This window comes from Podarcis bocagei (genome assembly GCF_964188305.1).
Source record: "Podarcis bocagei genome assembly, chromosome: 5".
NCBI classification, from domain to species: Eukaryota; Metazoa; Chordata; class Lepidosauria; order Squamata; family Lacertidae; genus Podarcis; species Podarcis bocagei.
In genome coordinates, this window is record NC_138129.1 from 103,387,100 (window position 1) to 103,458,940 (window position 71,841).

The window sequence follows — 71,841 nt, forward strand, 5'->3', positions numbered from 1 at the left end:
GAGAAGAAGCTTGGATTGCACTCGGTTTTCATTCACCCACAAATAGAAAATCGAAGTATCATAAGCATAATCAACGCAAGACAGGTTGTTTTGGGTTCCGTCTACATAGAAAGAAGAATCTTGGATTTCGCTTATTAAAAAGTCGTGTTCTTTGGTGTTAATGCACATTTACCCAAAAATCGCAAAGTGAATGTAATGCGACCAAAATAAAGAAACACCATATTTCCTCTTCCATATGCTTCTTCCAAAGACGAATAAGCTTCGAGAGGGCTTATTTGAATTTGCATGGTGTTTTTTGGGTTTGCACTAGAATCACACAACCAAAGCAAAAAGAATGCATTCAACCAAAAATCGCAGTGAAATGTTTATTATCAGCCAAAATCAAACATAGGTTGTTTAAATTAATCTCAATCGAAAGAGGACGAATAAGCTTGGATAGCTCTTTCGGTGTTCATTCACCCACAAATAACAAAGCAAAGTGTAATAAGCCTAAAGAAAGCAAAACAGGTATTCGGTTCCATCTGCATAGAAAGGAGAATCTTGGATTTCGCTTATGTCAAAGTCGTGTTCTTTGGTATTAATGCACTTTTACCTAGAAATCGCAAAGTGTATGTAATGAGACCAAAATAACAAAACGCCATTGTCAGAGCTGCTTCCAGATCCTAGCTCACAGAGGATCACGCTAGCCAGCGATCATTAAGTAAAAGTCTTTATTGCTGCCTCCTCCCCCTCGCTCTCTGTTTCCTCCCTTGCTCTTGCCTCTGCTCCTGAACCCCTGACAGCCATATTTCCGCATCCATATGTGCAGAAAGAAGAGGAATAAGCTTCAATTGGGCTTATTTCAATTCATAGACTCATAGAATCATAGTTGGAATTTACATGGTGTTTTTTGGGTGAGCACCAGAATCACCCCCAAACAAAGCAATAAGGTGTTTTGCGTTCCATCTACGTAGAAAGAAGATGAAAACGCTCTGATTGGGCTTATTTCAAATAGCTGTTTTGGGGATTAGAATGCACATTCAAAAATCACAGAGCGAAATGTTTGTTATCAGCCCAAATCAAGCATAGGTGTTTTAGTTAATCTCAATAGAAAGAGGACAAATAAGCTTGGATTGCTCTTTCGGTGTTCATTCTCCCACAAGCTGCAAAGCGAAGTGTCATAAGCATAAACAACGCAAAACAGGTTGTTTTGGTTTCCATCTACATAGAAAGAAAAATCTTGGATTTCGCTTATTTCAAAATCGTGTTCTTTGGAGTTAATGCACATTTACCCAGAAATCGCAGTGTATGTAATGAGACCAAAATAACAAAACGAAATATTTCCGCTTCCATATAAAGAAGACGAATAAGCTTCGATTGAGCTTATTTCAATTCATAGAATCATAGAATCATAGAGTTGGAATTAGCGTGGTGTTTTTTGGGTGTGCACCAGAATCACCTAACCAAAGCAAAAAAGGTGTTCTGGGTTCAATCTACATAAAAAGAAGATGATAACGCTTTCATTGGGCTTATTTCAAATTGGTGTTTTCTGGGTTAGAATGCACATTCAACCAAAAATCGCAGAGTGAAATGTTTGTTATCAGCCCAAATCAAGCATAGGTGTTTTAGTTAATCTCAATAGAAAGAGGACGAATAAGCTTGGATTGCTCTTTAGGTGTTCATTCACCCACAAATTCCAAAGCCTAAAGAAAGCAAAACAGGTTGTTTTGGGTTCCATCTACATAGAAAGAAGAATCTTGGATTTCGCTTATTTCAAAATCCTGTTCTAGGGAGTTTATGCACATTTACCCTGAAATCGCAAAGTGTATGTGTCAGGGGTTCAGGAGCAGAGGCGAGGGCAAGGGAGGAAACAGAGAGCGAGGGGGAGGAGGCAGAAGAAAAGATGAGTGATGACGACGACCCGAGATCTCCAAGTCTTTCCAGTGAATCAGAAGATTCACAGAAAGGAGCGCCAGTGGCCAGAGCAAGGGGGGAGCCTAGGGGGAAATCCCAGGAAGAAGGGTCCAGAGGGGGCTCAGAGGGCAGCAGTTGGAAATCGGGACCAGCATCACCAACAGAACGCAGTGGAGAGGAAGGGCGCCAGGTATCGAGCTCTGGCAGCTCGCAGCAGGAGGGAGGGCATGAGTCAGGAGTGGCCACACCTCCATCGGGAAGCGAAGAAACGGTCAGGCGGAAAGTGGAAGGTCCTCCCCCTCGCTCTCTGTTTCCTCCCTTGCCCTCGCCTCTGCTCCTGAACCCCTGACATCCATCCCCCCTCGAAGCCCCCCCTTCCCCCCTCCCCTCCTTCCGGTGCGGGAGCTGGGTGCTGCAGTGTCATGGGGACGAATGTCGGATACAGTTCGCTTCCCGTGGCGGGCCTCCAACTGAAGACTTCCGGTTCTTCCTCCCTGCGCTCGTCGACAACCGTCACCTCTGCCTCCATCTCTGTGCCTCCGTGCTCGAACCCAAAATCCTCCCCGTACATGTCCACGTCCGTCTCCGCCTCCGTCGTTCCCGGGTCCATCGCTCGACCTGGAACCCCCCGCCACTTCCCTCGCCATGGTTCTTCTGTTCTATCGTCCCACCAATACGAGGGTTCTGAGGCCGATTCCGCGGTCGACCCCTCCGGGGAACGTGTGTCCATTGTCGGTTCCTCGTCCGAGTCGAACCCCCGGAACGTGCTGGCTGAAAGCGTCGGTGTGAAAAGTCAATCGTCGAAAAAGTCTGCTGGCATGGGCCTGTGTGGGAAGAGGGCATGAAACTCGTCTTTGAGCAGAAGTTCCTCCAAAGCGTAGCCCGGCACCCAGCTGTTGGCACTGGCCGGGGTGCCCTCTCTGGCGAGAAGGTATTCAACTCCCTCTTCCCCCCATCTCGAGTCCAAAATCTCTGTGACTTCGTTGATGGTCTCCTCCTGTGGCACTTCCCCTTGCTCGGTGCCCTCTCGGATCGGACTCGGCGCCGTTCCTGGTTCCTGAAATCTGTGAGGTGTCTTGTACGGAGTGAGCACCGATCTGTGGAACACCGGATGCATCCTGGAGCCCTCCGGAAGCGTCAGCCTGAAGGCTACCGGATTGACCTGCTCTTCGACTTGGTAGGGTCCCAGTTGCTTATGCCCTAGTTTCTTCTTCGCCAACGACCTGGCCGGCACTGCGTGGGCTGCCAACCATACCCAGTCGCCCACATGGATCTCTTCGCCAACCCTCCTGTGTTTGTCCGCTTGTACCTTGTATGCGTGCTTAGCCAGCTCCAGGTGCCGCCGAAGCTGATCGTGGACCTCCTGCAACTCCGACGCGAACGCGTCTGCTGTCTGCGGCTCCTCCCCCTCCATTCTGTCCAGTCCCGGGAAGGTTCTGGGGTGCCTTCCGTTGTTGGCGAAGAACGGCGTCACCCCCGTGGACATGTGCTTCGTGTTGTTGTAGGCGAACTCGGCGAGAGGCAGGTAATCCACCCACGTCGCGGGCTGTTGGTTCGCATAACATCTCAGGTATTGCTGCATGATGGCATTGACCCGCTCCGCTTGCCCGTTGGTCTGCGGGTGTCTAGCCGAAGCCAGGTTGATCTTGACGTTCAGGAAGCCCATCAGCTTCTGCCAGAAGTTCGAGATGAACTGCCGCCCCCGATCGGACAGAATAGACCGCGGCAGACCGTGAACCTTGAACACGTGATCTATGAACAGTTTGGCGGTTTGTTCCGCCGTGGCCACCTTAGCGCACGGAATGAAATGTGCCATCTTGGAGAACAAGTCCACCACCACTAGCACAGCCGTCTTGCCCCTCGAGCTGGGCAGATCCGTGACAAAGTCCAAGGCCACTCTCTCCCATGGTTCGAACGGAGTTTGCAGCGGTTCCAGCAGTCCGGCCGGCGGTCTGTGAACTGGTTTGGCCCTCTGGCAGATGTCGTACCTCGCCACGTAGTCCGTGACTTCCCCTCTCATTCTGGGCCACCAGAAGTCTCTGGCGACTAATTCCACCGTCTTCTCCTTGCCAAAGTGCCCGGCAGTGGGCGCGTCGTGCAGCTGCTGCAGTACCTTGACGCGAAGGTCGTCTCCCGGCACGTAGATGGCCCCTTTACGGATGAGCAATCCATCTCGCACCTGGAACTCGTCGGTTGCTGCCGTGCCCCTGTGCCCCTCTGCCATCTTTGCTTGCGCGAAGGGGTCATCCTGCAACGCCCGTCGTACCGCATCCAGGTCAACCGTTGCCGAAGCGCACGCCCACACTGCCGGTGCGAAGATGTGCATGGCAGCCGCTGGCGTCGCCTCCTCCAGATACTGTGGTTTACGGGATAGGGCATCCGCCATGACGTTGGTGTCCCCCGGGACATACTCTATTCGGAAATCGAAGTTCGTAAATGTCAGAGCTGCTTCAAGATCCTAGCTTACAGAGGATCACGCTAGCCAGCGATCATTAAGTAAAAGTCTTTATTGAATTACAGTTTCCATTCTCAAGCTGCTGCGTGCAACTCTACGTCTAGTGGCTAGATCGGCGAAGCTCCGTCTGAGTCTCCGCCCCTTGTGCACCAACTTAATATCCTAGCCCTGCTCCACCTTTTCCGCCTGACTGTTCTCCTCTGGGTCCCTCTGCCCCCCGGGGTCTCTTCCTTCCTGGATTCTTCTGACGCCGACCCCCCGGACCCCCCTGTCTCCTTGCGCCGGGCTTTAGGACCTGGTTCTCTTTCCGGGCTGCCTACTGCGTCACTTTCCTGTGCATTTGAACTTGGCGCGCGCGCCCAACCTTCCACTTTCCGTCTGACCGTTTCTTCGCTCCCCGATGGAGGTGTGGCCACTCCTGACTCATGCCCTCCCTCCTGTTGTGAGCTGCCAGCGCTTGCTCCCTGGCTCCCTTCCTCTTCCCTGCTCTCTGGTGGTGACGCTGGTCCCGATTTCCAACTGCTCTCCTCTGAGTCCCCTCTGGCTCTATCTTCCTGGGGTGCCCCCCTAGACTCCCCCCTTGCCCTGGCCACTGGTGCTCCTTTCTGTGAATCTTCTGATTCACTGGAAAGGCTCGGAGATCTCGGGTCGTCGTCATCACTCATCTTTTCTTCTGCCTCCTCCCCTTCGCTCTCTGTTTCCTCCCTTGCTCTTGCCTCTGCTCCTGAACCCCTGACATCCATCCCCCCTCGAAGCCCCCCGTTCCCCCCTCCCCTCCTTTTGGTGCGGGAGCTGGGTGCTGCTGTGTCAAAGGGACGAACGTCGGATACCGTTCGCTTCCCGTGGCAGGCCTCCATCTGAAGTCTCCCGGTTCTTCCTCCCTGCCCTCGTTGACGACGGTCACTTCCGCTTCCATCTCTGTGCCGCCGTGCTCGAAACCAGGGTCGTCCCCGAAAACGTCCATGTCCGTCTCTCCCTCACTTCCTCCTGGTGGCGTTGCTCGTCCTGGACCTTCCAGCCACTTCCTGCGCCACTGCTCCTCTGGTCTGTCGTCCCACCAATACGAGGGTTCTGAGGCAGATCCCGAGGGTGACCCCTCCGGGGAACGGGCGTCTCGTATCGGGTCCTCATCCGAGTCGAACCCCCGGAACGTGCTGGCAGAAAGCGTGGGCGTGAAAAGCCAGTCGTCGAAAAAGTCTTCTGGCATTGGCCTATGTGGGAAGAGGGCATGAAACTCGTCTTTGAGCAGAGGTTCGTCCAAGGCGTAGCCCGGCACCCAGCTGTTGGCCCTGGCCGGGGTGCCCTCCTTGGCGAGAAAGTATTCTACCCCTTCTTCCCCCCATCTGGAGTCCAAAATCTCCGTGACTTCGTTGATGCGCTCCTCCTGTGCCACTCCCGCGTGCCCGGTTCTTTCTCTGAGTGGACTCGGTGCCGTTCTGGGTTCCTGAAACCTGTGCGGTGCCTTGTAGGGAGTGAGCACCGATCTGTGGAACACCGGATGCATTCTGGAACCCTCCGGAAGCGCCAGCCTGAAAGCTACTGGGTTGACGTGCTCTTCGACTTGGTAGGGCCCAAGTTGCTTATGCCCTAGTTTCTTCTTGGCCAACGACCTGGCCGGCACTGCGTGGGCTGCTAACCAGACCCAGTCTCCCACATGGATCTCTTCGCCAACCCTTCTGTGTTTGTCCGCTTGTACCTTGTATGCGTGTTTGGCCAGCTCCAGGTGCCGCCGCAGCTGATCATGGACTTCCTGCAACTCCGACGCGAACGCATCTGCTGTCTGCGGCTCCCCCTCCCCCATTCTTTCCAGTCCCGGGAAGGTTCTGGGGTGCCTCCCATTGTTGGCAAAGAACGGCATGACCCCCGTTGACACGTGCTTCGTGTTGTTGTAGGCGAACTCGGCGAGCGGCAGGTAATCCACCCACGTCGCAGGCTGTTGATTCGCATAACATCTCAGGTACTGCTGCATGATGGCATTGACCCGCTCCGCTTGCCCGTTGGTCTGCGGGTGTCTCGCCGACGCCAGGTTGATCTTGACGTTCAGGAAGCCCATCAGCTTCTGCCAGAAATTCGAGATGAACTGCCGCCCCCGGTCGGGCAGAATAGACCGTGGCAGACCGTGAACCTTGAACACGTGGTCTATGAACAGTTTGGCGGTTTGCTCCGCCGTGGCCACCTTAGCGCACGGAATGAAATGTGCCATCTTGGAAAACAAGTCCACCACCACCAGCACCGCCGTCTTGCCCCTCGAGCTGGGCAGATCCGTGACAAAGTCCAGGGCCACCCTCTCCCATGGTTCGACCGGAGTTTGCAGCGGTTCCAACAGTCCGGCCGGCGGTCTGTGCACTGGCTTGGCCCTCTGGCAGGTGTCACACCTTGCCACGTAGTCCGCGACCTCCCCTCTCATTCCGGGCCACCAGAAATCTCTGGCGACTAATTCCACCGTCTTCTCCTTGCCAAAGTGCCCGGCAGTGGGCGCGTCGTGCAGCTGCTGCAGCACCTTGGCGCGAAGTTCGTCTCCCGGCACGTAGATGGCCCCTTTACGGATGAGCAATCCATCTCTCAGCTGGAACCCGTCGGTCGCTGCCGTACCCCTTTGCACCTCTGCCATCTTTGCTTGCGCGAAGGAGTCATCCTGCAACGCTCGTCGCACCGCCTCCAGGTCCACGGTTGCCGCGGCGCATGCCCACACTGTTGGTGCGAAGATGTGCATGGCGGCCGCTGGCGTTGCGTCCTCCAGATACTGTGGCTTACGGGAGAGAGCGTCCGCCATGATGTTGGTGTCCCCCGGGACATACTCTATTCGGAAGTCGAAGTTCGCAAAGAACTCAGCCCAACGTATCTGCCTCTGGTTCAGGAACTGTGCCGTGCGCCAGTGCTCCAGATTCTTGTGGTCCGTGCAAACCTGCACCGTGTGCTTGGCGCCGATCAGGAAGTGCCTCCAGGCTTTGAACGCTGCATGAATGGCCAGCAACTCCCTGTCCCAGATGGTGTAGTTCTGCTCGGACTTGCTGAGCTTCCTGGAGTAAAACGCTTCCGGCCGCCAAACCCCCTGCGGGTCTTTCTGCAGCAGGACTGCCCCCACGGCTCTGTCCGAGGCGTCTGTCTCGACCCTCATCGGCCTGCTGGGATCGACATGCAGCAGCTGCTCTTCCGACGCGAAGAGACGCTTGAGTGCCTGAAAGGACTGCTCCGCCTGCTCTGTCCAGATGAACCTCTTTTTCTTGGAGCTAAGCGTGTCCGTGATGGCCGCCGTCTGCATAGCAAAGCCTTTGATAAACTTGCGATAGAAGTTCGCAAAGCCGACAAACCGTTGGAACTCCTTCCGGTTGCGTGGGCTTTTCCAATCCAACACCGCTCGCACCTTGGCGCTGTCCATGGCGAGCCCATTGTCAGACAACTTGTACACCAGAAAATCCACCTCAGTCACGTCGAATTGGCACTTCTCCAGCTTGGCGTAGAGCCTATGCTGCTTTAGCCTGCTCAGCACTTCCTTGACGTGTCTGTCATGCTCCTGCTGCGATTCCGAAAAGATCAGGATGTCATCTAAGAAACAGACGCACGTCTTGTAGAGAAGTCCCGCCAGCACGTGATGCATGAATGCTTGAAAAACGTGGGAGCCATTTTGCAATCCAAAAGGCATAACTCTATATTCGTAGGTGCCCAGTGGCGTGAACATGGCTGTCTTCCACTCATCTCCTTCCCGCATGCGAATGAGGTTGTACGCCCCTCGCAGGTCTAACTTGGTGAACACGCTGCCCTTCCGTACCTTAGCGAGGAGGTCGTCGATCCGGGGCATGGGGAAGTCCGATGGCTTGGTCACACTGTTTAAGATGCGATAGTCCACTACAAGTCTTTTTGGGGGCGTGTCCCGCTTCTTAACAAAGAATACAGGACTGCCCCCCGCTGCCTTGGACTCCCGGATGAAACCGCGCTCCAAATTATGATCTATGAACTCCTTGAGTTCTTGCAGTTCGTCCTCAGACATGGAATACAGCTTCCCTTTAGGCAGCGCCGCCCCCGGCAGCAGGTCAATTTTGCAGTCATATGGTCTGTGAGGGGGTAGCCTGTCTGCCTCCTTCTCGCAGAAAACCTCCAAAAATTCTGCGTACTTGTGGGGAATCGCTTGCAGCGTGCCTAGCAGCAGCTATGTCTCCTCTTCCTCTCCTTCCTGCCGGGGCACGATGCAGTGTTCAGTACAAAAGGAAGAGCCGAAGGTCAGCTGTCTCTGGTACCACGCCAGCGTTGGGCTGTGCGTGTCCAGCCAACTCATGCCCAATACAATGGGCGTGTCCGATAGTTGAGTGACGTTGAAGCTGATGATTTCCCTGTGATTCCCAAGTCGCATCACCATTGGTGGCGTCTGCTTCACCACTTGCCCCCCGAGCAGCTCCCTGCCATCCACCGTGACAACCTGCAGGGGCAGCGTGGCCGGCAGCAACTGTATAGCGTGCCGGTCGACAAAGTCTTGCCCTATAAAGTCCGCATTGCTTCCTGAGTCAATGGTGATTGGCACGTCCATGGTGATTCCATTGGGCAGCTGGAGCGATGCGGTGAGCCTCACTACTGGTTTGGGCGGGAGGGGGTTCACGGGCTGTAAAATCTCTGGGGACTGCTTCACTGACACGTCTGGCTGGGCCCCAGTGCCTCTTCCTCCAGCCAGACTGCGTCGTTTCCCTGCTGTGGTTCTCCGTGCTGCGTTGCTGCAGTTACCATTGCTGAGGCTGCAGTGTGCTTGCGGAGCCTCCGGGGACACTCTTTCGCCATATGCCCTGGCTCCTCGCAGATGTAACACTTCCTGTTCCCTCTAGGAGGCTTCGCCGTCACTGTTGTCGGTGCTAGGGCTCTGGCTGCTGACTGAGCCCTTGCACTTCCAACCTCCATAGGTTCTGTCCCTCCTCCAGACGGAGGCGTGGATTGCGCACACGCTGCTTCTCTGGGAAGGAAGGAGGAGCCCCTGGCTGGTTCACGCCCTCCACTCCCTTCGTCCCTGCTCCACGGACGTTCTTCCAGCCGCACCCCCACCGCCAGCGCCCTCTGAACGATCTCCTGCGTGGTCCGGGGTCTCTCCCCCCTCGCAATTTCATCTTTAACAGAGCCGTGCAATCCCTCCCAAAACAGGTCTCTTACAGGGGCCGAATCTCTGTCCCATTCCAGGGCACTGACCAAAGCGAAAAAGCGGGCATGGTACTGCCTTACGCTGGCCCTCCCTTGCTTCAGTCCATGTATCTGCTGCCGAGCAAGATCCACGTCAATGCTTGATAAAAAACATCCATCCATCGCTTTAATAAAGGCATCCGCATTTTGGAGCGCCGGATCATTATCCCTCCACAAATTGCGCAGCCATGCTTTAGCATCCCCATGCAAATGGGACATGATGAATCCCACTTTCTCTTGCTCATCTCTAAAGTCCTTATTCAGCAGTTGCAGTGCGCACATTACGTCTGCTCTAAAATTGGGGTACTGTTGCAGGTTCCCATCGAAGTGAGAGACCAGACCGCCTGTTCGTCTCGCCAACCCAATTCCCTCCTGTCTGGGTGTCAGTTGCCCTTGCTTCGTAAGCATGTCCAACCTGACCTGGAGATCCCTGCAGGCGGCAGCTGCCTCCTCCTCTCTCTTCCTGGATGCGAGAGCCTCGGCATTCAGTTGTGACACTGCTTCTCTGAGTTCCGCTATCTGCTGCTCAGCCGTCATGTCGGCTGCCGTTCGTGAGCTCGCTAGTAGGCACCTGCTTCTCTCCTCTCCTCGAGGCTGTAGATGCCCACAATTAAGAGACGGAGCTTACTGTCAGAGCTGCTTCAAGATCCTAGCTCACAGAGGATCACGCTAGCCAGCGATCATTAAGTAAAAGTCTTTATTGAATTACAGTTTCCATTCTCAAGCTGCTGCGTGCAACTCTACGTCTAGTGGCTAGATCGGCGAAGCTCCGTCTGAGTCTCCGCCCCTTGTGCACCAACTTAATATCCTAGCCCTGCTCCACCTTTTCCGCCTGACTGTTCTCCTCTGGGTCCCTCTGCCCCCCGGGGTCTCTTCCTTCCTGGATTCTTCTGACGCCGACCCCCCGGACCCCCCTGTCTCCTTGCGCCGGGCTTTAGGACCTGGCTCTCTTTCCGGGCTGCCTACTGCGTCACTTTCCTGTGCATTTGAACTTGGCGCGCGCGCCCAACCTTCCACTTTCCGTCTGACCGTTTCTTCGCTCCCCGATGGAGGTGTGGCCACTCCTGACTCATGCCCTCCCTCCTGTTGTGAGCTGCCAGCGCTTGCTCCCTGGCTCCCTTCCTCTTCCCTGCTCTCTGGCGGTGACGCTGGTCCCGATTTCCAACTGCTCTCCTCTGAGTCCGCTCTGGCTATATCTTCCTGGGGTGCCCCCCTAGACTCCCCCCTTGCCCTGGCCACTGCTGCTCCTTTCTGTGAATCTTCTGTTTCACTGGAAAGGCTCGGAGATCTCGGGTCGTCGTCATCACTCATCTTTTCTTCTGCCTCCTCCCCTTCACTCTCTGTTTCCTCCCTTGCTCTTGCCTCTGCTCCTGAACCCCTGACAGCCAAGAACTCAGCCCAACGTATCTGCCTCTGGTTCAGGAACTGCGCCGTGTGCCAGTGCTCCAGATTCTTGTGGTCCGTGCAGACCTGCACCGTGTGCTTGGCGCCGATCAGGAAGTGCCTCCACGCCTTGAATGCTGCATGAATGGCAAGCAACTCCCTGTCCCAGATGGTGTAGTTCTGTTCAGACTTGCTGAGCTTCCTGGAGTAAAACGCTCCCGGCCTCCAAGCCCCCTGCGGGTCTCGCTGCAGCAGGACTGCTCCCACGGCTCTGTCAGAAGCGTCTGTCTCCACCCTCATCGGCCTGCTGGGGTTGACATGCAGTAGCTGCTCTTCCGACGCGAAGAGACGCTTGAGCGCCTGAAAGGACTGCTCCGCCTGCTCCGTCCAGATGAACTTCTTTTTCTTGGAGCTGAGCGTGTCCGTGATGGCCGCTGTTTGCATAGCAAATCCCTTGAGAAACTTGCGATAAAAGTTCGCAAAGCCGACAAACCGCTGGACCTCCTTCCGGCTGCGCGGGCTTTTCCAATCCAACACTGCGCGAACTTTGGCGCTGTCCATGGCGAGCCCCTTGTCTGACAACCTGTAGCCCAGGAAATCCACTTCCGTCACGTCAAACTGGCACTTTTCCAGCTTGGCGTAAAGCCTATGCTGCTGTAGCCTGCTCAGCACTTCCTTGACGTGTCTGTCGTGATCCTGCTGCGATTCAGAAAAGATCAGGATGTCATCCAAGAAGCAGACACACGTCTTGTAGAGGAGCCCCGCTAACACGTGATGCATGAAAGCTTGAAAACAGTGGGAGCCATTTTGTAGTACAAAAGGCATAACTCTATATTCGTAGGTGCCTAGGGGCGTGAACATGGCCGTCTTCCACTCATCTCCTTCCCTCATGCGAATGAGGTTGTACGCCCCTCGCAGGTCCAACTTGGTGAACACGCGGCCCTTGCGTACCGTTGCGAGGAGGTCGTCAATTCTGGGCATGGGGAGGTCCGAGGGCTTGGTCACACTGTTCAAGGTGCGATAGTCCACCACAAGTCTTTTTTGGGGCGTGTCCTTCTTCTTAACAAAGAATACCGGACTGCCCCCCACTGCCTTGGACTCCCGGATGAAACCGCGCTTCAAATTATGATCTATGAACTCTTTGAGTTCCTGTAGTTCTTCCTCAGACATGGAATACAGCTTCCCTTTGGGCAGCGCCGCCCCTGGCAGCAGTTCAATTTTGCAGTCATATGGTCTGTGGGGGGGGTAGCCTGTCCGCCTCCTTCTCGCAGAAGACCCCCAAAAATCCCGCGTATTTGTGGGGGATAGCTTGCAGCGTTCCCAGCTGCAGCTGTGCCTCTTCCCCCTCTCCCTCTTGCCGGGGCAGAATGCAGTGTTCAGCGCAATATGATGAACCGAAGACCAGCGTTTGCTTCACCACCTGCCCCCCTAGCAGCTCCCTGCCATCCACTGTGACGACCTGTAGGGGCAGCGTGGCAGGCAGCAGCTGTATAGCGTGTTTATCGACAAAGTCCTGCCCTATAAAGTCCGCATTGCTGCCTGAGTCAACAGTGATTGGCACGTCCAGAATGAGGCCATTGGGTAGCTGGAGCGATGCAGTGAGCTGCACTACTGGTTTGGGCGGGAGGGGATCTGTGGGCTGTAAAATCTCTGGGGACTGCTTCACTGACTCGTCTGGCTGGGCCCCAGTGCCTCTGTCTCCAGCCAGACTCCGTCGTTTCCCTGCTGTGAGTCTCCGTGCTGAGTAGCTGCAGTCACCGTTGCAGAGGCTGCATTGAGCTTGTGGATCCTCTGGGGACACTCTTTCGCCATATGCTGCGGACTTTCGAAGACGTAACACTTCCGGTTCCCTCTAGGAGGCTTCGTTTTGACTGCTCCTGGTGCTAGGGCTCTGGTTGCTGACTGAGCCCTGGCCCCGCCAACCTCCATAGGTTCCGCTCCCCCTCCTGGCGGAGGCGTGGATTGCGCACGCGCAGCTTCCCTGGGAACGAAGGAGAACCCTCTCGCTGGTTCGCGCCCTCCACGCCCTTCGTCCCTGCTCCATGGACGTTCCTCCAGCCTCACCCCAACCGCCAGCGCCCTCTGAACGATCTCCTGCGTGCTCCGGGGTCTCTCCCCCCTTGCAATTTCGTCTTTAACCGCGCTGTTCAATCCTTCCCAAAACAGGTCTCTGACTGGAGCTGAATCTCTGTCCCATTCTAGGGCACTGACCAATGCAAAAAAGCGTGCGTGGTATTGTCTTACACTGGCCCTCCCTTGCTTCAGCCCATGTACCTCCTTCCGTGCAAGATCCACGTCTATGCTTGATAAAAAACACCCATCCATCGCTTTAATAAAGGCATCCGCATCTCGGAGCGCCGGATCCTTATCCCTCCACAAATTGCGCAGCCACGCTTTAGCATCTCCATGCAAATGGGACATGATGAATCCCACCTTCTCTTGCTCATCTCTAAAGTCTTTGTCCAGCAGTTGCAGTGCACACTTTACATCTGCTCTAAAGTTGGGGTACTGTTGCAAATTCCCATCGAAGTGAGAGACCAGCCCGCCTGTTCGTCTCCCCAAACCAATCCCCTCCGGTTTGGGTGTCAGTTGCCCTTGCTTCGTAAGCATGTCCAACCTGACCTGTAGATCCCTGTAGGCGGCAGCTGCGTCCTCCTCTCTCTTCCTGGATGCAAGTGCCTCGGCATTCAGTCGTGTCACTGCTTCTCTGAGTTCCGCTATCTGCTGTTCGGCCGTCATATTGTCTGCCGTTCGTGAGCTCGCTAGTAGGCACCCGCCTTCTCTCCTCTCCGCGAGGCCGTAGATGCCCACAATTGGAGACGGAGCTTACTGTCAGAGCTGCTTCCAGATCCTAGCTCACAGAGGATCACGCTAGCCAGCGGTCACTTTGTAAAAGTCTTTATTGAGTTACAGTTTCCATTCTCAAGCTGCTGCGTGCAGCTCTACGTCTTATGGGTTAGACCGGCGAAGCTCCGTCTGAGTCTCCGCCCCTTGTACACCAGCTTAATACCCTAGCCTTACTCCACCTTTTCCGCCTGACTGTTCTTCTCTGGGTCCCTCTGCCCCCCGTGGTCTCTTCCTTCCGGGACGCTTCTGACGCTGACCCCCCGGACCCTTCTGTCTCCTTGCGTCGGGCTTTAGGACCTGGCTCCCTTTCCGGGCTGCTTACTGCGCCACCTTCCTGTGCATTTGAACTTGGCGCGCACACCCAACCTTCCACTTTCCGCCTGACCGTTTCTTCACTTCCCGATGGAGGTGTGGCCACTCCTGACTCATGCCCTCCCTCCTGCTGCGAGCTGCCAGAGCTCGATACCTGGCGCCCTTCCTCTCCACTGCGTTCTGTTGGTGATGCTGGTCCCGATTTCCAACTGCTGCCCTCTGAGCCCCCTCTGGACCCTTCTTCCTGGGATTTCCCCCTAGGCTCCCCCCTTGCTCTGGCCACTGGCGCTCCTTTCTGTGAATCTTCTGATTCACTGGAAAGACTTGGAGATCTCGGGTCGTCGTCATCACTCATCTTTTCTTCTGCCTCCTCCCCCTCGCTCTCTGTTTCCTCCCTTGCCCTCGCCTCTGCTCCTGAACCCCTGACACATACACTTTGCGATTTCAGGGTAAATGTGCATAAACTCCCTAGAACAGGATTTTGAAATAAGCGAAATCCAAGATTCTTCTTTCTATGTAGATGGAACCCAAAACAACCTGTTTTGCTTTCTTTAGGCTTTGGAATTTGTGGGTGAATGAACACCTAAAGAGCAATCCAAGCTTATTCGTCCTCTTTCTATTGAGATTAACTAAAACACCTATGCTTGATTTGGGCTAACAAACATTTCACTCTGCGATTTTTGGTTGAATGTGCATTCTAACCCAGAAAACACCAATTTGAAATAAGCCCAATGAGAGCGTTATCATCTTCTTTTTATGTAGATTGAACCCAGAACACCTTTTTGCTTTGGTTAGGTGATTCTGGTGCACGCCCAAAAAACACCACGCTAATTCCAACTCTATGATTCTATGATTCTATGAATTGAAATAAGCTCAATCGAAGCTTATTCGTCTTCTTTATATGGAAGCGGAAATATTTCGTTTTGTTATTTTGGTCTCATTACATACACTGTGATTTCTGGGTAAATGTGCATTAACTCCAAAGAACACGATTTTGAAATAAGCGAAATCCAAGATTTTTCTTTCTATGTAGATGGAAACCAAAACAACCTGTTTTGCATTGTTTATGCTTATGACACTTCGCTTTGCAGCTTGTGGGAGAATGAACACCGAAAGAGCAATCCAAGCTTATTTGTCCTCTTTCTATTGAGATTAACTAAAACACCTATGCTTGATTTGGGCTGATAACAAACATTTCGCTCTGTGATTTTTGAATGTGCATTCTAATCCCAAAAACAGCTATTTGAAATAAGCCCAATCAGAGCGTTTTCATCTTCTTTCTACGTAGATGGAACGCAAAACACCTTATTGCTTTGTTTGGGGGTGATTCTGGTGCTCACCCAAAAAACACCATGTAAATTCCAACTATGATTCTATGAGTCTATGAATTGAAATAAGCCCAATCGAAGCTTATTCCTCTTCTTTCTGCGCATATGGATGCGGAAATATGGCGTTTTGTTATTTTGGTCTCATTACATACACTTTGCGATTTCTAGGTAAAAGTGCATTAATACCAAAGAACACGACTTTGAAATAAGCGAAATCCAAGATTCTCCTTTCTATGCAGATGGAACCGAATACCTGTTTTGCTTTCTTTAGGCTTATTACACTTTGCTTTGTTATTTGTGGGTGAATGAACACCGAAAGAGCTATCCAAGCTTATTCGTCCTCTTTCGATTGAGATTAATTTAAACAACCTATGTTTGATTTTGGCTGATAATAAACATTTCACTGCGATTTTTGGTTGAATGCATTCTTTTTGCTTTGGTTGTGTGATTCTAGTGCAAACCCAAAAAACACCATGCAAATTCAAATAAGCCCTCTCGAAGCTTATTCGTCTTTGGAAGAAGCATATGGAAGAGGAAATATGGTGTTTCTTTATTTTGGTCGCATTACATTCACTTTGCGATTTTTGGGTAAATGTGCATTAACACCAAAGAACACGACTTTTTAATAAGCGAAATCCAAGATTCTTCTTTCTATGTAGACGGAACCCAAAACAACCTGTCTTGCGTTGATTATGCTTATGATACTTCGATTTTCTATTTGTGGGTGAATGAAAACCGAGTGCAATCCAAGCTTCTTCTCCCTCTTTCAGTTGAGATGAACCAAAACACCCATGCTTGATTTGGGCTGATCATACATTTCGCTCTGCGATTTTTGGTTGAATGTGCATTCTAACCCCAAAAACACTTATTTGAAATAAGCCCAATCAGAGCTGTCAGGGGTTTAGGTGCAGAGGCACGGGCAAGGGAGGAAACAGAGAGCGAAGGGGAGGAGACAGAGGAAAGGATGAGTGATGACGACGACCCGAGATCTCCCAGTCTTTCCAGTGAATCAGAGGATTCACAGAAAGGAGCACCAGTGGCCAGGGCAAGGGGGGAATCTAGAGAGGCACCCCAGGAAGATAGAGCCAGAGGAGACTCAGGGGGGAGCAGCTGGAAATCGGGACCAGCGTCACCGCCAGGAAGCAGGGAAGAGGAAAGGAGCCAGGGGGGAAGCGCTGGCAGCTCACCACAGGAGGGAGGGCAGGAGTCAGGAGTGGCCACACCTCCATCGGGGAGCGAAGAAACGGTTAAGAGGAAAGTGGAAGGTTGGGCGCGCGCGCCAAGTTCAAATGCAGAGGAAGGCGGCGCAGTGAGCAGCCCCGAAAGGGAACCAGGTCCTAAAGCCCGGCGCAAGGAGGCAGAAGGGTCCGGGTCAGCGTCAGAAGAATCCCGGAAGGAAGAAGCCCCGGGGGGTAGAGGGACCCAGAGGAGGACAGTCAGGAGGAAAAGGTGGAGCAAGGCTAGGATATTAAGTTGGTGCGCACGGGGCGGAGACTCAGACGGAGCCTCGCCGATCTAGCTAGTAGACGTAGAGTTGCAGACAGCAGCGTGAGAATGGAAACTGTAATTCAATAAAGACTTTTACTTAATGACCGCTGGCTAGCGTGATCCTCTGTGAGCTAGGATCTTGAAGCAGCTCTGACAGTAGGCTCCATCACCTCATTGTGGGCATCTGCAGCCTCGAGGAGGGGAGAGAAACAGGCGCCCACTAGCGAGCTCACGAACGACAGGAGACATGACGGCTGAGCAGCAGATAGAGGACCTCAGAAAAGCAGTGGCACAACTGAACGCCGAGGTTCTCGCATCCAGGAAGAGAGAGGACGAGGCAGCTGCCGCCTGCAGGGATCTCCAGGTCAGGTTAGACGTACTGGCAAAGCAAACACCCCGGCAGGAGGGAATTGGGTTGGCGAGACGGACAGGCGGACTGCTCTCTCACTTCGATGGGAACCTGCAACAGTATCCCAACTTTAGAGCCGACGTACTGTGCGCACTGCAACTGTTGCATAAAGACTTTAGAGATGAACAGGAGAGAGTGGGGTTCATCATGTCCCATCTGCATGGGGAGGCGAAAGCATGGTTGCGCAATTTATGGAGAGATAACGATCCGGCGCTCCAGAATGCGGATGCCTTTATTAAAGCGATGGATGGGTGTTTCTTATCAAGTATTGACATTGATCTTGCACGGAAGGAGGTGCATGGGCTGAGACAAGGGAGGGCCAGCGTCAGACAGTATCATGCCCGCTTTTTCGCCTTGGTCAGCGCCCTGGAATGGGACAGAGATTCGGCTCCTGTAAGAGACCTCTTTTGGGAGGGACTGCACAACTCGATTAAAGATGAGATAGCGAGGGGGGAGAGACCCCGAACCACCCAGGAGGTCGTTCAGAGGGCACTGGCTGTGGGGGTGAGGCTGGAAGGACGTCCGTGGAGCAAGGACGAAGGACGTGGAGGGCGCGAACCAGCCGGGGGCCCCTCCTTCTTTCCCAGAGAAGCAGCACGGGCGCAATCCACGCCTCCGCCAGGAGGAGGAGCCGAACCTATGGAGGTTGGAGGTGCAAGGGCTCAGTCAGCAACCAGAGCCCTAGCACCGGCAGCAGTGAAGGCGAAGCCTCCTAGAGGGACCAGGAAGTGTTACGTCTGTGAGCAGCCAGGGCATATGGCGAAAGAGTGTCCCCAGAGGCCCCACAAGCTTACTGCAGCCTCAGCAATGGTGACTGCAGCAACGCAGCAGGGAGGACCACAGCAGGGAAACGACGATGTCTGGCTGGAGGAAGAGGCACTGGGGCCCAGCCAGACGTGTTAGTGACGCAGTCCCCAGAGATTTTACAGCCAGTGAACCCCCTCCCGCCCAAACCAGTAGTGAGGCTCACAGCATCTCTCCAGCTGCCCACTGGAATCACCATGGACGTGCCAATCACCATCGACTCCGGCAGCAACGCGGACTTTATAGGGCAGGAATTTGTCGACAGGCACGCTGTGCAGTTGCTGCCGGCCACACTGCCCCTGCAGGTTGTCACTGTGGATGGCAGGGAGCTGCTAGGGGGGCAAGTGGTGAAGCAGACGCCACCAATGGTGATGCGACTTGGAAATCACAGGGAAGTCATCAGCTTCAACGTCACTCAACTGTCTGACACGCCCATTGTATTGGGCATGAGTTGGCTGGACAAGCACAGCCCAACGATGGCTTGGTTCCAGAGGCAGCTGGTTTTCGGCTCTTACTTTTGTGCTGAACACTGCATCGTACCCAGGCAGGAAGGAGAGGAAGAGGAGTCACAGCTGCTGCTAGGCACGCTGCAAGCGATTCCCCACAAGTACGCAGAATTTCTGGAAGTTTTCTGCGAGAAGGAGGCGGACAGGCTACCCCCTCACAGACCATATGACTGCAAAATTGACCTGCTGCCGGGGGCGGCGCTGCCTAAAGGGAAGCTGTATTCCATGTCTGAGGACGAGCTGCAGGAAGTCCACGATCAGCTGCGGCGCCACCTGGAGCTGGCTAAACACGCATACAAGGTACAAGCGGACAAACACAGAAGGGTTGGCGAAGAGCTCCACGTGGGAGACTGGGTCTGGTTAGCAGCCCACGCAGTGCCGGCCAGGTCGTTGGCCAAGAAGAAACTAGGGCATAAACAACTGGGGCCCTACCAAGTCGAAGAGCAGGTCAACCCGGTGGCTTTCAGGCTGGCGCTTCCGGAGGGTTCCAGAATGCATCCGGTGTTCCACAGATCGGTGCTCACTCCCTACAAGGCACCGCACAGGTTCCAGGAACCCGGAACGGCGCCGAGTCCGCTCAGAGAAGGAACGGGGCACGCGGGAGTGGCACAGGAGGAGCGCATCAACGAAGTCACGGAGATTTTGGACTCCAGATGGGGGGAAGAGGGAGTAGAATACTTTCTCGCCAGGGAGGGCACCCCGGCCAGTGCGAACAGCTGGGTGCCGGGCTACGCTTTAGACGAACCTCTGCTCAAAGACGAGTTTCATGCTCTCTTCCCACATAGACCTATGCCAGCGGACTTTTTCGACGACTGGCTTTTCACGCCCACGCTTTCGGACAGCACGTTCAGGGGGTTCGACTCGGACGAGGAACCGACACGAGACGTCCGTTCCCCGGAGGGGTCACCCTCGGGATCTGTCTCAGAACCCTCGTATTGGTGGGACGATAGGCCGGAGGAGCAGTTCCGCAGGAAGTGGCTGGACTGTTCTGGCCGAGCAACGCCGCCTGGAGGAAGTGCGGGAGAGACGGACATGGACATTTTCGGGGACGACCCTGGTTTCGAGCACGGCGGCACAGAGATGGAAGAGGAGGTGACTGTCGTCAACGAGAGCAGGGAGGAAGACCCGGAAGAGTTCCGATGGAGGCCTGCCAAGGGAAGCGACCGATATCCGACGTTCGTCCCTTTGCAACAGCAGCCCCCAGCTCCAGCACCGGAAGGAGGGGAGGGGGGACTGGGGGGCTTCGAGGGGGGGATGGATGTCAGGGGTTTAGGTGCAGAGGCACGGGCAAGGGAGGAAACAGAGAGCGAAGGGGAGGAGACAGAGGAAAGGATGAGTGATGACGACGACCCGAGATCTCCCAGTCTTTCCAGTGAATCAGAGGATTCACAGAAAGGAGCACCAGTGGCCAGGGCAAGGGGGGAATCTAGAGAGGCACCCCAGGAAGATAGAGCCAGAGGAGACTCAGGGGGGAGCAGCTGGAAATCGGGACCAGCGTCACCGCCAGGAAGCAGGGAAGAGGAAAGGAGCCAGGGGGGAAGCGCTGGCAGCTCACCACAGGAGGGAGGGCAGGAGTCAGGAGTGGCCACACCTCCATCGGGGAGCGAAGAAACGGTTAAGAGGAAAGTGGAAGGTTGGGCGCGCGCGCCAAGTTCAAATGCAGAGGAAGGCGGCGCAGTGAGCAGCCCCGAAAGGGAACCAGGTCCTAAAGCCCGGCGCAAGGAGGCAGAAGGGTCCGGGTCAGCGTCAGAAGAATCCCGGAAGGAAGAAGCCCCGGGGGGTAGAGGGACCCAGAGGAGGACAGTCAGGAGGAAAAGGTGGAGCAAGGCTAGGATATTAAGTTGGTGCGCACGGGGCGGAGACTCAGACGGAGCCTCGCCGATCTAGCTAGTAGACGTAGAGTTGCAGACAGCAGCGTGAGAATGGAAACTGTAATTCAATAAAGACTTTTACTTAATGACCGCTGGCTAGCGTGATCCTCTGTGAGCTAGGATCTTGAAGCAGCTCTGACAAGAGCGTTTTCATCTTCTTCCTATGTAGATGGAAGCCAAAAGACCTTTTTGCTTTGGTTGTGTGATTCTGGTGCAAACCCAAAAAACACCACGCTAATTCCAACTATATGATTCTATGATTCTATGAATTGAAATAAGCCCAATCGAACTTTATTCGTCTTCTTTCTACGAATATGGAATCGGAAATATGCCGTTTTGTTATTTTGGTCTCATTACATACACTGCGATTTCTGGGTAAATGTGCATTAACTCCAAAGAACATGATTTTGAAATAAGCGAAATCCAAGATTCTTCTTTCTATGTAGAGGGAACCCAAAACAACCTGTTTTGCTTTTTTTACGCTTGGAATCTGTGGGTGAATGAACACCTAAAGAGCAATCCAAGCTTATTCGTCCTCTTTCTATTGAGATTAACTAAAACGTCTATGTTTGATTTGGGCTGATAACACACATTTCGCTCTGCGATTTTTGGTTGAATGTGCATCTAACCCAAAAAACACCAATGAGAGCGTTATCATCTTCTTTTTATGTAGATGGAACCCAAAACACCTTTTTGCTTTGGTCGTGTGATTCTGGTGCACACCCAAAAAACACCATGCTAATTCCACCTATGATTCTATGAATTGAAATAAGCTCAATCGAAGCTTATTCGTCTTCTTTCTACTCATATGGAAGCGGAAATATGTTGTTTTGTTATTTTGGTCTCATTACATACACTGCGATTTCTGGGTAAATGTGCATTAACTCCAAAGAACATGATTTTGAAATAAGCGAAATCCAAGATTCTTCTTTCTATGCAGATGGAACCGAATACAACCTGTTTTGCTTTCTTTAGGCTTATTACACTTTGCCTTGTTATTTGTGGGTGAATGAACACCGAAAGAGCAATCCAAGCTTATTCGTTCTCTTTCTATTGAGATGAATTTAAACACCTATGGTTGATTTTGGCTGATAAAAAACATTTCACTCTGCGATTTTTGGTTGAATGTGTATTCTTTTTGCTTTGGTTGTGTGATTCTAGTGCAAACCCAAAAAACACCCTGTGAATTGAAATAAGCCTCGAAGCTTATGCGTCGAAGCTTATGCGTCTTCCATATGCAGAGAAAGAAGCAGAAATATGGTTGTCAGGGCTGCTTCCAGACCCTAGCTCACAGAGGATCACGCTAGCCAGCGTTCACTTTATAAAAGTCTTTATTGAGTTACAGTTTCCAATTCCAAGCTGCAGCGTGCAGCCCTACGTCTTATCAGCTAGACCGGCGAAGCTCCGTCTGAGTCCCCGCCTCCTGTACACCAACTTAATACCCTAGCCTTACTCCACCTTTTCCGCCTTTCCTTTCTTCTCTGGGTCCCTCTGCCCCCCGTGGTCTCTTCCTTCCGGGACTCTTCTGACGCTGACCCCCCGGACCCTTCTGTCTCCTTGCGGCGGGCTTTAGGACCTGGCTCCCTTTCCGGGCTGCTTATTGTGCCGCCTTCCTGTGCATTTGAACTTGGCGCGCGCGCCCAACCTTCCACTTTCCGCTTGACCGTTTCTTCGCTCTCCGATGGAGGTGTGGCCACTCCTGACTCATGCCCTCCCCCCTGCGGCGAGCCGCCGTATCCCGATGCCTGGCGCCCTTCCTCCCCACTGCGCTCTGTTGGGGACGTTGGCCCCGATTTCCAACTGCTGCTCTCTGAACCCCCTTTTGTCCCTTCTTCCTGGGGTGTCCCCCTAAGCTCCCCCCTTGCTCTGGTCACTGGCGCTCCTTTCTGTGAATCTTCCGATTCACTGGAAAGACTCGGAGATCTCGGGTCGCCGTCATCGCTCATCTTTCCTTCGGACTCCTCCCCCTCGCTCTCTGTTTCCTCCCTTGCCCTCGCCTCTGCTCCTGAACCCCTGACAATGGTGTTTTGTCATTTTAGGCTCATTACACTCACTTGGCGATTTGTGGGTCAATGTACATTAGAACCAAAGAACACGACTTTGAAATAAGTGCAATCCAAGATTCTTCTTTCTATGTAGATGGTATCCAAAACAACCTGTTTTGCTTTGTTTATGCTTATGACACTTCGATTTGCAGTTTGTGGGTAAATGAATACCGAAATGCAATCCAAGCTTATTCGTCCTCTTTCGATTGAGATTAAGTTAAACAACCTATGTTTGATTTTGGCTGATAACAAACATTTCACTGCGATTTTTGGTTGAATGTGCATTCTTTTTGCTTTGGTTGTGTGATTCTAGTGCAAACCCCCAAAACACCATGCAAATTCAAATAAGCCCTCTCAAAGCTTATTCGTCTACTGGAAGAAGCATATGGAAGAGGAAATATGGTGTTTCTTTATTTTGGTCGCATTACATTCACTTTGCGATTTTTGGGTAAATGTGCATTAACACCAAAGAACACGACTTTTTAATAAGCAAAATCCAAGATTCTTCTTTCTATGTAGACGGAACCCAAAACAACCTGTTTTGCTTTCTTTAGGCTTATTATACTTCACCTTACCTTTACTGTTAACCAACCAACAGGCTGTCTCTGGGCAGACTACTATCTCTGAGGCAGACTTCTCTTTTCTGGGCAGGCTTCTTGGGAGAAGGGGGAGAGCCTGTTAGTCCACCAACGGGCAGCTCCGCAATCCAGACCCGGTCCTACAAATGCAAAGTGACGGCACCCCCCAAGGCAGGGTGGGGCCTCTGCTCCCTGGGGGCAGAAAGTATGTGCCTGTGTGTCTATGCATTGCAGGGGATTGGACTGGATGACCACCAGGGTCCCTTCTAGCTCTACCATTCTGGGCTTCTACCTGTGTCTGTGTGTTTAGAAAGAAAAATTGCTATCGTGATTATAATTATAATAATGATTGCAATTTTTCTTATTGTGATTTTGATTACTTTTCTTATTGTAATTGTAATTATTAAAATTAGAATATATAATTAAATAATAATTATAATTATTATAATTATTGAACCAGATAAAGCAGATAAATTTAATAAATTATCTCTATTCTCATGGTCACTTTTCTTTGCTCTGGCCGGAAAGAAGCCGTGCAAAAATACTGTCTCTCAAACCCTGGATCCACCAATTGCTGGGCTTCTTCACCTTCCTTGCTGCTCCCCTGGCACTGCTCCTCGCACCCACCTCCGGCTGCGTACGCTATGTTGTCCACCGCAAGACACGGGTTCAGACTAGCAGCTTTAAGTCTGCATTCCTGCCAGGGAGGAATTCGAACCCACCACCTGCTGAACGCCTCGCCCAGAGAGGCATTTCAAAGTGGCAGGGAGTTCCAAAGCCCCTCCGGCACTGTAGCAGTGAGTCCCAAAGGGGTCATTGGGATTTCTTTTTCATGCTGAAAAGCCCCATATCTTTATAGGGCATCCAGTGGCAGGCAGTCCCAAAAGTGGACAAACACTGTCACCTTTAAAAGGAGTTTAACAGGAATAACATAAGGAAAATTCATTATTATAGCAACTCCAGTGGCAGGCAGTCCCACAGCCCCCAAACTTTCTGAGAAGGCTTGCCTGAAACTTGCCACTGCTGTCGACCAGAAGCTTCTCCTCTTGCCAGGCCCAACCAGAACTCGGTGCCAGCTGAGAGATGAAAAGAAGAGTCAGGTGGGCAGTGGATTCAAGTGCCGGAGGCTCTTCCTTTGGCAGGGAGTTCCATTGGCCCAAGCAAACCCTGACTTGCCACTTTCTCCCTGGAAAGCTGGTAGTGGTAGCGGAAGAGTCTCGCTTGCGAGGCGGGTGGCACGGCGCCCACCTGGACGGAGACTAGCACCCTAGAAAATAGAAAATACTTATCGGGAGAGAAAGAGAGGGCTGAATCAGCTCCGTTCACACCCAGCCGGGTGTAAATTGTTATTGGGATGATTCATTCCCATCCCCTCAGCCCACCACACAGGGTTGTGAGCTGGAGGCACTCAATGGTCATCCCTCCTGACCCAGACACTTAGGGGTGCCTTGTGTGAGCCCCACCTTCATCACCCACCTCAGCCCAATCCCAGCTCCACCAATCGCCGTGGGGCATCCTCCAGCTTCAGGTGTCATATTCAAAATCGCACAAGCCTGAGCGGGAAACCACATTTTCAGGAGTTCTTTAATAGAAGTATGGGATAGATACAAAAATATATTGGAGCCAAAAGTCCCTTATTGGCTATCTCCGCTGGAGGTAATGAGTGTTAAGAAAATTAATATGAGAGGTAATTGGAGTACATATGGTGAATTGGTAATTAAAGAAGGAGGAAAATGGAAATTGAAACCATTTGAACAAGTTAAAGATTATGTATATGATTGGTTGCATTACTTTCAAGTAAATGAAATGTTTAAAAAAGACTTAAAAGAAAGGGGTTATGTAGAAAAAGAATCTAAATTTCAAATAGACATAATAAACAATTAATATAAAACTCGGTCAAAAATGTATAAGATATTGTTGGAATGGCATACGAAAGATGAAGAGGTTAAATCGGTAATGATACAGTGGGCCAAAGATTTTGGGTATAATATTCAATTTGATGAATGGGAAAAATTGTGGAAAGAGAATATAAAATTTACTGCATGCACGGCACTGAAAGAAAATGTTATGAAAATGTTTTACAGATGGTACATCACACCTGTAAAGTTAGCAAAGATGTATAAGACGTGTAACAAATGTTGGAAATGTAAAGAAAAAGAAGGGACGTTCTTTCATGTGTGGTGGGAATAAGAAAGTGAAAAGCTTTTGGGAAATGATATACAATAAAATGAAAAAACTGTTAAGATATACTTTTGCCAGTGGCGTAGCGTGGGGGGTGCAGGGGGGGCCGGCCGCACCGGGCGCAACATCTGGGGGTTAGGGTTAGGGGGCGCAAATCCACGGGTTAGGGGGCGCAAATTGCTTGCCTTGCCCCGGGTGCTGACAACCCACGCTACGCCACTGACTTTTGCAAAAAAACCGGAGGCTTTTCTTTTAGAGATCTTAGGAAAGGACATAAGAAGAAAAGACTGTAAACTCTTTCAATATGCAGCAACGGCAGCCAGAATCTTGTTGGCCCAGAAATGGAAGCAAGAGGAAATACCGACGATAAAAGAATGGAGACTGAAATTGACAGATTATGCGGAATTGGACAAATTAACTGGGAAAATCAGATACACCAAAGACCAAAAGTTCATCGAAGACTGGGGAAAGTTCGTAGATTATCTGAAAAACGTATGCGGCGTGAACACAACTCTAGTGGGATTTCAAGAGGCACTGTAAAAATAGAGAAATATTGTTAATATGAAATAGTGGGGGAAGGGAGGTATAATGGCAATACGAAAGAAGGGAATGTGTAATTAAAGTTATAAATATGGATGATTATCAGAGACGCTGAAGGAAGTTCAAAAAAGGAGATAATTGGTTGTATTTTGGATAAAAATGTATAATTGCATGGAAAATCAATAAAATTTATTATTAAAAAAAAACAAAAAAAAACCTTATGCAAATAAAGCATTGCTTATTCTTCATCCACTGGTGTGCTTATTGGCTCCAGATCCAGAAATAACCCTGCCCTTGGCAGAACATATACAGTGCTTTTTTCGGGGGGGGGGGCACAGAGGAATGCATAAAACATTTTGTGAATGTACTTTTGTCCATTTACTGTATTTATTTTCCCCGGTTTGAACTAAAAAATGGCGATTTTCTTGAGTCAAAATGAGAGTACCCCCAATCATTTTTTTTAGAAAAGAAGCACTGCATATATACACACACATATACATATATCCGTTTTATTTTTATTTATTTACAAACGGACACCTATATCTAGGTATGTATATTCTTGTATATAAACTTCCGCGGCCCACCCGCCCCATCCCTCCGCCAAGGGGCACGAGAGGAAGGCCACTGGGGGAGAAAGGCAGGTGAGGGCGGGGCGGGGGGCAGGGCTGCCCCCTGGGGAGAGCGGGGTCGAGAGAGAGTGGGCGGGAGAAAGAGAGAGGGCCAGCCTGGCTCGGCACGTCTCTGCTGGCCCAACGTCGCAGCGCCTCTTCCGCCCGTTTCCCTCCCCTTCCTGTCCTCTTGCCTCTCCTCCGGTGGCACCTCCTTCCGGTACCCCTGCCCTCGCCCAAGATGGCGGCAGCACAGGCTCTTCTGCCCGTTTCCCTCCTCTTCCTTTCCTCTTGCCTCTCCTCCGGTGGCACCTCCTTCCGGTACCCCTGCCCTCGCCCAAGATGGCGGCAGCACAGGCTCTTCCGCCCGTTTCCCTCCCTTTCCTGTCCTCTTGCCTCTCCTCCGGTGGCATCTCCTTCCGGTACCCCTGCCCTCGCCCAACATGGCGGTAGCACAGCCTCTTCTGCCCTTCCGTGCTAGGAGTGCAGAAAAAGGTGAAACTGCCAGGAAAAGGAGAGGATTAGTGTGTGTGTGAGTGAGTGAGTGAGAGTGAGACAGGGAGCATCCTAGTAGAGATGGAAGGGGAACCCAAGGGTCATCTAGTCCAACCCTCTGCAAAGAAGCTCAGAGCTACAATTCCCAGGTCTTCTTTGGGAATTCTATGGGAAGTAAGAGTTTCTACATTCATGAGCATTCACTTAGAGTGCGCTCATGTTTTTACCTTTTATTGAAAGCGGCCACAAGTGACTTGGGTGGAGTATAAATAATAAAATTATACTGCTCCTGCTGCTGTTCTTCTCTTACCCTAACTCACATCCAACCCAATACCAAACCTTAACCCTAGTGCTCACCCTAACTCAAACCTAATCCTCACTCTAACCCTAAACTTAACCCAAACCTAAGCCTCAGTCTAAACCCAATTTAACCCTAACCCTAAGTAATAAAATTATATTTCTCCTTCTGCTGTTCTTCTCTTACCGTAACTCAACCCCAACTTTAACTCCTAATCCTAATCCAACTCAAACCCAACTCTCACTGTAACCCTAACCTTTACCCAAACCTAATCCTAAACGCTTTGCTTCTTTTTGTGGTGTTTTGTGTTATTGTTTCATTTCGTAGGTCATGAGGCTTTCTTTGTTTCTTGTGGTGTTGCTTCATTTAGCAGTTTTTTAATTGGCTTTTGTGTTTCTTTTGGTATTGCATCATCTTCATAGGTTGTTTGGATTTCTGATTAATTTGCTTTGGATTTCTGGTAGCTCTGCTTCTTTATGATTTGTTTCTGTGTTTCTGGTGTTTTGGCTTGGTTATGCCAAAAAATTGAAGACATACCACCAGAAGCACAAAAACCAAGAAATATTCCCAAAATGAGGCAAAACCAGGAGACATGAAAACCAAGCCAAATCAATGGAAAAGAAACAATCTCACCCAAAACCGCAGAACCATTCAAAGTAAAAGAAGCAAAACAATTAAATGCAAAAAACAAGCAAAACCACCCCAAATTAAACAAATCAGCAGAAAACAAAAAAGCAGTAAAGCCACCAATTACAAAGCAATGCCACAAGAAACTGGAAACCAGTTTTTAAAAAGCAAAACCAGAAACTCAACAAGCATGCAATTTGTGGGAGTCCAAAAGCACTTCAAGCAACAGAAATTAACCAACACAGCATACTAGTTTTCACTTAGTCTTGGGTTTCTGGTGAATGTGCTTCGTTTGCAGCTGGCTTCATTTCTTTTCCATTGGTTTAGCTTGTTTTTTGGACTTTTGCTTTATTGCTTCTTTTGAGAAGTTTTCTTGTTTTTGCATTCTGGTGGTAATACTTTTGAATGCTTTGGGGGTTTCTGGTGAATCTGCTTTGTTTGGGGTTGGTTGGCTTCTTTGTCAGTTTCCATTGATGTTGCTTTTACATGGTCCTTCTGCTTCTTTTCAGTAGGTTTTTGTGTTTTTAGTGGTTGACTTCATTGTTGGAATGGTCATTAGACATTTCTGGTGGTTTTGCTTCATTTCTGGTGGTTTTCCTTTTATTCTTGGGATTATCAGATCTCATACAAATTAATATTCTCAAAGGTGCAAAACCCAAAAAACCTAGAAATGAAGCAAACTCACCATAAATCCAGCACCCAATCTGTTATGTACTAACCTTGGATCCTAGAATGCAACAACTGATTGGTCTTTTCCTGCAGGCCAATCAGGCTCCAAGAGGGAAGCAGAGTTAGCCAGTCAGACGGGACTCATTGTGTAAATAATGTATATAAAAGCCTGAGGTGGGGGGGGCAATAAAGAGCATGAAATACATACAAGACTCTGAGTATATTTCACAATTGTAATTTATATAAAAGAATCTATGAAACGAAAACCACAGAAAAAATTCAACATAATCCCAAAAACAAACCAGAAACAACAGAAACAAACCACATCCACCAAAGATGAGAAAACCAATTGAATAGAAATTCAAGAAACTCACGCAGTAAACATCTCAGGGAAAAGCAAAATCACCCCCACACCATGCAAAACCAAGGTTTAACTGGCTTTGGGGTTTCTGCGCAATTTACTTTCCCCCTCTTTTGGGGGGTTTCTGGTGGTATTTCTTCTGCTTCTCACATTTCTGCTTCTTTTCAATTGGTTTTGGGATTCTGGTGAATTTGGTAATGATTTGATTAAAGTCTCTGTCTGGCAATTTTCCTTTTTCATGAATTCCTTCCTTGTTGGGTTTCTGGTATCTCACTTTTGGTTTTCACATTTCTCTTTGTTTTGCTACGTTTCAGGTAGTTTGCTTACTTTTTGGAATTATCCAGTCTCATAAAAATGAAGCAATATCATTAGAAGCTTAAAAAGCATGGGAAAAAAAACCCCAGGCACTAACCCTAACCCTGAACGTCCACCTATCCCCTGCCCTAGCCCTAACCCTAACCCTGATATTCTGGTCATCCATCTTGGGGATAACAATCTGGTGAGGTAAATTCAGTTGAGATCACTAAATATCAGCTGTGCTTCCTCATCCCTGAGTTTATCATAGTTTGGTTTGGAATGTTGTAGAGGTGCTTATGGAGTGGGGGCAGCCTTCCTAAGAAGGTGGATGGGCAAGACATAAAGCTAATCATTCTACAACGATGTTTGTGTTTGAAAATGTGGGTGCTTATATCCCTCATGGCAGAATTATGTTCTGTGCCCCACAGTTGTATAGACCTGGTGGTATGCATCTTTCTGATTTGGGTTGTGACATGATTCTTAAGGATCTGCAAAGAGCTCTGTTTGAGCACTTGCGTGTTTGTGGGTGGAGGTGAACAAGCACACCTGCCCAGACTTACCAGTAATTTGATTTGGTTACATTGGTCGAATCTGACTAGTTTTGCCGATCCTCAAGTTGTTATATTTAATAAATACAACCTATTTATCCACTTTTGGTTGTCTTGACTCTTCCTCCTGATGTGCTAGGAACCACTCCGTTTGGGGGGCACTGCAAAACATGCGGTTTTTACTGCAAACATTTTGCCAGACTTTGGCCTTGATTTGGAGTGAATCAGGCAATGTTGGGTCTTGGGGTGACCTTATGACCCCTGTCACTTACTTGGTTTGTCGGGCAAAATGCTAAAAAAATTCTACAATGTCTGGCAAAATGCTACAAAACTTTTGCCAGACTTTGGACCAGTTTGGAGTGAACCGGACAATGTTGGGTTTTGGATATTAATTATGAACCCCGGTTTGATGTATCAATTACTCTATGGGGTGTTACAAAATGTGGGGGTTTTGCTGCAAAACTTTTACCAAACATCAGTTGTGATGGGATCCCAGATTTGGGGTTTTGTAGTTAAATGAAGCATTCTTTCAGTGCTTCTCGGGAAATGTGCAGTTTCCGTCAGATCAAACTAATACTACTGGATAAAATGATATGGTTGTTGATTATCAGACAGTTCTCCCATTTATCAAGGAAAACGTCTGTTATGGGTGGCTTTTGCTTGGTGTGTGTGACTGTTGACAGACAGATTTGAAAAGGAACACAGCTTCCTCTGTTTGTCTCACAGTAACTTACTGGCCTTTTTGATTATGCAGTTGGCTCGCCCAACACTTCCAGCTGGATTCCGAGGACAGGAAATGATTCTGCTAAAGGCTTTCTGTGAATATACCGGTAATTCCAGTTGATTTGTTTTAATGGTCACATAAAGGCACTTTCTTTGGTTATAAAATGATGTTGTGAGTCTTATATCTGAGCAGTCAATAAACTCCCTCCCCCACAGAAACGCTTGTCTTACTTCTTCTTCTGCTTAGCATCCATACTTACATGTTTGTTTAAAGAAAGACTAACCCCACCCCGAACCCCACCTCCAGCTTTCATTTTATTATTCTAGTGACTAGTCACTGTTCATAGCAACACTTGATTTTGTTCCTAGACAAACTGCCCTGAAAGACAGTTACTATGAACTACATGTGTCTTCTTGATATATAAGGTTGTTGCGAGTTTCTGCTGTTAACGGAAAAATCTGAGGGCTCCCTTGGACAAAAAGCAAAGACACCAACCAGGATAATAATAATAATAATAATAATTTATTATTTATACCCCGCCCATCTGGCTGGGCCTCCCCAGCCACTCTGGGCGGCTTCCATAAAAACCAAAAATACAGTAAAATGTCATACGTTAAAAACTTCCCTGAACAGGGCTGCCTTAAGATGTCTCCTGAATGTCAGGTAGTTGTTTATCGCTTTGACATCTGCTGGAAGGGCGTTCCACAGGGCGGGCGCCACTACCGAGAAGGCCCTCTGCCTGGTTCCCTGTAGCTTTGCTTCTCGCAGTGAGGGAACCGCCAGAAGGCCCTCGGCGCTAGACCTCAGCGTCCGGGCAGACTGATGGGGGTGGAGACGCTCCTTCAGGTATACTGGACCGAGGCCGTTTAGGGCTTTAAAGGTCAGCACCAACACTTTGAATTGTGCTCGGAAACGTACTGGGAGCCAATGCAGGTCTTTCAAGACCGGTGTTATATGGTCTCGGCGGCCGCTCCCAGTCACCAGTCTAGCTGCCGCATTCTGGATTAGTTGTAGTTTCCGCGTCACCTTCAAAGGTAGCCCCACGTAGAGCGCATTGCAGTAGTCCAAGCGGGAGATAACCAGAGCATGCACCACTCTGGCGAGACAGTCCGCAGGCAGATAGGGTCTCAGCCTACGTACCAGATGGAGCTGGTAAACAGCTGCCCTGGACACAGATTTGACCTGTGCCTCCATGGACAGCTGTGAGTCCAAAATGACTCCCAGGCTGCGCACCTGGTCCTTCAGGGGCACAATTACCCCATTCAGGACCAGGGAATCCTCCACACCTGCCCGCCTTCTGTCCCCCAAAAACAGTACTTCTGTCTTGTCAGGATTCAACCTCAATCTGTTAGCCGCCATCCATCCTCCAACCGCCTCCAGACACTCACACAGGACCTTCACCGCCTTCACTGGTTCTGATTTAAAAGAGAGGTAGAGCTGGGTGTCATCCGCATACTGATGAACACCCAGCCCAAACCTCCTGATGATCTCTCCCAGCGGCTTCATATAGATGTTAAAAAGCATGGGGGAGAGGACAGAACCCTGAGGCACCCCACAAGTGAGGGCCCAAGGGTCTGAACACTCATCCCCCACCACCACTTTCTGAACACGGCCCAGGAGGAAGGAGCGGAACCACTGTATAACAGTGCCCCCAGCTCCCAGCCCCTCAAGACGGTCCAGAAGGATGCTATGGTCGATGGTATCAAACGCCGCTGAGAGATCCAGCAGAACTAGGAAACAGCTCTCACCTTTGTCCCTAGCCCGCCGGAGATCATCAACCAGTGCGACCAAGGCAGTTTCAGTCCCATGATGAGGCCTGAATCCCGACTGGAAGGGATCCAAATGGTCCGCTTCTTCCAGGCGTGCCTGGAGTTGTTCAGCAACCACTCGCTCAATCACCTTGCCCAGGAATGGAAGATTTGAGACTGGGCGATAGTTGGCCATCGTGGCCGCATCTAAAGATGGTTTTTTAAGAAGCGGTTTAATAACCGCCTCTTTCAGCGGGTCTGGGAAGGCTCCCTCACGGAGGGAAGCATTCACCACCCCACGAAGCCCATCGCCCAGTCCTTCCCGGCTAGCTTTTATAAGCCAGGATGGGCAAGGATCCAGGAGACAGGTGGTTGGTTTCACTCGTCCAAGCAGCCTGTCCACATCCTCGGAGGTAACAGATTGAAATTGATCCCACTCAACTTGACTAGACAGAACTCTAGCACTCTCCCGCCCCGGCCCTGCTCCCACGGTGGAGTCTACTTCTTCCCGAATCTGGGCGATTTTATCTGCAAAAAACTTTGCAAAATCATTGCAGGAGAACATGTGGCCCGTACTGGGCCCCGATGTTGCAGGTGGTTCCGCTAAATTGTGAACCACCTGAAAAAGTCTCCTGCTGCTGTTTTCTGCAGATGCAATAGAGGCGGTGAAGAAATTCTTCTTCGCCGTCGCTATCGCCACTTGGTAGGCTCGACGTTGAGCTCTAACCTGTGTCCGGTCAGATTCGGAATGAGTTATCCGCCACCGGCGCTCTAGCCGTCTCAACGATTGTTTCATTGCCCTCAGATCCGTGGAAAACCACGGGGCTGTCCGGGCTCCATGCAATCGGAGAGGGCGCTTCGGAGCCAAACAGTCAATAGCCCTGGTTAACTCCACATTCCAGCGGGCCACCAGGGAATCGGCTGAAAGGCCATCAACATGGGATAAAGCATCCCCTACCACTCTCTGGAAACCATTTGGATCCATTAAGTGGCGGGGGCGGACCATCCGAATTGGTCCCACCTCCCTGCAGAGGGGATGGGTCGCAGAGAAGTCCAGTTGCACCAGGAAGTGATCTGACCATGGCACTTCTTTCATTTCGCTTTTACTTAGTGTCAGATCACCAACATCCATAGAGGTAAACACCAGGTCCAAGGCATGTCCACGGCTATGGGTTGGGCCAGACTTATTCAGGGACAGCCCCATGGAGGCCATGCTTTCCACGAAGTCCCGAGCGGCCCCTTGTAAGGTCGTGTCGGCATGGATGTTAAAATCCCCTAGGACGACCAGGCTAGGTGTCTCCAGGAGAACATCCGCCACGACCTGAAGCAGCTCGGGCAGGGAATCCTTGGTGCAGCGGGGAGGTCGGTACACCAAAAGGAATCCTGTACTGCCCCTATTGCCCAACTTCCAGAACATGCACTCAGAAAACTGGGTCTTCCCAATAGGACGCCTGGTGCAAACTAATGACTTCCTAAAAATCACTGCAACCCCCCCTCCCCGCCCACGTGACCTGGGTTGCTGTGCGTAAGAGAAACCTGGTGGACAAGCAGCGGCAAGGACAGGCCCATCTGCTTCATCCAACCAAGTCTCTGTTACACATGCCAGGTCAAATCCTCCATCCATGATCAAGTCATGGATGGCAGTGGTCTTACGAATCATTGACCTGGCATTGCACAGCAGCACCTTCAGGTCACGTGGGTATCCCTTGCTGATTCTAGTATCCATTCGGACAGGACCAGACCCGGAGGCAGGGATAGTCCTCAGACAACGACTAAACCTGCCTCCTCTGTAATGACATGGTCTGGTCTTAGCGTAACTCCTCCTCCTACCCGTGATCACTGAGATCGGTTGTCCCAGTGCATCCCCCCCTGTGGAACATGCCCCAGCCATTTTGTGGGCTGGGGCCCACTCCCCGGCAGCCCTGAACCCTCCCCCTAAAAACAAAATAACACCTTAAACAAACAAACAAAACCAATAAAACAATACAAACAAAAAAATGTAAAAATTACAAAAACATCAAAATAAAAAAATAATAATTCCCCAAGCCCAACCAAACATCCATCCCACCCCCACCCCCCACATACAAAAAATCCAAAGAAAATTTTTAAAAAACATTTTAAAAACACTCTGTGCCTCTCCGGCAGTAACAACTGTCCTAGTGAGGCCTGTCAGGCCCCGCCCCGGGCCAGGTGGTAAGTGGCAGGGAGGAGCAGGGCCCTCAGGCACTCACTCAGGGGACTCCTCCTGGGCAGCAGGCAGCAAGCAGCACGCAGTCCTTGTGAGGCTTCAGGCCCCGCCCCAGGCCAGATGGTAAGTGGCAAAAGCAGGGCCCACAAGCACTCACTCAGGGGAGTCTTCCTGGGCAGCAGGCAGCAAGCAGCACGCAGTCCTTGTGAGGCCCCAGGCCCCGCCCCAAGCCAGATGGTAAGTGGCAAAAGCAGGGCCCACAAGCACTCACTCAGGGAGTCTTCCTGGGCAGCAGGCCGCAAGCAGCACACAGTCCTTATGAGGCCCCAGGCCCCGCCCCAAGCCAGATGGTAAATGGCAAAAGCAGGGCCAACAAGCACTCACTCAGGGAGTCTTCCTGGGCAGCAGGCCGCAAGCAGCACGCAGTCCTTGTGAGGCCCCAGGCCCCGCCCCAAGCCAGATGGTAAGTGGCAAAAGCAGGGCCCACAAGCACTCACTCAGGGAGTCTTCCTGGGCAGCAGGCCGCAAGCAGCACGCAGTCCTTGTGAGGCCCCAGGCCCCGCCCCAAGCCAGATGGTAAGTGGCAAGAGCAGGGCCCACAAGCACTCACTCAGGGAGTCTTCCTGGGCAGCAGGCCGCAAGCAGCACGCAGTCCTTATGAGGCCCCAGGCCCCGCCCCAAGCCAGATGGTAAATGGCAAAAGCAGGGCCCACAAGCACTCACTCAGGGAGTCTTCCTGGGCAGCAGGCCGCAAGCAGCACGCAGTCCTTGTGAGGCCCCAGGCCCCGCCCCAAGCCAGATGGTAAGTGGCAAAAGCAGGGCCCACAAGCACTCACTCAGGGAGTCTTCCTGGGCAGCAGGCCGCAAGCAGCACGCAGTCCTTGTGAGGCCCCAGGCCCCACCCCAAGCCAGATGGTAAGTGGCAAAAGCAGGGCCCACAAGCACTCACTCAGGGAGTCTTCCTGGGCAGCCCAGGATAACTTGGAGCAAAACAGCAGCCTGTAGGCTTGGCCTTTATTGAACTGTTGCAACAGGGTATTCCCTTCACTTGCAAGAGAGAGGAAAGACCCAGAACAATGGCCTGCAAGACCTTATAAAAACTTTTGAAATTCCCCTCCTCTAGGTCAAGCCCACCCCCAGAAACATCATGCATACATTACAGAAAGGAGGGGTTGACATCATGCATACATTACAGAAGGGGTTGACATCATGCATACATTACAGAAAGGAGGGTAGTAGATAGGTAGCCGTGTTGGTCTGCCATAGTCAAAATAAAAAAAATTCCTTCCAGTAGCACCTTAAAGACCAACTAAGTTGGGATGGTGAAGGGATTATGGCTGACCAGAACCAAGCCACCCCCTTTGATAGTCTTTGTCACATGGAGTAAAATAAAATGGAACAGTGCAAATCCGATGTATAAGGAGGGGTTGAAGGAGGAGTTGTGGTGGTAACCTGAGTGTCCTGTCACCTGGCTGGTTCCTCCTTTCCCCCTCCCCATGAGTACTTTCCAGGTGACAAAGGGGAGTTTGCAGTTTCCTGCCCCCAGAGGGAAAATCTGATTATTGTCCTTTGTTTCAGTCTGTGCTGAATCCATCCACTGTTCTTTGTGATTTTGATTGTCTTCTGTCTGGGATTATCAGGGCTGACATAGCAACTGGGCAGGGCTCCTGTGGATGTGCTGGGATGGTGAAGGGATTATGGCTGACCAGAACCAAGCCACCCCCTTTGATAGTCTTTGTCACATGGAGTAAAATAAAATGGAACAGTGCAAATCCGATGTATGGTTGATTTTCTATGAATTTATAACAGAAATGTGGCGTATGTAGTGTGTGAGTGTGAGTGTGTGTGAAGTCTGTACAAACAGAATGATTGGGGTGGGGGGGTTCCTGCTACACTGCAAAACACTTCTTTATCTTTCAACAAGAAATAAATGAATAGGAGGCTGCCCTAAGGAAGAAGTGTGGTTGCATCTGGAATATCAGACTCTCTGTATTTTTATTTATTTACTTGATTTAGGGGTGGCCGCTTCACCCCCTGGTTATGCCCATGTCCCCAACTAACTGAGCTTCTTGGGATCATCCTGCCATGCTGTGAGCTACTACATTATCCTGCACTTTACAGAACCTTCCTTAGAGAATAAAAAACTGAGGCAAATTTCCAGTCTAAACAGGCTACACAAAAAGAAACAGCAGCGATTCTTTATGTTTGACTTAGAATCATAGAATCATAGAGTTGGAAGAGACCACAAGGGCCATCGAGTCCAACCCCCTGCCAAGCAGGAAACACCATCAGAGCACTCCTGACATATGGTTGTCAAGCCTCTGCTTAAAGACCTCCAAAGAAGGAGACTCCACCACACTCCTGGACAGCAAATTCCACTGTCGAACAGCTCTTACTGTCAGGAAGTTCTTCCTAGTGCAGTGTTTCCCAACCACTGTTCCGCGGCACACTAGTGTGCCGCGAGATGTTGCCTGGTGTGCCGCGAGATGTTGCCTGGAGGGAGGCGGGCGAGTCCGGCGGCGAGAGGCGGGGCGGCGGCAGCGAGGAGCCAAGCCGCGCTCTCCTTCCTGCCTCGCTTTGCTGCCTCCTCCCCCCCCACCCCCAAAGCTTGGAGGTTCCCCGGCAGGAAGGAGGGAACTTAATCCTCTCCAAGGGCTGCGGAAAACAGACATGCAAATGGGGGCTTGCCAGCTCTTCAAGCGCCGCCGGCTTTCTTCGGGAATTACCGCCCGCCGAGCCCGGTAACGCTGACAGGCCGAGCCGCGGGGCTTGGCAGCGCAGCCGGCAGAGTGTGGGAAAGGGCGGCCGCCACGCGCCGGGCAAGACGAGACTCGACGGGGAGGACACCGGCAGCAGCGCCCCCCCCCCAGAAACCCGCTCCGGGCAGGTAATTCACAGAGAGTGGACAGAAGGAAGCCTTAAAGGGCTTCAGCCTCCCAGAGTGGCGGGGAATAATAATAATAATAATAATAATAATAATAATAATAATAATAATGATGATGATGATGATGATGATGATGATAATAATAAAATTGACAGGTGGTGTTTTTCTAGGTGAGGGGGTGGGGACTGTAATAACAAAAAAATCAGCTGTATATCAACCGCTGTTTTGCAATGAGGAATTGCAAATAAGGAAGATCAAAAGGAGAATGTTTTTTGGGGGGGACTCTCTTCCTCTTCCTCCTCCTCCTCTCGTTCTTGCTCCTCTTCCTGGCAAAAGGGCTGCTGAGACCCCTTCTCTCTTGGGTGCCGGTGGGTGCTGTGACGTTGACGCTGCTGTGGCAAGTGCCTTTACTTAGCAGAGTGCATTCCCCTTTACACAGGAAGGGAGGGAAAAAAATTGAAACTTACACTTTTGTGCGTCCCTCCCGGCGTGACGCTGCGCGCTGACGTCACGGGGCTGTAATGGTGGTGTGCCTCGAGATTTTTTTCATCAAACAAGTGTGCCTTTGCCCAAAAAAGGTTGGGAAACACTGTCCTAGTGTTTAGGTGGAATCTTGTGCTTGAGCGCCTGATATCTCAGAAAATCAACATCAGTGTTGGGGTGGGTGGGTCAGGGCCTTTCCAAAATGTTATGATAGATGGAGCCATGGATGTGGCCAAGGGGGGCCAACTAAATAAAAATAAATAAAAATACATAGCTAACTGAGGTTCTCACCCCCTAACAAAAGGCCTGCCCCCACTAACAAAAATGCTGGCTATGCCCATGGATGAAGCCAACTACAGTGTAGCATGTGTGGGCCGTGGGGGCACAAATTTGTGGCAGGGGGCACAAACAGGTGCCCCCAAAGCAGGCTCCCTCATTGGTGCCTGGCTCTGTGTGAGAAGGAGCTGACCTAAGCTGCTTTGCTTCTGCTGGCCAGAGTTCTGTCCTTAGGTTAGGCCTGACCCAGGGAAGAGAGCAGGAGGGTGGGTGGCCGCAGTGCACCTCGCTCCCAGTCACAGCAGCAGCTCCGCCTCCGGGTCACGTCTGACCTGGCTCACTCAAGGAGCCTGAGCAGCAGCTTCCCTGCCCCTCTCCTCCCCTGGACATGTGGGGCATGCCCCTCTCCCCTCGTTGAGTTCTGCAAAGGCAGCCTGAGACTGAGGAGGAAAGAGCTCACTGCTCATGCCAACCCTAGAGAGGATGTAAGAAAGAAGCAGGCTGTTGGAGGACAGCAGAGAAGCAATTGAGCTTGGTGGAGCAGTGCCCCAGTCCCCCTTAAGGATGAGCCTCCACTGACAGGGAGCAAGAAGGAATTTTAAATGGCGAAAGACAGGAGTGCCTGGCGTGCTCTGGTCCATGGGGTCACGAAGAGCCGGACACGACTAAACGACTAAACAACACAATATTGGCATGGGAACTACAATAGCTCAATGCTGCAATTTGTCTACCCTACTTAATATTTACCATTAAGGAAAGTATAAAGTCATAGAGTAAATCCTTTCAGCTTGTTGATGTGAAGCAGCAGACCTCAATCTGATACTGCAAATGTTATAGAATTATTGAATATTCAGAAGTATACCTCTCCACCACTCCTTAGTCAGGCTAGTTTTGGGCATTTATGGCAAGATTATCCCAAGTGGAAAGGAATAATGTATTTTCACTGTTATGTATTCAGTGGTCTGTCTTTGCTTCCCATTGTCTCAGGAATTGGGTAATTACCATCTCAAAGGAATGGCCAGACTACCAGGAAAGGCAATCAGATAAGGCATTATCAGATAACCTGGCAGACAGGAAAAACAACATTCAAATTTCTATTGTAGAAATTTCCCTTTTCTGTGATGTAGGTATGATGTTTGTGGGGGTGGTCTTGAGCTCCAGGGCAGGGAATTTCAAAATGGCAAGCACACATTGTTCGCGGTCCTCCTCCCCTCTCCTGCGTGTGAGAGGAGCACCCTGTTGCAACAGTTTAATAAAGATCAGGCTTACTAGCTGCTTTGCTTCTCAATATTCTCTGGTTGGCCTCTGTTATTTTCTCCTGCCGATGGAGAACCTACAAGGTTCTCCAATAAAGGAATAAGGGCAGATTTTGTTTACAACAACACAAAGACATCTGAAACTGTCGAATAAACTGCAAGAGCAGCAATGGAAAATTGCTTTCACACACTAAAAGTTCCCTGCAACTAGAAAGCCAGCAAAGCAGGGGAAAGGCTAGCTTTTTTAATTGACAAGTACCTTCTCTATGATGTGCTAGGCTTTGGTTTTTACGCATAGAAGTGTTATTCCCCACCTGTATCTTGAAGTAGTATGGTCCATTTGGCCACCTCATTCTGCTGCATATGGAGAGTGCTGGAATTTTTAATTCTTAAGGAAACATTGTGTCTATTTTTCCCACATGAGATGTTTCTTTACTTATATCAATAATGTTATGAAAGACTTGTAGCATGCTTCAAGCTGATTAGCACTTGGTGGGACTTCCGGCGGGCGCGGATCCGGTTGCAGGCGAGGGTTTGTCTCTCCGGAGAGAGCTCTAGCTTTTCGGCCGAATTGGGAGTTTTTGAGGGCGACAAAACTCCCGCTAACCCTCTGGAGGGTATCCAGAGGTCTTGGTGCCCAGCAGTGCGAAGGTGTCACTCGTCTGGTCGTCAGGTAGCCTTTGTATAAAGGCGAAGAGAGCGACGGAACGAGAGACGGCAATTTGGGCAGCCATTACAGCCATTACAGCGGCGAATTAGCGAAGCCTCAAGCCTGCAGGCTAAGCGCCTTGCCCTCGATACAAAGAAACTCAGATACGCAGAAAGAGTGCTGGAAATTGCAAAGGGGAGAGCGTAAGGAAGTATCTGAGAAGAAAGAGAAACAGCCGAGTTCAGCGTTAGCTTGTCTTCAGTGGGAAAAGACGCAGTGTGGTTTGCAGAGCCGAAGGAGAAAGTAAGTTACTGCTAGTGGCTACATTGTCCGTCCCTCCCCCACTGACTCACTTTGAAATTAGACCCTCTCCCACTGTAGAGGGGAAAGGGAAACAACCGAGGGAGGGCAGAGAAATGCGGTACTAGAAAAAAATTTAGTCGTCATGGCAACGGAGACACAGAACTACAAAGAGCAATCTACATAAAAAAAGACAAAAGGAGATTACTGTTAAGAGGACTTTTACTAAGATTCCTGTGAGACATTACGCCAAGTGGTTTATAAGAAAACTCCGGGGGTAGGGAAGACTACTCTTTGGACATTCGGAATCACGTTTGCTATTGTATTGCTGTTTGGGAGCTTTCTTTATCTGCTATGTTTGTTATGCTCTCTCTATCTTTTTTTTGGACTTAATATTTGGGCCACGGGAAGAGGCAGGAACGGGGGAAGAACAGTGTGAACAGCGTGAATCCACAAACAGGAAAGACTAATTGACTAACTCTCTTTACACTTAAGAACTCTGCTTAAGAACTGACTCCCCCTGCTGGACTAAATTAAGCATTGCACCTAAACTCTGGAAAAGATTAACTGGAGATTCAGACTCTCACAGGCTAAGTGGTTGTTAAAGTGGTTGTTAAAGTGGTTGTTAAAGAGTGGGTGGAAGGGTCTGAATTGAGGCGGGAAGAGTGTAATTAGAATCTGGTTGGTGGACCTAACTAACCTCTTTAAAATCTCTGGAGGGGAGGGATAGTTTTTTTATTTATTTATTTTTTCTTTTTTTTTCTGTTGGGGAAACAGACTCTGTGACTTCAAGGGACTATTTCAAGTGGTTAAATTTAAGAAGGTTTATACTATCCCGAGGGACTAAGACCTCTTGGGGGCTATTTGAAAGCTGAATAGTTTAACTATAAGGAATACATTTACATTTTTTCTTTTTTCTTTTTTTTTTCGGCATAAAAGGAATTCCCAAGGTTTAAGGACAATGTCACATACGCAGAAGAAAGGGGCAGAGGGAGGTACCCCAACTGATAGGAGAGCTTCAAAACAAGAAACAGAATTTAGGACAGAAATACTGAGGATGTTCGCAGAAATAAAACAAAGCGAAAAAAATTTGGAAACAAAATTGGAACAGGTGGACAACAAAATCGGAAAAATGGACAAAAAGATTGAAGAGACAGTAAGCGAGCTAAAAGGACAGATTAAAGAGGTTTCAAAAAGAGTGGACGAGGGACTAAAAAAGACAAAGCAGGAAATGAAAGAGATGAAGCGAGAGGAGGAAAGATTGAGAAATGAGATAGTAGAGTTAAACAAAATACAGGAAGAAATTAAAGACTCCATCGCAATGAACGATCTAAAACAGAGGGAGATTAACTTAAGATTGAGACAAATTCCAGAAGTACAAAACGAGAATATAAAAGAAAGATTAGTGAAGGCAATAGCACAGTGGATGGAAGTGGAAGAGGAAGATGTGGCTAGAACAATCATAAATGCGTATAGAATGAAAATTAAAACAAATAAAGCCAGGAAATATCCAGGGGACTGTTTAGTTACATTTAAAGACAGAGAGATGAGAAATTTGGTTTTGCAAAGAAACAGGGAAAAAAGATTATACATCGATGGGCATTATATTATTTTATTTAAAGACATCCCCATAAGGTTGCTTAAACGGAGGGAATCGTATAAACCACTAGTTCAACTACTTAAAAAGAATAGAATTGACTTCCGATGGGAATTTCCGGAAGGGGTCTCTTTCTTTTATAAAGGTGTTAAAAGAAGATTGACTAGTCCCGAAGAAATAGGAAAATTCACAAGAAGATATAAAGAGCTCCAAGTGGGAGAGGAAGAGGAGAAGGGTGCAGAAGGTAGATCTAGATTGAGGGAGGATTTAGAGTTAGGTGAAGAGGAAGAACAAAGTAGAGGAGAACTAGAAGAAGAAGAAGAGGAGGAAGAAGGAGAGGAAACAGAAAGGTTACAGAGTAACAACTAACTCAGAGTAGCACCTAAAATAATATGTCTTTAAAACTATGGAATTGGAATGTTAATGGAATGAATGATAAGAAAAAACGCAATGGAATTGAACGCATTCTAAAAAAGAAAAATTTAGATATCATATGCCTTCAAGAAACCCACGTGGCCAGTAAACATAAGAAAATCCTTATTAATAAGAGGTTAGGAAATGAGTTTATCTCCTCCGATAAAAAGAAAAAAAGAGGAGTAGTATTATATATTAAAAACAACATTGAAACACACCAGCTATTTAAGGATGAGGAAGGGAGAATGATCGCAGTCCGCATTAAATGGCAAGGGGAAATGATGATAATAGTGGGAGTCTATGCACCAAATGGCAATAAAACAGAATTTTTCAGATCATTGGAAGAGAGATTATTTGACTACATGGACCAAAAAATCATAATAATGGGAGATATGAACGGGGTGGTCTCAACAGAAATAGATAGATTAAGGAAAACTAAGACAGAAGGAGGGAAACTACCTAAGACATTTTTTGAAATGGTGAAGAACTATAACTTGGTAGATATATGGAGATTGAGACACCCCATGGAGAAACAATTTACATTTCACTCAGGACCGAATGAATCACTGTCAAGATTAGACCAAATTTGGATATCAAATGAACTAACAGTAAGAACTACAAAAATTGAAATACAGGCCAAAATTATCTCCGACCACAACCCCATAATAATGGAGATGAAGGGGGTTGAAGGACGAACTTTCAGATGGAGATTAAATGATAACTTATGGGATGATCAAAAATTTGTGGAAAAGATTCGGACGAAATTATTGGAGTACTTCATAGATAACCAAGACAAAGGGGTTAAAATAAACGTGGTATGGGATGCGAGTAAGGCCGTCATGAGGGGCCTGCTCATCCAACAAAATGCATGGAAAAGGAAAAATAAAGAAAAAAGAACTAAGGAGATTTTGAGACAGATTATGGATTGTGAACAAAAACTAATTAAAAAACCAAATAATGAAAGGATATTGCAGGAAATAAAATCCCTCCAAACCCAATTTGCAATGTTGATAAATAAGGAGGTTGAGTGGAACATCAAAAGATTAAGACAGAGAAATTTTGAATTTGCTAATAAGCCAGGAAAATGGCTTGCGTGGCAAGTCAAAAAGAGAAAGGAACAAAACACAATAAACAAAATACAAATAAACGGAGAAGAGATAACTGAACCAAAAGGGATTAGAAGAGGATTTACGGAGTTTTACGAGCAATTATACAAGAATAAGGATAGAAACAACAATAGGAAAATAGAGAGATATTTAAAAGAGAAAATGGTAAGGAAGATTTCGATAGAGCAAAGAGAAATGTTAAATGCCCCCATTTCCAGAGAGGAAGTAGAGGAAGTGATAAAGGAACTGAAAAGAGGTAAAGCTCCGGGCCCAGATGGGTTTACTGCGAGCTACTATAAAGAAATGAAAGATATATTGACGGTTCTGTTAGTTGAGGTGATGAATAAGACCCTAAAGGAAAAAGAGATCCCAAGCACCTGGAAGGAGGCATTTATCACAATAATTCCAAAACAAGATACTGACCCAACCCAAGTGAAAAACTATAGACCCATTTCCTTATTAAATACAGATTATAAGATTTTTGCGGGAATTTTGGCAAAAAGGTTCAAGAAAATATTAGTGAAGATAATGCATGAGGACCAAGCGGGTTTTCTACCGGGAAGGCAAATAAAAAACAATACAAGAGGCATAATTAATATAATAGAATATTTATCGGACAGAATTGATAAGCCAGCTAGTCTGATTTTTATTGACGCGGAGAAAGCCTTCGATAACGTCACCTGGGACTTCATGCTGAGAAATTTAGAAATTATGGAAGTGGGTCAAGAATTTTGGAATGGGATAAAAGCAATATACACCGAACAGAAAGCGAAGCTGATAATAAATAATGCCATAACAGAAGATATAAAAATATCTAAAGGGACAAGACAGGGCTGCCCGCTCTCTCCGCTGCTCTTTATAGTGGTGTTGGAGGTTCTGCTAAACGCAATAAGGCAAAACAAACAAATTAAGGGAATATCATTAGGCTCAAACGAATATAAAGTTAAAGCATATGCTGATGACGTGGTATTAACGGTAGAAGATCCTATAAACAGCTTAAAGGGAATTTTGGAGGAGATGGAGGAATTTGGGAAGTTAGCTGGATTCAAACTAAATAAGAATAAGACAAAGATGATCGTTAAAAACTTAGACCAAGACAAGATAGAATCACTACAGGAACAAACAGGAATTGAAGTAGTTAAAAAAGTTAAATATTTAGGACTCTGGCTTACCAATAAAAATATTGACCTATACCAAAATAATTATATCCCAGTGTGGAATGAAATTAAGAAAAAGCTGGAGATTTGGGCAAGGATGAAATTATCACTCTGGGGCAGAGTGTCCATGGTCAAAATGATGGTACTCCCCAAAATGCTTTTTCTATTCCAAACAATCCCGATAATAAAGGGCACAAAAAACTTTAAAGAATGGCAAAGGGTGATTTCTAGATTTGTCTGGGAAGGAAAGAAGCCCAGAATTAAGTTTAAGATATTAACAGATACCACTGAAAGAGGGGGCTTCGCCCTGCCAGACATGAGAACGTACTACGAAGCGGCATGCCTTTGCTGGATTAAAGAGTGGATAAAGTTGGAGGATACAGAGTTATTGGATTTAGAAGGGTATAAGAACAAATTTGGATGGCATGCCTATTTGTGGAGAGATAAGATAAAAGTACATAAGGGATTTTGCAGCCATATCTTTAAGGGACCTTTGATAGAAGTTTGGAATAGATATAAGAACCAAAAACCCCACACTGGTTATCACCAGTGGAGTTAATAAGTGTAAAGAAAGTCAATATGGGGAAAAAATGGGGTAGGTACGAAGAATTGGTATTGAAGGAAGGAGGGAAGTGGAAAATTAAACCATACGACCAGGTAAAAAGATATACATACGATTGGCTGAGCTACTATCAGATAAATGAGATATTTAAAAAAGAAGTGAAAGAGAGGGGCTACGATGAAAAGACATCGAAATTTCAGAGAGAGATAATAAACAGTGATCGGAAAAATCTGTCAAGTATGTATAAAATACTGTTAGAATGGAACATGAAAGATGAGAAAGTCAAAAAAGTGATGACTCAGTGGGCAAAGGACCTCGGCTATGATATTCAATTGGAGAATTGGGAAAAATTGTGGAGAGTGAATATAAAATTTACAGCATGTGTACTGCTAAGGGAGAATATGTTAAAAATGTTATATAGGTGGTATATGACACCCGTTAAACTAGCCAAGATGTATAAAACAGATAACAAATGTTGGAAATGTAGACAAAAAGAAGGGACGTTCTATCACCAATGGTGGGAATGTGGGAAGGTTAAAAGCTTCTGGGGCGAAGTCTATAATGAAATCAAAAAGATATTAAGCTACACATTTGTAAAGAAACCCGAAGCTTTTCTATTAGGTATGGTCGGAAAAGATATTAAAAGAAAGGATTATAAAATCTTCCAATATGCGGTAACAGCAGCTAGAATCGTGGTGGCGCAGAAGTGGAAGCAGGAAGAAAGCCCAACGTTAACAGAGTGGAGATTAAAATTGACGGAATATGCGGAGTTAGATAAATTAACAGGGAAAATTAGATATATGAAGGATCAAAAATTTATAGATGACTGGGGAAAATTTGCGGATTATCTGGAGAACAAATGTTTAGTAAACACAACGCTAGTAGGATTTAAAGAGGCACTGTAAAACACTAAGAAGTATTGCTTATGGAAAACAATGTCTGAAAAATGGTACTAATGGCAGTACGAAAGATTGGAATGCGTTATAAAGAGATAAATACGAATGAATGTCAAGGACGTTGAAGGAAGTCCAAAAGAATGAGATGTATGAAACACGGATTTAATGTATATATATGGAAAGATTAATAAAAATTTTTAAAATGCAAAAAAAAAAAAAAAAAAAAATGATTAGCACTTGGTGGCTGTGAAGCTTTAAATACAAAACAGACACATAGTGAAAGGATTTCTACACGCTGAATTTTTTATTTATTTCACAGAGCAATTGCTTTCAGCTTTGCAGAGGAGCCCGTAGTATCCAAACTACAGTACTTCCGTGAGAGCTGTGAAGCAGAGCTCCCTCCACTGGCTCTGCTGTGACAGGACAGATCCCTCAGGCCTCCTCTCCCCACAACTGTTATCTGGGGCAGCCATCAGTGGGAGAGCTTTGCTGGAGGCCCAGCTCCTTCAGGCACCTCCAGCCCCTGAACTGTGCCAGCTGGTCAACAGAGGAACAACCGTTTAGTGATTTGTGACTGAGATTTGATATTCCTCTTCCCTCCCTGCCAGGGACCATCTTGCTTTGATTGCATTTAAGTTGTCTGGTGGTCTTGTTGGCTGAACAGCGAGGCACAAATGTTCCAAATAAATAAATCTCTATACACAGTATAGAAAATTAGTGATCTTTGTAATGTGTGATTTTGTAGTACTACTTTGTGGCCAGATACCACATAGTATTTGAGCAAGAACAGAAGACCAAATAAGTGAATAAGGCTAAAACCAGGGTGGGGGGTTGGGGGTGCAAATGTGATTTACAAATTATGTGCTATAAGAAGCCAAGAAACCTCCTGCTGGGTCAGACCAAAAGCCAAGAGCCTTTCTTCCTCCAGTAGCCAATCAGATGCCTCCAGGAAAGCCAGCAACAGCCCTCCCCAATTGTTGCTCCCCAGCAACTAGAATTCAGAGACATACTGCCTTTGTACAAGGATCTATCACTTCTCCTTTGGGCAGACCACTCCTCCATGACCACAAACTTGACATGAGCCAACAGTGTGACGCGGCAGCTAAAAAAGCCAATGCAATTCTTGGCTTCATCAATAGGAGTATAGCATCTAGATCAAGGGAAGTAATAGTGCCACTGTATTCTGCTCTGGTCAGACCTCACCTGGAGTACTGTGTCCAGTTCTGGGCACCACAATTCAAGAAGGACACTGACAAACTGTAACGTGTCCAGAAGAGGGCAACCAAAATGGTCAAAGGCCTGGAAACGATGCCTTATGAGGAACGGTTAAGGGAGCTGGGCATGTTTAGCCTGGAGAAGAGGAGGTTAAGGGGTGATATGATAGCCATGTTCAAATATATAAAAGGATGTCACATAGAGGAGGGAGAAAGGTTGTTTTCTGCTGCTCCAGAGAAGCGGACACGGAGCAATGGATCCAAACTACAAGAAAGAAGATTCCACCTAAACATTAGGAAGAACTTCCTGACAGTAAGAGCTGTTCGACAGTGGAATTTGCTGCCCAGGAGTGTGGTGGAGTCTCCTACTTTGGAGGTCTTTAAGCAGAGGCTTGACAACCATATGTCAGGAGTGCTCTGATGGTGTTTCCTGCTTGGCAGGGGGTTGGACTCGATGGCCCTTGTGGTCTCTTCCAACTCTATGATTCTATGATTCTATGATTCTCCTATAAGCCAGTGACCATGAGCACATCCTGTGGCTTTTTAGTACCATGCATTCATTATGCACAGCATGAATAAATACTTTGTCCTATTCTGCTGCCCACTTATTCCAATCCAAATTGTACATTTTAAAAACTTCTCTATAAATTAAGAATTCACATGATTTGCAGTGCATGTTTACTCAGGAGTAAAACTTAAGTTTAGTAGGACTTGCCTAGGAGTGTATATAAAACAACAGCCATATTCTGCTTTTGTTGGTCATGGGGAAATGCACTGAACTATTGATTCTATATGGAAGCTTCAGTTGCGAATCCTGCACTGCACTACATGACCCTTGGGGTGCCTTCCAACTCTACAATTCTATGATTCTATGAGTCCCTCCCCATGGTTGCTGACCCACTTTCTGGTGCCTGAGATTTCATCAGTTATTTTGCACACGCTTTGAAGGCTCTTCTTTTGCTAGAATCCTTTTGTTGAAATGAAACCCTAGGTTACCCAGATGCTGAATTCCACATCCACCCTCTAAATTTTGGTGGCTTTTCCTTCACTTGCCCCACCTAAGTCACGCTTGGTGCCAGACAAAAACAAAACTTTATGGTCCAATACCGTGGTGTAATTTATCAGTGTGAATTGTTTTCTTCATTTTTTGGGAACAGATGTGGTGAAGCAATGGGGAAAAATAAGTGCCTGCTTACTGCTGACCAAAGGGAATATCAACAAGAATTGAAAAAGGAACTACAAGAAGTTGAAAGAGAACCTCAGACCAATGATCGAGAGGAAGATCCCAGAGCTGTATAAACCTATTGTGAAAGTTAACAGTATTTCAAGGTATAAGAATAGCCCTTCCCCCCCCCCCCACTCCCAACAACCATAGCAAAATACAGCATAGGATGGGGGTAAGCAATATGGTTCACTCCAGATGATCAGCCTCAGTTATCATGGCCAATGGTAATTTTCTTCTTATTTATTTTAGGGGCTTATTCTAGTTTTAGGAAATATGAAAATCTGCTTCCACAGAACAGTTAAGAGCAGCTTCATGAAAAGGAGCTATCTACTTGCAGTGGATCAAATAGTAGAGGATATGCAAATGTTGTTTGAAGTCAAAAGATTTCCCTTCTTTCTGTACTCAACAATCACATCTTCTAAGGGAGGGGATATGGAAACTACTTGCAGAAAAACAGCTATTTTATTATAAATTGACATGGATATTTGCACGCACAGAGAAAACAGCTTTGTGTTTTCTCTAAATTCTAAAGGCCAGTTCACAATATTGCATTGTCAACACAATGTTCCCTGTATGTATGTATGGGTATCTATGAAACTTCATCTGTGGATGTTTGACCATACCAAGCTCAAGGAAATGTTCCTGAATGCAACCCAAAGCCCCTTCTGCGCAATCATGAATTTGCATCAATGTTACATATAAGCACATTCACCAAGCAGCAGAAACGAACAGTTAACCAAAACAAATCAACCCATTTTTAAGCACATTTCTATTGCATTTATTGTGATAAGAAACTTACAGACATTTGTATCTACATTCCAACTTATATAAAATTATTGTTGTTTGAATGGGAATAATCTTATTGCTTGATGAAAAGTACTGCAATGGATCTGGTAATAACTTTTCTCATGGAAGTGGATGCCATTATGCTTTTTAACAAGTAAGATAAATTTGCATGAGGATAAAGCAATGCTCTGTAATATTTAAATCTCATTCGATGGAGGCCACACAAATGCAAAATGGAGACCACTCAAGTGAGAACAATAAAACTCCATTTACTGCAGAAGTTATATTTCTTCCTATGGGCTACAGGGATTCATTCTAGTTAGAATATTTTATTATTGTAATTATAATTGTTATTTAAAAGTAGCACTATATTTCTTCTAATACTTGAAATACAGTGTTGGTTCCTGACTTTTATTTTTGCTTCATGTTGGGTGGGTCTCATTTCCCTTCAGTTCAGTGTTCACGAGAGGCAAGGTAAAAACTTTGCAAATTTGTATACATATATGTATATGGTCTAAGCCACTGAGCCTCTTGGGCTTGCTGATCAGAAGGTCGGTAATTCGAATCCCTGTGACAGGGTGAGCTCCCATTGCTCGGTCCTAGCTCCTGCCAACCGAGCAGTTCGAAAGCACTCCAAAAAGTGCAAGTAGATAAATAGGTACCGCTCCGGTGGGAAGGTAAACAGCGTTTCCATGAGTTGCTCTGGTTTTGCCAGAAGTGACTTAGTCATGCTGGCCACATGACCCGGAAAAACTGTCTGCATATATCATGGGAATTGGGGTTGCTTGTGTGTAAAACTCCAGCCGTTCCCAACTGCTTGGGGTGGTTGCGTCTTTCCCTGGCTGAGCAGCCCTTTTGCGCTGCTGCTCAGTCGCTGGCAGAATCCGTCAGTGGGTGTCTCCTAAATTTCCTCCAGCATAAGAATTCCTTAACGGACAACCTTCGCCTCGCCTCTCTGTGCGGAAGCCTTCTGCGCAGAGTGGGCGTGCCAAGCGGTGGTCCTCCACTCTCCTCACTGACTTCACTGGAAGAGTCTCGGAGCCTCCCCTCCGAAGTGCTCTCTGCCTCTCCCTTCTTCCTGGTGTCACCTGGACTTCTTTCCCCAGAGGACGTTCTCTCTCTTCGCTTACTAGTTCCCTCTCCTGCAGAATCTGGGAGCCTAGCCTCTCCACTCTGCTCCGATGTCAGTTCCCTGACAGCATACAAACACCGGCTCCCTCGGCCTATAAAGCGAGATGAGTTCCACAACCCCAGAGTCGTCTGTGACTGGACTTAACTGTCAGGGGTCCTTTACCTTTTTTATGTATATGGTACTGTGAAATGGTACTGTATTGTGGGAACTTTTAGCACTTAGCAGTTCTTTTGTTCTTAAATGACCTAAAATTAATCTATGAAATAAAAAAATGTAAATAAATATTAACAGGGGAAAGAACATTTTATTTAGAGTTCAAACATCACTGTTTTTCTCTCTTCCAAACACCATGCTAGAAAAAGTTAGAATTAAAAATTAATCTGCAAAGCGTTGTTTTTATGCTACCACTCAGTGGATTTGTAACTGGCTGACTGACCGAACCCAAAGAGTGCTCATCAATGGTTCCTCTTCATCCTGGAGAAGAGTGACTAGTGGGGTGCCACAGGGTTCTGTCTTGGGCCCGGTCTTATTCAACATCTTTATCAACGACTTGGATGATGGACTCAAAGGCATCCTGATCAAATTTGCAGATGACACCAAACTGGGAGGGGTGGCTAACACCCCAGAGGACAGGATCACACTTCAAAACGACCTTGACAGATTAGAGAACTGGGCCAAAACAAACAAGATGAATTTTAACAGGGAGAAATGTAAAGTATTGCACTTGGGCAAAAAAAATGAGAGGCACAAATACAAGATGGGGGACACCTGGCTTGAGATCAGTACATGTGAAAAGGATCTAGGAGTCTTGGTTGAGCACAAACTTGACATGAGCCAACAGTGTGACGCGGCAGCTAAAAAAGCCAATGCAATTCTGGGCTGCATCAATAGGAGTATAGCATCTAGATCAAGGGAAGTAATAGTGCCACTGTATTCTGCTCTGGTCAGACCTCACCTGGAGTACTGTGTCCAGTTCTGGGCACCACAATTCAAGAAGGACATTGACAAACTGGAACGTGTCCAGAGGAGGGCAACCAAAATGGTCAAAGGCCTGGAAACGATGCCTTATGAGGAACGGCTAAGGGAGCTGGGCGTGTTTAGCCTGGAGAAGAGGAGGTTAAGGGGTGATATGATAGCCATGTTCAAATATATAAAAGGATGTCACATAGAGGAGGGAGAAAGGTTGTTTTCTGCTGCTCCAGAGAAGCGGACACGGAGCAATGGATCCAAACTACAAGAAAGAAGATTCCACCTAAACATTAGGAAGAACTTCCTGACAGTAAGAGCTGTTCGACAGTGGAATTTGCTGCCCAGGAGTGTGGTGGAGTCTCCTACTTTGGAGGTCTTTAAGCAGAGGCTTGACAACCATATGTCAGGAGTGCTCTGATGGTGTTTCCTGCTTGGCAGGGGGTTGGACTCGATGGCCCTTGTGGTCTCTTCCAACTCTATGATTCTATGATTCTATGATTCTAAGTGATCCTGAGTGTACATTATGGAGATAACCCAGTGTTAAATAGATTTATAATTGTTAGGAAGCTGATATTCCTATTAACATCACGTATATTTAATTGCTTCTTTGGAGTTAGTTGTAAAAATTGATTCTTTATTTTTGTGGTGTGTGCACAGGAAGTTTTAAGAAAAGGCAAGGCTTGTGTGCACCATTTGCTTTAATTGCCTAAGACCTGGGGCCCTGAGACCTCCATTGGTCTTGGGACAATATAAAGTCTTGACATGTCACTCTGCTTCTCCTTCCAAAAATAGAATTGTTAAGTAAGTGATGCCAGTGAGACAGTTGGGAAAGGGGGATAAGTACAGGTAAGGTCTGAAACAAGAACAGGAATTGGGGGAGTATGGACATCTTTATGGCTGCTATATAACCTAGCCAGCTTAAGTTTAGGTTAGGGTTGCCATATTTAGAAGAGCAAATAAAGGACAATTTGCTAGTGGGGTGGGTGGGTGGAAAAGTGCATGTGCTGGGGTCACCAGGCGCTGGAGTGACATCGGAGGGAAGAACGCAGCAAAATTTGCATGCAAAATGGGGGGGGCATATAGAAAGAAAGAAAGAAAACTGCCAGTTTAATAGTTTTGTTCAATATTAATAAGCTGTTTATTTTAAGAGCCCATTGTGTAAATAATGTATATAAAGCAGATACTTTGAGGGGATTTTCATTCCCTCCTCACCACTATGAGCTGAATAAAGAGCATGAAATCCACTCTGAGTATATTTCACTGGCGACGAAGGTGGGATCCTGCTGAGCTGACCACCACACACAGCACTGCAGCACCGCCACCTTCCGCACCGCTGCCTCGCACCATGTAGCCAGGCTTCAGCTCTGGGACCCAAGGAACTCAGAATGGCAACCGACAGCAGCTTCTCGCCGTTCAACCCAGCATCCGGAGACTGGGAAGCGTATGCCTCCCGTTTCACCTTCCTCCTAGAAGCCAAAGGGGTCACCGACGAAGAAGATGCCAAGAAGAGGGCGATATTCTTCAGCGTCTGTGGAGAGGAGATATTTGAAATCGCCCAGGCTCTCCTTGCACCTGAAGACGGCGCTACCGTTCCTTACAAAACAATAATGGAACGGCTGAAGGGGCATTTTTCGCCGCAGCCCTCAGTGGTGGCTTGTCGAAATGCCTTCTACGCAAAGCGGCAAGCCCCTGGGGAAACCATAACTGGGTTTGTGACCTCTCTCCGCCAAGCCGCCCAGTTCTGCAACTTCTCAGAATTGGAGAACATGCTTCGTGACCGCCTCGTCGGTGGCCTAAAGGATGAGACGCTGCAACGACGCCTCTACGCTAAGAAGGACCTAACGTTCCAGGTCGCCCTGGAGGAGGCCCTGGTAAGAGAAGCTGCCAAGAGGTCGACGCAAGAGGCATGGCCAAGCCTGTCGTCCCAACCAAGGGTCCACCACGAAGACCTCACCGATGACTCAGGATCTGACAGGGAGGAGGTGCACCGAGTACAGCAGCACACTCAAGCAGCGCACAGACCACGGCTGCCTTGACGAGAAGGAGGGAACTGCGCGAGCTGCGGCGAGAACCACGAGAGGAGGACCTGCTGTTTCTGCAATGCAGAGTGCAGGCAGTGCAGAAAATTGGGGCACATCGCTCGGGTATGTCGGGCTCAGCCCACCCGACGCCAGGCATCAGATGACCGATCCAAGAATCCCAGGGCCCAACGCACCAAGGCAACTTGACGGAGCTCAGGGACTTCCAGGTATACCAGTTGCCCCACCCCAACGTAGAGAAAATTTATGTAGAGGTACAGATAGAGGGGGCCCCGTGCCGCATGGAACTTGACACGGGTTCAACTCTATCCACAATCTTGGCAAGGACCTTAAGGAAACTGTGTCCTACTCGAGGTCCCAAACTCAGGCCGGCCCCATTCACCCTCCGGGACTTCCAGAAACGTAAGGTCCCCACAATGGGGGTGGGGACCTTCAGGGTGCAATATCGAGGGCGGACGCGGCAACTGGACTTGCTCGTGGTCAAGGGCCCCTACATTAGCTTACTGGGATTGGCATGGTTTGGACCACTGGGGCTAGCCGTCACCGGGGTGAACCACACTAGCTTACAAGTGGACGTGGACACCATCTGCAAAGAATTTCCGGGGGTTTTCAATGGGAAATTGGGACAGTATATGGGGCCCCCCATTGCTCTACAGCTTGACCCCGCAGTACCTGTCAGGCTCAAGGCTCGCCGGGTCCCGTTTGCCCTGAAACCCCGTATAGACGAGGAATTGGACCGGCTCGTGGAGCAAGGAGTGCTGGAGCCTGTACCTAATGCCCCCTGGGAAACCCCAATCATCACACCCGTCAAGCCTAATGGTTCGGTCCGCATCTGCGCAGACTACAAATGTACCATAAACAAGGCCCTCACGGCCCACGCATACCCAGTGCCAGTCAGTGGTCAGCCATGTCCTTGCCACCCTGGCTGGGTCAATTTTTTTTGGCAAGCTGGACTTGGCCCAAGCATATCAACAGCTGCCAGTAGATGAGGCCACAGCAGAGGCACAGACAATTGTGACGCATAGAGGAGCGTTCAGGGTAAAGCGGCTGCAATTCAGTGTCAGCGTGGCACCAGGCATATTCCAGAATCTAATGGACTCTCTCCTTAAAGGGATTCCTGGCGTCACCCCCTTCTTCGATGATGTGTTGATTGCTGGGCCCACACCAGAGGAGTTTGAGGACCGCCTCCGCACCGTTCTGCACCGTTTCCAGACGGCGGGTCTCAAGGTGAAGCGGGAAAAATGTCTACTAGGAGTGCCTCAGGTGGACTTTCTGGGATTTATGGTGGACGCAGAAGGGGTCCACCCGACTGGGGACAAGGTACGGGCCATTTGTGATGCCCCAGCGCCCAAGAGCAAGACTGAACTTCAGGCCTTCTTGGGACTATTGAACTTTTACCATTCCTTCCTTCCCCACAAGGCGGCGGTAGCGGAGCCCCTACACAGACTCCTGGACAAGCGGGCCCCTTGGGGGTGGGGCCAGCGCCAGGAGGCCGCATTCCAGGCAGTCAAGGACTTGCTTGTCTCAAACTCTGTCTTGGCACACTTCGACGAGAGGCTGCCAGTGGTGCTAGAATGCGACGCCTCACCGTATGGCATCAGCACTGTCCTGAGACACCAACTCCTGGATGGAAGAGAGGTACCGGTGGCATACTTTCCCCAGACATTCAACGCAACCGAGCGGAACTACTCGCAAATCGACAAGGAGGGTTTGGCAATCGTGAAGGGAGTAAAAAAATTCCGTGATTTCTTGTACGGGCGGCCCTTTACCGTGGTGACTGACCATAAGCCGTTGCTTGGCTTGTTTGCCCCCGAAAAGCAGACCCCCCCAAGTGCTGTCTCCTCGTGTCCTCAGGTGGTCAATTTTCCTTGCCAGCTACCAGTATGCACTGATTTACCGCCCTGGGAAGGCGATGGGCCATGCGGACGCCCTCAGCAGGCTACCACTACCGGAAACAGGCCCCGACCCAGCACCTGCACAAGAGGTTATGAGCCTGGAGCTGCTTCCTGACCGCCCCATTCAGGCACAAGAAGTTGCACACTGTCAGAGCTGCTTGAAGATCCTAGCTCACAGAGGATCACGCTAGCCAGCGATCATTAAGTAAAAGTCTTTATTGAATTACAGTTTCCATTCTCACGCTGCTGCGCGCAAACTCTACGTCTAGTAGCTAGATCGGCGAAGCTCCGTCTGAGTCTCCGCCCCGTGTGCACCAACTTAATATCCTAGCCTTGCTCCACCTTTTCCGCCTGACTGTCCTCCTCTGGGTCCCTCTACCCCCCGGGGCTTCTTCCTTCCGGGATTCATCTGACGCTGACCCGGACCCTCCTGCCTCCTTGCGCCGGGCTTTAGGACCTGGTTCCCTTTCGGGGCTGCTTACTGCGCCGCCTTCCTCTGCATTTGAACTTGGCGCGCGCGCCCAACCTTCCACCTTCCTCTTAACCGTTTCTTCGCTCCCCGATGGAGGTGTGGCCACTCCTGACTCATGCCCTCCCTCCTGTGGTGAGCTGCCAGCGCTTCCCCCCTGGCTCCCTTCCTCTTCCCTGCTTCCTGGCGGTGACGCTGGTCCCGATTTCCAGCTGCTCCCCCCTGAGTCCCTTCTGGCTCTATCTTCCTGGGGTGCCCCCCTTGACTCCCCCCTTGCCCTGGCCACTGGTGCTCCTTTCTGTGAATCCTCTGATTCACTGGAAAGACTAGGAGATCTCGGGTCGTCGTCATCACTCATCTTTTCTTCTGCCTCCTCCCCTTCGCTCTCTGTTTCCTCCCTTGCCCGTGCCTCTGCTCCTAAACCCCTGACATCCATCCCCCCTCGAAGCCCCCCATTCCCCCCTCCCCTCCTTCCGGTGCTGGAGCTGGGGGCTGCTGTTGCAAAGGGACGAACGTCGGATATCGGTCGCTTCCCGTGGCGGGCCTCCATCTGAAGTCTTCCGGTTCTTCCTCCCTGCTCTCGTCGACGACGGTCACCTCCGCTTCCATCTCTGTGCCGCCGTGCTCGAAACCAGGGTCGTCCCCGAAAATGTCCATGTCCGTCTCTCCCTCACTTCCTCCTGGCGGCGTTGCTCGTCCTGAGCATTCCAGCCACTTTCTGCGGAACTGCTCCTCTGGCCTATCGTCCCACCAATACGAGGGTTCTGAGGCGGATCCCGAGGGTGACCCCTCCGGGGAACGGACGTCTCGCGTCGGTTCCTCGTCCGAGTCGAACCCCCGGAACGTGCTGGCCGAAAGCGTGGGCGTGAAAAGCCAGTCGTCGAAAAAGTCTGCTGGCATAGGTCTATGTGGGAAGAGGGCATGAAACTCGTCTTTGAGCAGAGGTTCGTCTAAGGCGTAGCCCGGCACCCAGCTGTTCGCACTGGCCGGGGTGCCCTCCTTGGCGAGAAAGTATTCTACCCCCTCTTCCCCCCATCTGGAGTCCAAAATCTCCGTGACTTCGTTGATGCGCTCCTTCTGTGCCACTCCCGCGTGCCCTGTTCTGTCTCTGGCCGGACTCGACGCCGTTCCGGGGTCCTGGAACCTGTGCGGTGCCTTGTAGGGAGTGAGCACCGATCTGTGGAATACCGGATGCATTCTGGAACCCTCCGGAAGTGCCAGTCTGAAAGCTACCGGGTTGACCTGCTCTTCGACTTGGTAGGGCCCCAGTTGCTTATGCCCTAGTTTCTTCTTGGCCAACGACCTGGCCGGCACTGCGTGGGCCGCTAACCAAACCCAGTCTCCCACGTGGAGCTCTTCTCCAACCCTTCTGTGCTTGTCTGCTTGTACCTTGTATGCGTGTTTAGCCAGCTCCAGGTGGCGCCTCAGCTGATCGTGGACTTCCTGCAGCTCCGACGCGAACGCATCTGCTGTCTGCGGCTCCCCCTCCCCCATTCTTTCCAGTCCCGGGAAGGTTCTGGGGTGCCTCCCGTTGTTGGCGAAGAACGGCGTGACCCCCGTGGACACGTGCTTCGTGTTGTTGTAGGCGAACTCGGCAAGCGGCAGGTAATCCACCCACGTCGCAGGCTGTTGATTTGCATAACATCTCAGGTACTGCTGCATGATGGCATTGACCCGCTCCGCTTGCCCGTTGGTCTGCGGGTGTCTCGCCGACGCCAGGTTGATCTTGACGTTCAGGAAGCCCATCAGCTTCTGCCAGAAATTCGAGATGAACTGCCGCCCCCGGTCGGACAGAATAGACCGTGGCAGACCGTGAACCTTGAACACGTGGTCTATGAACAGTTTGGCGGTTTGCTCCGCCGTGGCCACCTTAGCACACGGAATGAAATGGGCCATCTTGGAAAACAGGTCCACCACCACCAGCACTGCCGTCTTGCCCCTTGAGCTGGGCAGATCCGTGACAAAGTCCAGGGCCACCCTTTCCCAAGGTTCGACCGGAGTTTGCAGCGGTTCCAACAGTCCGGCCGGCGGTTTGTGCACTGGTTTGGCCCTCTGGCAGGTGTCACACCTCGCCACGTAGTCTGCGACCTCCCCTCTCATTCCAGGCCACCAGAAATCCCTGGCTACTAATTCCACCGTCTTCTCCTTGCCAAAGTGCCCGGCCGTGGGCGCGTCGTGCAGCTGCTGCAGCACCTTGGCTCGAAGTTCGTCTCCCGGCACGTAGATGGCCCCTTTACGGATGAGCAATCCATCTCTTAGCTGGAAACCGTCGGCCGCTGCCTTGCCCCTTTGCACCTCTGCCATCTTTGCTCGTGCGAAGGAGTCCCCCTGCAACGCTCGTCGCACCGCCTCTAGGTCCACGGTCGCCGCGGCGCACGCCCACACTGTCGGTGCGAAGATGTGCATGGCGGCCGCTGGTGTTGCGTCCTCCAGATACTGTGGCTTACGGGAGAGAGCGTCTGCCATGATGTTGGTGTCCCCCGGGACATACTCTATTCGGAAGTCGAAGTTCGCAAAGAACTCAGCCCAACGTATCTGCCTCTGATTCAGGAACTGTGCCGTGCGCCAGTGCTCTAGATTCTTGTGGTCCGTGCAAACCTGCACCGTGTGCTTGGCGCCGATCAGAAAGTGCCTCCACGCCTTGAACGCTGCGTGAATGGCCAGCAACTCCCTGTCCCATATGGTGTAGTTCTGCTCGGACTTGCTGAGCTTCCTGGAGTAAAACGCTCCCGGTCGCCACACCCCCTGCGGGTCTTTCTGCAGCAGGACCGCCCCCACGGCTCTGTCCGAAGCGTCTGTCTCCACCCTCATCGGCTTGCTGGGGTTGACATGAAGCAGCTGCTCTTCCGACGCGAAGAGACGCTTGAGTGCCTGAAAGGACTGCTCCGCCTGCTCTGTCCAAATGAACTTCTTTTTCTTGGAGCTAAGCGTGTCAGTGATGGCCGCCGTCTGCATCGCGAAGCCCTTGATAAACTTGCGATAGAAGTTCGCAAAGCCGACAAACCGTTGGACCTCCTTCCGGTTGCGCGGGCTCTTCCAATCCAACACCGCTCGAACCTTGGCGCTGTCCATGGCGAGCCCCTTGTCAGACAGCTTGTAGCCCAGAAAATCCACCTCCGGCACGTCAAATTGGCACTTCTCCAGCTTGGCGTAGAGCCTATGTTGCTTTAGCCTGCTCAGCACTTCCTTGACGTGTTTGTCATGCTCCTGCTGCGACTCCGAAAAGATCAGGATGTCATCTAAGAAACAGACGCACGTCTTGTAGAGAAGTCCCGCCAACACGTGATGCATAAATGCTTGAAAAACGTGGGAGCCATTTTGCAATCCAAAAGGCATAACTCTATATTCGTAGGTCCCCAGTGGCGTGAACATGGCTGTCTTCCACTCATCACCCTCCCGCATGCGAATGAGGTTGTACGCCCCCCGCAGGTCCAACTTGGTGAACACTCTGCCCTTCCGTACCTTTGCGAGGAGGTCGTCAATTCGGGGCATGGGGAAGTCCGATGGCCTAGTCACACTGTTCAAAATCCTGTAATCCACTACGAGTCTCTTTTGGGGCGTGTCCCGCTTCTTAACAAAGAATACGGGACTGCCCCCCACTGCCTTGGACTCCCGGATGAAGCCGCGCTGCAAATTATGATCAATGAACTCCTTGAGTTCTTGCAGTTCGTCCTCTGACATGGAATACAGTCTCCCTTTAGGCAGCGCCGCCCCCGGCAGCAGGTCAATTTTGCAGTCATATGGTCTGTGAGGGGGTAGCCTGTCTGCCTCCTTCTCGCAGAAAACTTCCAAAAATTCAGCGTACTTGTGGGGAATCGCTTGCAGCGTGCCTAGCAGCAGCTGTGACTCCTCTTCCTCTCCTTCCTGCCTGGGCACGATGCAGTGTTCAGCACAAAAGGAAGAGCCGAAGGTCAGCTGCCTCTGGTACCAAGCCATCGTTGGGCTGTGCTTGTCCAGCCAACTCATGCCCAATACAACGGGCGTGTCAGATAGTTGAGTGACGTTGAAGCTGATGATTTCTCTGTGATTCCCAAGTCGCATCACCATTGGTGGCGTCTGCTTCACCACTTGCCCCCCGAGCAGCTCCCTGCCATCCACCGTGACAACCTGCAGGGGCAGTGTGGCCGGCAGCAACTGCACAGCGTGCCTGTCGACAAAGTCCTGCCCTATAAAGTCCGCATTGCTGCCTGAGTCAATGGTGATTGGCACGTCTATGGTGATTCCATTGGGCAGCTGGAGAGATGCTGTGAGCCTCACTACTGGTTTGGGCGGGAGGGGGTTCACGGGCTGTAAAATCTCTGGGGACTGCGTCACTAACACGTCTGGCTGGGCCCCAGTGCCTCTTCCTCCAGCCAGACTGCATCGTTTCCCTGCTGTGGTCCTCCTTGCTGCGTTGCTGCAGTCACCATTGCTGAGGCTGCAGTGAGCTTGTGGGGCCTCTGGGGACACTCTTTTGCCATATGCTCTGGTTCCTCACAGACGTAACACTTCCTGTTCCCTCTAGGAGGCTTCGCTTTCACTGCTGCCGGTGCTAGGGCTCTGGTTGCTGACTGAGCCCTTGCACCTCCAACCTCCATAGGTTCGGCTCCTCCTCCTGGCGGAGGCGTGGATTGCGCCCGCGCTGCTTCTCTGGGAAGGAAGGAGGGGCCCCCGGCTGGTTCGCGCCCTCCACGCCCTTCGTCCTTGCTCCACGGACGTCCTTCCAGCCTCACCCCCACTGCCAGTGCCCTCTGAACGACCTCCTGGGTGGTTCGGGGTCTCTCCCCCCTCGCGATCTCATCTTTAATCGAGTTGTGCAGCCCCTCCCAAAAGAGGTCTCTTACAGGAGCCGAATCTCTGTCCCATTCCAGGGCACTGACCAAGGCGAAAAAGCGGGCATGATACTGCCTGACGCTGGCCCTCCCTTGTCTCAGCCCATGCACCTCCTTCCGTGCAAGATCCACGTCAATACTTGATAAAAAGCACCCATCCATCGCTTTAATAAAGGCATCCGCATTCTGGAGCGCCGGATCCTTATCTCTCCATAAATTGCGTAGCCATGCTTTCGCATCCCCATGCAGATGGGACATGATGAACCCCACTCTCTCTTGTTCATCTCTAAAGTCTTTATGCAGCAGTTGCAGTGCGCACAGTACGTCGGCTCTAAAGTTGGGATACTGTTGCAGGTTCCCATCGAAGTGAGAGACCAGCCCGCCTGTCCGTCTCGCCAACCCAATTCCCTCCTGCCGGGGTGTCTGCTTTGTCAGCACGTCTAACCTGACCTGGAGATCCCTGCAGGCGGCAGCTGCCTCCTCCTCTCTCTTCCTGGATGCGAGAACCTCGGCGTTCAGTTGTGCCACTGCTTTTCTGAGGTCCTCTATCTGCTGCTCAGCCGTCATGTCGTCTGCCGTTCGTGAGCTCGCTAGTAGGCACCTGTTTCTCTCCCCTCCTCGAGGCTGTAGATGCCCACAATGGAGAGACGGAGCTTACTGTCAGAGCTGCTTGAAGATCCTAGCTCACAGAGGATCACGCTAGCCAGCGATCATTAAGTAAAAGTCTTTATTGAATTACAGTTTCCATTCTCACGCTGCTGCGCGCAAACTCTACGTCTAGTAGCTAGATCGGCGAAGCTCCGTCTGAGTCTCCGCCCCGTGTGCACCAACTTAATATCCTAGCCTTGCTCCACCTTTTCCGCCTGACTGTCCTCCTCTGGGTCCCTCTACCCCCCGGGGCTTCTTCCTTCCGGGATTCTTCTGACGCTGACCCGGACCCTCCTGCCTCCTTGCGCCGGGCTTTAGGACCTGGTTCCCTTTCGGGGCTGCTTACTGCGCCGCCTTCCTCTGCATTTGAACTTGGCGCGCGCGCCCAACCTTCCACCTTCCTCTTAACCGTTTCTTCGCTCCCCGATGGAGGTGTGGCCACTCCTGACTCATGCCCTCCCTCCTGTGGTGAGCTGCCAGCGCTTCCCCCCTGGCTCCCTTCCTCTTCCCTGCTTCCTGGCGGTGACGCTGGTCCCGATTTCCAGCTGCTCCCCCCTGAGTCCCTTCTGGCTCTATCTTCCTGGGGTGCCCCCCTTGACTCCCCCCTTGCCCTGGCCACTGGTGCTCCTTTCTGTGAATCCTCTGATTCACTGGAAAGACTAGGAGATCTCGGGTCGTCGTCATCACTCATCTTTTCTTCTGCCTCCTCCCCTTCGCTCTCTGTTTCCTCCCTTGCCCGTGCCTCTGCTCCTAAACCCCTGACACACACCATTCCAAGAAAGATAGGGTCATTTCCCGGGTCCTGGACTGGGTGTGGAGGGGATGGCCCAGCAGCAGCCCCAGGCCAGAATTTGCCGGCTACACAACCCACAAACATGAACTGTCGGCCCACAAGGGGTGCCTGTTATGGGGAAGCAGGGCAGCGACACTGGCACGGCTTCAGATTGGCTGCAGGAAGTTCCTGCAGCCAATCCAGAGCCTCGCTGTCTGCACGCTGAGGTAAACCTGGTGCGGCCATGGATGGAGAGGGTGGGTGGCAGGCGGGCAGCAGGAAATACGCATACATAAATTAAACTGGATATATGATTGTTTAACATGACTGAGAATCGATCAGCCAGGGACTGAAGACTTTGAGAGTTTACGATCAGAATGTGGAAAATATGAAAACAACAAGAGGGAAGAAATATAACTATCTGAGATGAGTTCTTCAGAGGTCCAGAATATGGGAAGTCCATGTGAAATTTAATAATTAACAATTCAGATTGTAATTTGGTTGTTTTTTTAATTTAATTTTAATTTTTGAATTGGATTATGATTTGATTTGTTATAAATTGGAGGTTCTTAATGGAAAATTGCAAGGACGCGGGTGGCGCTGTAGGTAAAAGCCTCAGCGCCTAGGGCTTGCCGATCGAAAGGTCGGCGGTTTGAATCCCCGCGGCGGGGTGCGCTCCCGCTGCTCGGTCCCAGCGCCTGCCAACCTAGCAGTTCGAAAGCACCCCCGGGTGTAAGTAGATAAATAGGTACCGCTTACCAGCGGGAAGGTAAACGGCGTTCCGTGTGCTGCGCTGGCTCGCCAGATGCGGCTTTGTCACGCTGGCCACGTGACCCGGAAGTGTCTCCGGACAGCGCTGGCCCCCGGCCTATAGATGTGAGATGGGCGCACAAACCCCAGAGTCTGTCAAGACTGGCCCGTTCGGGCAGGGGTACCTTTACCTTTACCTTTAATGGAAAATTAATAAAAATAAATTTAAAAATAAATAAATTCAGTGATTTGGATGTTTGGAGTCACTAAGGCCATTGGTATGAAATTTTCCACTCCCCTTTCTAGCAGGGAAGAGGAAGAATCCGGTGGCATTTACCAGTCTTTTGGGGCCTGTTAAAGACATTCCTCTTTCAACAAGCCTTTTAGGTTGAGATTTTTTATCCCAGTTAGTATCTCATAGAATCATAGAATCATAGAGTTGGAAGAGACCACAAGGGCCATCGAGTCCAACCCCCTGCCAAGCAGGAAACACCATCAGAGCACTCCTGACATATAGTTGTCAAGCCTCTGCTTAAAGACTTCCAAAGTAGGAGACTCCACCACACTCCTGGGCAGCAAATTCCACTGTCGAACAGCTCTTACTGTCAGGAAGTTCTTCCTAATGTTTAGGTGGAATCTTCTTTCTTGTAGTTTGGATCCATTGCTCCGTGTCCGCTTCTCTGGAGCAGCAGAAAACAACCTTTCTCCCTCCTCTATGTGACATCCTTTTATATATTTGAATATGGCTATCATATCACACCTTAACCTCCTCTTCTCCAGGCTAAACATGCCCAGCTCCCTTAGCCGTTCCTCATAAGGCATTGTTTCAGGCCTTTGACCATTTTGGTTGCCCTCCTCTGGACATGTTCCAGTTTGTCAGTGTCCTTCTTGAATTGTGGTGCCCAGAACTGGACACAGTACTCTAGGTGAGGTCTGACCAGAGCAGAATACAGTGGCACTATTACTTCCCTTGATCTAGATGCTATACTCCTATTGATGAAGCCAAGAATTGCATTGGCTTTTTTAGCTGCCGCGTCACACTGTTGGCTCATGTCAAGTTTATGGTCAACCAAGACTCCTAGATCCTTTTCACATGTACTGCTCTCAAGCCAGGTGTCCCCCATCTTGTATTTGTGCCTCTCATTTTTTTTTGCCCAAGTGCAATACTTTACATTTCTCCCTGTTAAAATTAATCTTGTTTGTTTTTGCCCAGTTCTCTAATCTGTCAAGGTCGTTTTGAAGTGTGATCCTGTCCTCTGGGGTGTTAGCTACCCCTCCCAGTTTGGTGTTATCTGCAAATTTGATCAGGATGCCCTTAAGTCCATCATCCAAGTCGTTGATAAAGATGTTGAATAAGACCGGGCCCAAGACAGAACCCTGTGGCACCCCACTAGTCACTCTTCTCCAGGATGAAGAGGAACCATTGATGAGAACCCTTTGGGTTCGGTCAGTCAGCCAGTTACAAATCCACTGAGTGGTAGCATAGTCAAGACCGCATTTTACCAGCTTCTTTACAAGAATATCATGGGGCACCTTGTCAAATGCCTTGCTGAAATCAAGGTAGGCTACATCCACTGCGTTCCCTTCATCTACCAGGCTTGTAATTCTGTCAAAAAACGAGATCAGGTTAGTCTGACATGACTTATTTTTCAGAAATCCATGCTGACTATTGGTGATCACAGCATTCCTTTCTAGATGCTCACAGACTGTTTGCTTAATGATCTGCTCCAGAATCTTCCCTGGTATTGATGTCAGACTGACTGGGCGGTAATTATTTGGGTCCTCTCTTTTGCCCTTTTTGAAAATAGGGACAACATTTGCCCTCCTCCAGTCTGCCGGGACTTCGCCTGTTCTCCAGGAATTCTCAAAGATGACTGCCAGTGGTTCTGAGATCACATCTGCCAGTTCTTTTAATACTCTTGGATGCAGTTCATCTGGCCCTGGAGACTTGAATACATCTAAACTAGCCAAGTATTCTTGTACTATCTCCTCAGTTATTCTGGGCTGTGTTTCCTTTGCTGAATCATTTGCTCCAACTTCCTGACAGTAAGAGCTGTTCGACAGTGGAATTTGCTGCCCAGGAGTGTGGTGGAGTCTCCTACTTTGGAGGTCTTTAAGCAGAGGCTTGACAACCATATGTCAGGAGTGCTCTGATGGTGTTTCCTGCTTGGCAGGGGGTTGGACTCGATGGCCCTTGTGGTCTCTTCCAACTCTATGATTCTATGATTCTATGATTCTATGATTCTATGAAATTCTTCAGGTCGGGCATTGTTTTCTTTATCGGAGAAGACTGAGGCAATCCATCTGTAATGGATTAGAATCGATTTTATGTATATGTTGTTGTTTTAATAGTAGATAGGTAGCCGTGTTGGTCTGCCATAGTCAAAATAAAAAAATTCCTTCCAGTAGCACCTTAAAGACCAACTAAGTTAGTTCTTGGGATGAGCTTTCGTGTGTGTATCTGAAGAAGTGTGCATGCACACGAAAGCTCATACCAAGAACTAACTTAGTTGGTCTTTAAGGTGCTACTGGAAGGAATTTTTTTATTTTGTTGTTTTAATGTTTTTAATGTTTTAGCCGCTTTTATACAATGCATACAATTGTTTTGCATATGCTTTTATTGCATTTTAAATAATTTCAAGATGCCTTGTGGGAAGCAATTCATAAATGAAATAAAAAGTTATCCTTGATGTTTTCACTGTGGACTCACCTCAACTTATTTTACAGGAAATGATGCATAAATGGAATCAAATGCATAAAGAAATAAGAGCAGCATGTGTGGCTGTTTCTAGAGCGTGGATTTTCTCAAGAGTGTACCCCTGCTTGTCCCTCTACTCCTACTTGGAAAACGTTTAGAGAGCAAAAAGCATACATGCTGTACATACCCAGAAAAGAAGATCTGTATCACACCGTAGAACAGGGGTGTCAAACTCAAATTCATCGGGGGCCGCATCAGCAAAGGGCCGGTTTTATCAGCCTAAAATATTTGAGCAGGCTGAGACCCCTGAAGTTGATGGGCTTTTACATTTAAATGGGGTGTGTGTGGCATGTGATAAATGATGTGAGGTTCGAGCTGGTCTTTGACCAGTAATAAATTATGATGATGATGATGATGATGATGATGTGAGGTGGGGCCTACCTGTCCCCCCTCAATATTTTATTCAGGCTGACACCCCTGTTATGAAAGATTACTAAAGTCTGCCCCTGTGGTGATATATCATAACATTGTGCAGGCCCAGTCTGAGGGCACCTTTACTGGACTGTGTCTTGTGGCTGGGGCTTGTCTGCGCCTTCTCTTCCTTCTCCGCCTGTTGCTGCCTCCTCCCTGTGCCAGGCGCTGGTGGGGGGGGGGGGAGATGTGCCGGTTGCAACCCAGTTTCTGACGGGGGCCAATGCTGCTTGTTCCTCCCTCTGCTTTTCAACACTACCATATCACAACATCACTATCACAATGTTGAAAAGTTGGTATCGTCCGCTTTTAGGGGCTGAGGGGCTTACTCAGTACGGACACGGGCACTCCTAGGAATTTATTGGATTTCAAATCCCTGGATTTCAAATCCCATTGGGGGGGCAGGGGCTGACTTTGGTAATATGGCACCCACCCTGAGTGAGGACAAAACGACCTTGACAGATTAGAGAACTGGGCAAAAACAAACAAAATGAATTTTAACAGGGAGAAATGTAAAGTATTGCACTTGGGCAAAAAAAATGAGAGGCACAAATACAAGATGGGTGACACCTGGCTTGAGATCAGTACATGTGAAAAGGATCTAGGAGTCTTGGTTGACCACAAACTTGACATGAGCCAACAGTGTGACGCGGCAGCTAAAAAAGCCAATGCAATCCTGGGCTGCATCAATAGGAGTATAGCATCTAGATCAAGGGAAGTAATAGTGCCACTGTATTCTGCTCTGGTCAGACCACACCTGGAGTACTGTGTCCAGTTCTGGGCACCACAATTCAAGAAGGACACTGACAAACTGGAACGTGTCCAGAGGAGGGCAACCAAAATGGTCAAAGGCCTGGAAACGATGCCTTATGAGGAACGGCTAAGGGAGCTGGGCATGTTTAGCCTGGAGAAGAGGAGGTTAAGGGGTGATATGATAGCCATGTTCAAATATATAAAAGGATGTCACATAGAGGAGGGAGAAAGGTTGTTTTCTGCTGCTCCAGAGAAGCGGACACGGAGCAATGGATCCAAACTACAAGAAAGAAGATTCCACCTAAACATTAGGAAGAACTTCTTGACAGTAAGAGCTGTTCGACAGTGGAATTTGCTGCCAAGGAGTGTGGTGGAGTCTCCTACTTTGGAGGTCTTTAAGCAGAGGCTTGACAACCATATGTCAGGAGTGCTCTGATGGTGTTTCCTGCTTGGCAGGGGGTTGGACTCGATGGCCCTTGTGGTCTCTTCCAACTCTATGATTCTATGATTCTATGATTCTATGATTCTATGAAAATTTGGTGCCCCCCCATAGAATAAATAGGCATCGTTATCATTATTTTGTGCTCCCTTGGCTCAGGGCGGGTGAGGCGCCCACACGGCCCCAAATCTGGCACTGGTGGAGGAAGCACATTTCCACAACGGGCCGAGGTAAGCCGAGGCTGAGGGGGACGTTCGCTTGCCCAGGCACCGGGCTCCCGTCCACTTGCTCCGGCGCGCCTGCTGCAGCCCTGCTGCCAGCAGCCGTCGGGGAAGGCGGCCGGCCGGGCTCTGGGGCTCGGTGGGGCCCGCAGGCAGAGGGCGGCGCTGCGCCTCGCCTGGGAGTGGAAGCCCTGCTGGGACGTCGTTTCCCACGCCGCGCGTCCGCGCCGCGCTCCCGCCTCCATCTCGGCTCCCTCCATCCCGTCCTCCGCGCCTCGCCTGCCAGACTCACATCCCTGCCCGGCGGCGGCGGCGCAGCGGAGGCCGAGCATGGTGCCAGCAGCAGCTGCTGGAGCGCGCGGAGGAGCGTCCGGCCGGGCAGCTCCGCTCCGCTTGCTGCTGCTGCTCGCGCTGGGCGCCCAACGGACCAGAGCCGCCGCCAGGGACGCGGCAGCCCGTGGGATGAGCCGGGCAGCCTGCGGGGTTGCGCCGGTGGGGGACCTCCGGAGGCGGCCTCTCTGCTCACCACCTCCTTCGTGCTGAAAGGCGACGCGGCGCACAACCAGGCGATGGTGCACTGGACGGGCGAGAACAGCAGCGAGAATGGCGGCTACATGGGCCACATGACAAGGTCTGGCGGGCCGGATTCGGCCCGCGGGCCTTGTGTTTGACACCTGTGCCGTAGAATATTGCAGGATCCACGTAATCTAGGAAGTGAAGCATAAAAACAAAAACAAAACTGGATCAAAAATAAATTTCACATTTCCAAAACTGGTGAAGTCAGTTTATTTATTTATTTTATTAAATTTATATTACACCCTTTCTCCAAAGGAGTCCATGCAGAAAACACATCAATACCAAAACAAGACTAGTGAGATTTCTTGAAACAGTTGAAAACAATATTCTAAAACTATAATAATAATAATAATAATAATAATAATAATAATAATTTATTGTTTATACCCCGCCCATCTGGCTGGGCCTCCCCAGCCACTCTGGGCGGCTTCCATAAAAACCAACTGCCAAAAAACTGCTCTTATTCTCAAATTAATAATTTCAGGGGTGCCAGGGGCAGGACTTTCAGCTCTCAAATGCTTGGGTAAACAGGAGTGTTTTAAAATTTCTCCTAAAAGCTAATAATGAGGGAGACTGACACACCTCACAATGGAGGGCATTCCACAAATGAACGTTTCACCAAGAAAGTCATGTGGACAGGTCACTGCCAAGCAGGCAACCCTCAGTGGCTTCATTGGGTTTCCCGTGCTGATCCTATCCAGTGCTAGTTCTACTCAGAGCAAACCCATTACTAACTTAGGTTCATTCATTTCAGTGGAACTACTTTGAGTAGCTGAATCTGCACTTTCTTTTTCACAGGGCAGTAATATGCTCAGGAAGTTGAATTCTGTTGTCAGGATCACATCATGAGACTTTTCCATATTTCTGCACAATCTTAGTCTACACACACAACTGTTGTCTTTTAGATAGCCAGCCTGTGGTTCTTCAGGGGTCTTTGGACTCAATTTCCTATCAACCCCACCCAACATGGGCAATAGTCAGGGATGATGAGAGTTGTGTCCAACAACATCTGGAGGGCATTTGCTACTCCCATTTTAGAGTGCATATCACTTTTATGCTATTTTCTCCAGCTTTCTACCTTTTCTGTCCTTGTGCTATGAATGGCTGAGCAATAGTTTGTGAATGAAAGTGGGAAATATCAAGCTTACCATGCATTTTCTTCAACACCCTGGCCATGTCTCTGAGACTGCTTGCCACATCCTGCAGTGCTTCTTCCAGGATTCTATTGTCAGGCTGAAGCATGCCATTAACCACCTGTGGCACTGCCTGTAGTAGTAGTAGTAGTAGTAGTAGTAGTAGTAGTAGTAGTAGTAGTAATAATAATAATAATAATAAACAAACAAATAAATAAACCTTTATTGTCACTACACCACCTGTGTGCAGTGAAATTAAATGAGCCCCCTCCCCCCCATACAATGTGGGAGGCAGAGAGGGGTTGGATACAGACTTTTCATTCTAGAATCAAAGTGAACTGAGCACTTGTGCTTTCTATGCAATCCACACACAACTGAGATCCATTGCACATTGTTTTGCCCCTGAAAAGTGTTTCTTGAGAAACTAGCTTCATTCCAAAAACAAAAGCTTATTTGCAGTTTGATTCTGCATTGCCCTGCAGTAAGGCCACATTCACACTCATACATTTAAAGGTCTATGACGCCAAAAGTCATGGCTTCTCCCAAAGATTTCTGAGAGCTCTGAGTCATTAGACAACCCAAGCTTAGTACATAACAGTGTAAAACCATTCTGGGAATTCTAATTCTGAAAGGGGTCTCTCCCAGCAGTCTTAACAAACTAAAGATTGCATAATTCTTCAGGGGAAGCCATGACTGTTTAAAATTGTATAGTATATGGTGTGAATGCGGCCTGTGTCCATTTGAAAACAGATCAAAATAGATGGGGCATTTCTGGCAATGGAGTGTGTGTATCCACAATGATGTTGTGATTTCAATAATAGCTCCCTAATTCACCTAGGACATGTGCAGGCAAAAAAGGCTTGGGTAATCTAATCAGGGGGAGGGTAAACACACCCACCCTTGTGAATGGCACAACTTTCTGCAGTTTCTCATTTTACCACTCTTAAAATGACTTTACATTTTTGGTGCGATCTGAGGTATTTTTTAAAAAAGGCTCATGGACTTCCGGCGAGGCAAGCTAGTGGGCGCCACAGCAGCATGGAGCTCCTGAAGACAGCCAGCTCCAACTGCGCTGCCTGGCTGGCTGGCCTCCAGTCTGCTACCACCGGAGGGGAACTGGGAGTCAGCGGGGGAAGCCGCCAAGACTCTCCCCAGTGACCTTGGCCGTGCCGGTGTGGTAGTGGCCCAAAGGGCCATAATGAATGTGATAATATGAACCCCTATAAATCTTTGAATATGTTTCTAACAGAGAAGTTATGGTAACCTGTTGTTTATAAAAGTGATGATTTGGCAAGTCGCCATGCTTCCCAACATGCATACTAACACAATCACGGTGAGAATCAAAGTTTAGTTAGCAATGCTTATTGCACATGTGTATTAAAGATGAAATGAGGTAATGATGTACATGATTGGTGAAAACTGAAATCCTTTGTTTGAAATGTTATAGATTTGGGCAGGGTTGCAGTTTGGCAAAAAGATTCGACTTGTAACCTATTGCTTTGCAATAAACAACAATGGATTCCTAACTCCTCTTGTCTCTGAGTTTTATTGGTTTAACTCAGAAGATAAGCCATTTTTGGCTTACAACACCGGCTCCAAGAGACCCAACCAATGCCCTGACAGAGCTCCAGGGCCTGAAGGCCTCTGAAGCCAAAGGGAAAACAAAGAAAAAAGTGGCTGCTGCCACTGCCACCGACACCAAAGAAAGAGGAGAGGTAGGTGAGAACCAGGAGGGCCAGGGCGGATTTTTTACCTTTATTTTTTCTAACTCCTAAGAATTAAAATGGAGGTGCCCAGAAGGGAGACCTGAAGAGGCCACTTCCTGGGATCGCCACTTCAGCCCTGATTTTCTGTCCTTCTAATTTTTATTCTATTATTATTATTATTATTATTATTATTATTAATATTATTATTATTATTATTATTATTATTTCTCATTTTTTATATTAAATAGAAAAAAGAGAATAAAATAAAAATCTGAGTCCCTGTTTGTTTGTTTTTTGAGGGGGAATCCTTCCTCCCCCCACCTTCCCATTACTACCATCAGCCTCTTTTAAAACAAAACTTTTCCATTCCCCCCTCCTTTCCCTCCTATTTTATTTTCCCCCTCTCAAAGCGAGTTTCTACATATATAGATATATTTTACTTTTATCATTTGATAGTATATATACTACTTCCAGGCACCACCACCTCAACAGCTTCAGTTTCTTCTTTTCTCTTTTCTTTTTTTCGGTTTTGTTGTTTTTTGCTTTCTCTTTCCTTCTTTCTTAACTCTTAAATTTCCTACTGCCTCCTTCCTCTCTCCTTTCTTTTATCTCCTTCCCCTCCAACAAATAATAATAATAAAAATAATTAAAATTACAGACCTATATCTCCCCATCCACTTTCAATAGTAACCCCCTCCCCCCCTTTGTGGTCACCTACCTCATACATCCATAACTTGGACCACCACTGCAATTTTTTAATCATTACTGTCAGGGCTGCCTCAGGTCTCAGCTCACAAAAGACCAACGCCAAGCTCTTCTTATATACAAGGATGTTTATTGCAGTTCATTATTGGTTCCACAACCGAGGCGTGCAGCCCCGCGTCTCTTTCTCCTAGACATTAGAAGTCCCCTCTGAATCGGTCCCTCCCCTACACCAGCTTAATAAGCTAACGCTGCTCCACCTTTTTCTCTCTTTCCTTTTCCGCAGGGTCTTTCTGCCCGTCGGGGTTCCTCCCCTCCTGCTTTCTCCTGAAGCGGAGTCTCCAGACTGCTCCTGCCCCCTCCTGCGGGCTTTGGGTCCTGGCCCCTCCTCCTCCGGGCTCCCTGTTCTCCCGCGCGCCTCCTCATTTGAACTTGGCGCGCACGCCCAACTTCTGACCTTCCTTTTGACAGTTATGCTACTCCCCTCACCGC

General features: G+C 49.2%; 1 long non-coding RNA gene across 1 annotated transcript; it reads left to right on the plus strand.

Moving 5' to 3' along the window:
• Positions 1 to 26,788: 26,788 nt before the first annotated feature.
• On the plus strand, positions 26,789 to 30,642 carry LOC308587712. The gene is made up of 2 exons (XR_014008518.1): positions 26,789 to 26,900; positions 30,455 to 30,642. It is a non-coding gene; the product is annotated as an uncharacterized lncRNA (long non-coding RNA).
• The last annotated feature ends 41,199 nt before the right edge of the window (positions 30,643 to 71,841 follow it).